The 60,948-nt window shown below is 31.9% G+C and overlaps 1 protein-coding gene across 2 annotated transcripts; it reads right to left on the bottom strand.

Moving 5' to 3' along the window:
* Positions 1-1,100: 1,100 nt before the first annotated feature.
* LOC134693098 (uncharacterized) lies at positions 1,101-37,271 on the bottom strand. 2 transcript variants are annotated; one of them, XM_063553805.1, is made up of 9 exons: positions 37,165-37,271; positions 34,999-35,086; positions 25,669-25,700; positions 21,870-21,979; positions 20,527-20,636; positions 17,508-17,666; positions 13,633-13,732; positions 10,952-12,157; positions 1,101-10,263 (listed from the first exon to the last, which is right to left on the bottom strand). In XM_063553805.1, the coding sequence occupies exons 4-9, from the start codon at positions 21,943-21,945 to the stop codon at positions 3,716-3,718; spliced, it is 8,199 nt and encodes a 2,732-aa protein (XP_063409875.1). In that variant the 5' UTR covers positions 21,946-21,979; positions 25,669-25,700; positions 34,999-35,086; positions 37,165-37,271; the 3' UTR covers positions 1,101-3,715. The 2 variants fall into 2 exon arrangements, with proteins under 2 accessions (XP_063409875.1, XP_063409874.1); XM_063553804.1 differs by lacking the exon at positions 37,165-37,271 and adding an exon at positions 36,285-36,466.
* Positions 37,272-60,948: the final 23,677 nt, after the last annotated feature.

The following is a 60,948-nucleotide window of genomic DNA, read 5'->3' as shown; positions in this document are numbered from 1 at the left end:
TGTTTTTGTGACCACAGAATTGTAATCCCTTTGTCTCACCGGCAAATTGGCCCTACAAGAAATGTCTTCAGAATTTGATTGTTCAACCTATTAGTTGAAGGTAAAGGTGAAATGAGGACATAAGGATACTGCAGCCTGCAATCCACCTTGTGAAATAACATCTTCATATCAAATATTATTAGTCTATGTCAAAAAATAAAAGTTAAGGTGGTACCTAACACTACAGGGAGATAACTCTGTAAAGTCAGCAAAACGTTTTAATTACGTTGTTGTGGGGACGGTATCTTATAATATGACTGATAAAATACACAACAGCTTTGTAGTTTGACGTTTACTAGTAACCAAGAAAAAGATAAGGTGACGTCGCCATGTGATGTCGACCTTAGATACAATGTGACTTCCGATACGTTGCCTGTCCCGCGGTCTTCTTGACAGTTGTGTTGTAGAGGGAATATTAAGCTTCTCAATGATCAAAATTGGTGTTTGTCAAACTGCTATATAACCAGTGTAATTTTTCTGACAAAACGGCTGGTTCAAAATTTTTTAAATTTTTATATTTTTGTTAAAGGGTAAAGTGAATACAGTGTCAAAATTTTATGAAAATTAAACGCACGAAATTAATTTTAGTGAAAGTGTTGGGTACCACCTTAAAACATATAATAAATCAAATTAACGTCAATATTTTATTATATTTTCATGTTATCCTTAACAAGGCACAAATTGTAATTCATTAATGGAAATTTTGCAATTAATTAATGTTTCACATTCATATATATATACTTGAACAACTTAAAAAATCTGATTAATACATTTACCCTTCTTTACATACATATGATAAACATCCAACATAATCCCATGTACATACATACAAAATACAACAAAATCTTGACAACGTAAAATAGAGTATGTGATGCTTGTGAAATAGTCTTTTCATACATTCAAAATACAACAGAATGATAAGTTAAAATCAGAAGGAGGCTGCAATACAAATTATGGGACATTTGTGAAACATTTTGCAGTCAGAAAATGTAATTTGAAATTTAAGAATAGGCAGTGGTAGAAGAGTCATTGAAACTTAAGAAGTTCAAGGTAGATTCATGTATTGTATTATTCAAAACATTTTAACAAATATCAACCTTTTTGGTTTTTAAAATCATTTTTTTCAAATGAGCCATGTAAGGGGAGATAACTCATTTAGTACAAAATTTATACTGAGCTGATAGGGAAAATTGATATTTTTACATGTGGCAACAAAACAAGTTCGGTAACACAATCTTTTCTTTTTATTTTCTTAAAACATATTATGAAACCTATCTTCTCACAATTTATTTTAAATTTCTATAGAACTTTTTTTATGCACTCTTATGTGTTATTACATGAACAAACTAACCAAATTTAAGCAATTTTCAACGACTTATAGCGTGAAAAATAGCACGGTGACCAACACTTTTTATCATATTTTTGAAAAAGGCATTGTAAAATCTTCATTTTGGAAAATTATAAGAAAATTCTGTCTCAAAAAACATTTACTTAATAATTATGATCCACCTTAAATCATTTGGAATGCTTGAGATAATGGGTGGTTGATGGTCCAAAACAAACAGCTTTTATATCAAAGTATCAATAGAAGAAACCTATGAAGCTTATATTCAGAGAAAATTGTAGATATTAAAAAAAATATGGCACATTTAAAATCAACAAACTGGACACAGATGTTGAACATAAGGACAAATAGTTGTGGACTATATTTATGCAGGTACATCATAGGAAATTACTGTTTTCATTGATGGGGTTAATAAAATATTTATCACATTCAATGTACATCTTGTATTTCAACCATATTCAGTTACATTTACAAACAAGTATCCATTAATAATTAACACATTTACAATTTATCTTTAGTTTTTCTCTTTAAGAAAGAGTTGCTATTTAATATTTCCTTTTCAGTAGCAAAGCATTTTGTTATCACAATAAGTGCAGACATACATTTATGTATTGACTGTATAATGGCAAGGTATAAATACATCCAACAGTATTTGACATCAAAATCTGACACTTGTTTCATAAAAAAATTACAAATAAAAGACAACATGTGACCAAGCAGTGACTGAACATGTGACCATGCAGTGACTGAACATGTGACCATGCAGTGACATCATGTGACCATGCAGTGACTGATGTAAGGTATTTTGTAATCAAATAATTCAAAATGAGCGATGAAATGTTTGGCAATACTGTAAATATAGCAAATTATTTGTGTTCTATTATTATTGTGATTTTTGAAGAATAAACATAAATGTGAGATTATATTTATTGCAATTTCATGAAAGTATGCATACAGACAACCTATTAGAATTGAGAATGCCAGTTCTTATTAATATGATATTTACCCAATTGCATTATCATGATTATTCACATGAATGAAAAACCTCGCAATAATTTCTGAATTTACAGGTGTTGTGAACCAAAGCAATCTGCCAAGGATAACCAATGTAGAAGTCACATGATAAGGAGAAGTCACATGATAAGGTCACATGTTAAAACATTATCGAAATATCTTCTACCTTATGCATGTTGTGAATCAGGAAATTACAAAATTAACTGTCATCTCATAATGCTTGTAGAGATTTCCAAAATATACATACACAGAACAGCTCATAATATCATCTTATTCTTTCATTCAATTAGACTTGATCAAAGAAATTTTTTCTCGATTTAATATGAATTTTAAACTTAAATACAAGTACAAAACAAACAAACAGTATTTAAATGCAAAAAAACAAACCCACATTATAATATAAAAACAAAAACAACAAGAAAGTGTCCATAGTACATGGATGCCCCACTCGCACTATAATTTTCCATGTTCAGTGGACCGTGAAATTTGGGTCAAAACTTTAATGTGTAATTAAAATTTGAAAGATCATATCATAAGGACCAAAAGTGGGAGGAACGAACAGACGAACAAACAGAGGCACAGACCAGAAAACATAATGCCCCTTTACTATTGTAGGTGGGGCATAAAAACAACATATTGTTCCTCCATAAAAACAAAAATATTTCATCACAGATGTTATGGTCTCATCAAAAATAGATTTTTAATATTGCGACAGTCCACAACCTAATATTGATCTTCAATTTAAATTTAAAGATGTGTGAAATTTCGGAAAAAATTAAATGACTTTTCCCCTCTCTATATGTTAACTTGAAATGATCCAATGTTAATGTAAATTCAAAATTATTGTGATTAATCTAAAAAATGCATCTATTCAAGTTTGCAATAATGAAAAACTCACATTCTTAAATTTCAGTTGTGATTTTCTTCATAAAATCTTTGAAATCACATTAATTACATTAAGAAATTTTGCTAGTGATCAAGGATTTCCATTCAGAAATTTTGCTAGTAATCAAGGATTTCCATTCAGAAATTTTGCTAGTAATCAAGGATTTCCAATGATAAAAACACACTGTAGTTAGAAATTATCACTTAGCAATATTTGAAGTGAGTTATTTTACATTCTAAGAATGGTTCAAAGCAATGAATGCCATAATTTGTCTGTCACTAAAAGGAGTAAAAAATTCAACATGATAAAATCTTAGCCAACCCTCCTATACAATCATTGACATTAATGTTTTAATTCTGCATTATTAAATTGCTCTTATTTCAGACAAGTTTCATTAAATGTATAAATGTTCTTGTCATAGCTCTATCCTTTCATGACTTGTCCCTTGACTGATTCCCTGTCTGTTTTTTAGTATTCCATTGCACAATTTTTATATCTGGTTTCCTCTTTGTATATGGAATGTGCCCAGCTAGTTCAAGCCTCCTTTTGAGATCACTATCAACAGCTTTGAGAAAAATAGTTTTTGCTTGTGGAGTTTTAGCGTCTTTCTTATCTGCTGTTTTTGTATTTATTTCTTGGTTGTATATAGGGACTTTTTTCTTTGGTATTGTGCTATCCTCCTTTGAAGGTGTTGACTTAAAGGGAGGTAACTCTGATTTGGATTTGTTAGATGTGCCTAGATTACCAGACTTCTTTTGACATATGTTCAAATCACTTTTACATATTGGAACTATATTGATCTTATTTGCTGGCACACTTATTTCCTTCTGTAATGAACCACTGTCGTTGTTTTGAGGACTTTCAGAATGTTGTTTGTCTTTGAGATTTTCGAGATTTTTTTCATTTGATTTATCATTCACAGTTTGCCTAGTTTTGTTTAATTCCAGGTCATCATGACCTTGTGATGATAGATTTGACCTTGCTGCTACCACTTTGTCTGGTGAATCAATTACATTAACACTTTTCTTCTTTAACAGCAATAAATTTCCTTTCTCAGAAGGCATTGTTTTGACAGAGGCCAAAGTCAAAGGGTTATCTGGAATATTTTTCTTGCATGATGTTTTAGATGTATTTAGTTTATTCCCAGCAATGTCAAGATCATCCACTTTTGTTATGCCTTTCTTTGGAGAATTTTTCACACTTCCTTTGCTAACCTTAACAAAATTAGAAGTAATCTTTATTATTGCTTTCTTTTGAAAAGTTTTTGCAGAAGTTGTGTCCTCCGTTTCTTTATCAGAACTAACTTCACAATTTGAAGGCTCTGTTGTTTCACTACTAGTATTTTCTGAAACAATATTATCTTTTGACTGATTGATATCTTGTTTAATGTCCGTATTACCTTCAACATTGAGGTTTTGATTAGATTTAACAATTGCATTATTTTTTGATAATTTCCTCGGTTTTGGCTTATTGCATTGTTTTTCGATTACAGAAAATAATTGCGATCCAATTTCATTCAACTTCTTTTTCATTTCCATTCTTTGCTGTTTCGTTAATCTGTTTTGAAATTCATGATCTATAACATGTGAAACAGGAATGCCAAGGTCAACTGACACATTCTGCAAAGCAGTTTCTATATTTTTTGCCAAATCAGATTTGATCTCCAACCATTTTTTCTGTATACTAGAATTAACGTCATTTTCTACTGATACATCATGCTGTTTCATTTCAACTTCAAGTTTTTGTGAAAGTTCCCTTTTAATTTTTTTCAACCTTTTTTGTGGATAAAATAAAACTTTTGACTTATTCATGGTATTTGATTTTTTTCCTAAACCTTTAATAGATTTACCTCCCTTTGATGGTTCAAATGTTTTTGTTTGTTTAACTGTCTTTGTCTTAGAAGGTGAATTTTTAACCTTGACCTTTGTTTTAGCTTCTGATAAACTTAATTTATTGCTTTTCACACTTTTTACAGACAATTTGCTTTTCTTTGTTGTAGGTTCTTCATCTTCCTGAGAAGTATTGTTACCTCCCTTTGTAGTAGTATTATCTCCCTTTGTAGTGTTGCTTTCCTCAGCTTCAATCTTTTCTTCCTTAGTATCCTCATTGGCAACTTTCTTTTTCATTTTTATTATACTATTTTTTGTGACCTGACTTTTTACTGTTTTAGTCAAGGTTACGTCATCACATTTTGATCCTGTTGCCATGGTAACATTGTCACAGTTTGCAACACTATCTATAACTGATTGGATTGACTCTTCAGAACTTTTTCTTTTTTTACGAACTTTCTTGACATCATCAAATGTAAATATTTTCTTTTTAATATATTTCCTTTTTTGACGAACTTCTACACTCTGATCAATAAGCTTTTTCTTGGAAGATAAAGGACTCTTGGTAGCTTTCAATTTTTGTGGTGATGTTTGTTTTTCGGCCTTCTGTTTGCCACTGTTATATTTCTTTGGAGTTGTTGAAATGTCAGTTTTCTTTGGAGTCAAAGACCCAGGATTATTCTTGTTGCCAAGTTTGTTTTCCATAACTGAATCTGAATTAATTTTACAACCATCCTTTTCAGGAGTTACTGAATCTGACTTAATCTTGCTGCTAGTTTTTTTCGGAGATACAGAACTTGAATGAGTTTTATTGCTAGTTTTTGTAGGACTTCCTAACATAAAGTTATTATTACTGACACCCTTCTTAGGTGAAACAGTTTCAGACTTGGGTATAGATTCATCATTATTCCCTTCATTTGACTCAGAGCTACATTGCAATGATTGTTTTTTTTCATTCTCATCAGCAAGATCAATATTAGATTCTTCTGATAATTTTTCGTTTTTCATTTCTTCTGTTGAGGGCTTTCGTTTCTTGATATATGTCCAGCAATGATTTTTCCTTCTCCATTTTCTTTTCATCCCTCTTGGCCAACCTTTTTTTCCTGAGACATTTTCCTCTGGAATATCTGTGAAACATCGGTCTTCCTCTTGTTGTTTAAGTTTCATCATCATTGCTGATTCTTGCTGTTTGTCGTTCTCTGTTAGAAAACCTTTTGAAACTTTATCCTTTTTTACTAAACAAAATGCTTTGTAATGATTCATAAGTGTTTTTGGATAAGAAAATCCACGATTACAATATAAGCAAGTATGCTTTTGTTTTTGGTGAAATGTGTCATTCACACTAGATTTCATGACCTTCAAATCCTTAAATTTGTCCTTGCCATCACATTTCTTCACATGTCTCTCCAATAATGATATAGAATTAAATTTAACACCACAACCTCTACATTGGTGAGTATCTAATATTTCCGTCAGCTCTCTGCGTCGTATATGATTTAACGGATTATAAGCCATTTCTGCACTTTTTTTCCTTCGATTGACCTTCAATGGATCAAACTCCATCTTTTCTTGTATCTTTAAAGGTTTAACATTTTTTGTACCAATCAAATACTGTTTTCTTGGTTTAGATAAAGTATCATACCATCTAACATCAGTAGAAATGGAAGTCTCTTTCTTCATTTTCACAGGAGAACTGACTTCATTTTTTATTAGCACTTTATGATGTTTACGATATTTTTTCTTAAATTTTGGTTTATTTTCTGACGATTCTGTTCCCTCTACTTTAGGAGCACAATTAATTATATGAATTCTCAATCTATCCACACTTTTAAATGTTCCTCGGCATCGTGTACAGTGGTACGTTCCCTGATCACCAACACTTTCTAACGCCTTTCCTGTGACTCCTAGTACACCTCTATTACAAGGCTTAGAATAAAACAAATATTCAATTCCATGCCCTTGTTCCACCTGTAAATAATGGCAATAAATGGAAGGGTGTTTTTTCCATTGATGTCTGAGAAGTCTGTCTCCATCTTCAAACTGTTTTTTACAAACTGAACAAACGTAAAATATTATCCCATGTTTTCCAAATTGTATCTGTTCATAATCATGGAATGGACTACGTTCTGTGTAATCATCGTCATCATGTGTATCAAATAACTTCATTTCCTCTCCTGTAGCCGTAGAATTTTTCTTAGACAAAGCTAAACCAGTAAAAATATCTTCAGACTCATTATCTGAGTCAGTGAACAGTTCAAGGGACATAACTCCAGAACTTTCACTGATATTACTTCCACTTGCAATCTCAATTATCTTTGTTGCTGCATTGTCATTATTTTCTTTCTGTTTACTAACACTGCTGTCTTCCTCTGTTTCTTCAAATTGAACCTTAGATTTCATATCTAATGTTTCTTGCTTTGCTTCACCTAGTTTAATTTCCTGAACCGGTTTGCTAGTTTTATCATTGGGCACTAGTGTTTCATAGCTTTCCATGATGTCATTAACAACAGTTGGAATACTTTCTTTTGAAAATCTCTCAGAATCTCTTGTCTCTTTCAGGGCATCAGCTATATGGGCTAATGTTTTTAAATTGAAGTCATCTATTGGACCATTAGAAGTGTTTTGTGCTTTTTCCACTTCTTTTGCTAATTTTTGAATTAGCTGACTAGCATCAAGTATATAAGCACCACCAAGAGTCTTATTAAGCTCTGGTTCAGTTTTCTCTGCATTTAAGACTGCAATTTCATTTTCTTTTCCTATTGTGGATTTTACGTCTAAAGATTTTTCGGTTAAACAATTAAGTTGACACATATCATTGTTTATTATTTTCCCTGTAGTTTCAAGACATTCTGTTTTATTTCCATCTTTATCTTCAATAGACTTAAGATGTTGTTTACAATCCAAATTATCTTGAGGTAAATTATCTCCCTTTGAATCATTCACTTTGAGTGAATTATCTCCCTTTCTGTCACAACATAAGCTATCCGATTCACTCTTAATGTCAGGTTTTACCTGGGGAAAAGTTTTCATTGTTCCAAACCCCTGACCGTTTAACATTTGACCTTGTCTCTGTAAATCTATAAAGAATAAATCAGCATGTTTAATGGCATCACCAGGTTTTTTATGGATATATTTTATTGATTCTGGTTTTGTTCGTTCATTTTGTAAATGTGATGCCTGTTTACTTTGTTCTGACTCTCCAAGATGAGCCTTCACACTAGACTTCAGTGATGGATCACAGACTGTTTGACTGCCATCTTGGTAAGATGTATTACATGTATTGGGTTCACATGTTTCATGTGTTACCAAGCATTTTGGTTCTAATGTTTTAGAGACTGCCTCAACACTTTGCTGAGATATATCACAGTCTTGATGGTCATTTGTTTCTTTTACTTCAATGTTTTCAAGATTGCCTAAAATTTTAACCATCAATTTAGGTTCTTCTGATCCCTTCTCACAATTTTGTCCATGACATGAACTGACATTTTCTTGCATACAAACAGCCTCCGAGTTTGACAACTCATCCAGACATTTACTTCTTTCTGTCTCTTCAGAGAAATATTTTGTAGCAGTCTGACACAAATTTGAAGACTTATTTCCTTCTTTATCAACACTTTGTTTTATACCAATCTCAGAATCTGCTGTACCCTCCCCTTCTGATTTATCTTTATTTTGTAAACTTATGTTTTCATGTGTTTTGCCACTGACAGTAACTGTCTCATTTTCTGATAAACCACCAGTAGGGTCATTTGTATTATTTGCCTTCTCAGGAGACATTTTATCTTCTTTTTCATTTGCATTTTTATTTTGTTCTTTTTCATTTGCATTCTTATTTTCTTCTTTTTTATTTGAACTTTTATATTCTTCTTTTTCATTTCCTTTAGTTTCATCTGATTTTGCAGCAGACATTTGACATTCTTCATTTTCAACAGTGCTGTCTATGTTTCTTTCAGTATCATTTATTTTTTCTATACTATTATCACTTTTAACATCTTCAATTGATTCATCTCTTTGTTCTTTTACTTCATTATTTTTCGCGCTGTTATCAATGCTCTGTTTGTTTTCCCCATACTCCTTAGTCAATGGGCTGTCACCATGGTTACTATCATTTTTACTAAATTCAGCCAATGCAATCCATTCTGAAGAGCTCCTCCTTCTTGTACACAAAGCAGGTGCTAAATCATCAAACACGGATTTATCTATTTTACTCTCTAAACCTGCTTTCATCTCGTCTTCATACTTTTGTTCAATAAATTGGAAATTCTCATAGATTAATTTTGAATTATAATTTGGTGGGAAATTAAACTGTTCCCATTTAACATCTACCTTTTCGTCACTACTTCCTTCTTCAGTGTTTACTTCTGGTTCTGCATCATAGTTGTCTATATTGATGTAAGATTTATAATTACTTAAAGAATCTAGTCCTCCGTCTATGTAACTGTTTAAATTGTCAGCAATGTTTGATGCCACATTAGCATAAAACTCTTGTATAGATTCTGGCGTTTCATTTGTAGGCTCCTCTTCTGTTTTCTTTTTCTCAGGTTCTTTTAACCTCAGGCCTGATTTCTCAGATTTAAGCAGTGTTCTTGATTTGTCATCACTCTGAACTCCTGACATGTTTGGTACAACTGTTGAACTTTCATCATTTTTAGAAATTGCAGTCTCTTTGTAATCTCTATGCGCCATTCTTCTGTGTCGACACATGTTAACATATGCAGAAAATCTTTTCTTGCATACCACACAAGAAAATTTGAACCTTGAACTTTGGCCCTGGTCACTATCAGCAGGAACTTTACTTTCAATTTTGGTATTAATCTTTTCGACTGTATTACAATCTTTCTCTGTACTATCCATCAAATCTTCCAATGGCGTCTCCTGTAAATCCCTCAACTGTTTCAATAAATTACGTAATTTCATGGCTGCCTCCGTGCCACCTTGGTCCCGACTTTCTAGCAAGTTAAGCATTCTCTCCTTGTGTTTTATTGGATGTTCAAGACGGATATGTTTACGTAATGTTCCAACATGACTAAATTTCTGTATACAATATTTACAATGGACGGTACTGCCAACATGAATCACCATGTGTTTTTTCAGGTTAGTTTCATTTGGGAAAGTCTTTCCACATATGGAACAATCATACGGTCTGTCAGCTGGAAAATACAAACAAAAATTACATGAAAATTTTTGAATGTTGTTTAAAGTTTATTATTCAACTCCCTTCAATCTCATTAATCTTTAGAACCAAGTTTGATTCTTAATGTTAATCACAATATGATAAGAATAACAATAGTTTTCATGTTAAATTTGTTTTACGTTTGACATTTTGTGGCCTTTTAAAGCTAGCTACATGTATGATGTTTTGGTTTCACTCATTGTTGAAGGCTGTACAGTGCCCTATAGTGTATACTTTTCTATGTTATTTGGTCTGTGGTGAAGGGTTTTCTCATAGGCAGTCATACCACATCTTCTTACTTTCATGATAGTCTTTGAAGGAATAAGAAACTTAGCCAATGATTAAGGTCATAAGACCATTTGACATTACCATCTTCATTTTCTAATTTTACATTATTTGGCAGTTTGTATACCACTACTATCTTGACTATGGTATATATATAAAAGAAAATGTTCGTGAATATTTGTTTTTTTTTATTGTGCACAATATAGGCAGTTAACCTTCAAATTTACCACTATTGAAGTGCAAATTGTATTGTATTCCCTTGAAAAAGGGATTTCATTTTCACCTATTTTGGATCGAAGGTGCATATAATTGACGTTCTTTTTCTAGTGACGGATGAACTTGAAAGTGGTCTATTGACTTTATATATATAATTAACTTACATGTATGGATTTGGTGATGTTTTTCTAAGTTTGACTGATATTTGAACTTCATTGGACATAGTCTGCATTTGTATGGTTTTCCATGGATATCATTCTGATTAAAGTGACCCATGATGGCCGGAGGATTTTTATCTTTCTTCTTCTTTATCTTTTGTCGACTGTCTTCATGGACGAGCTTGTGGCGTAATAAATTCTGATGGAAAGTAAATCTCATCTTACACTGATCACAGCCAAAGAATTTCTGATCAGGTGTGGCAGGATGGTCTTGTGTGTGTTCTGTCAGAGTTTGTAGAACATCAAAGAGTTTGTTACATATACAGCATCGGTAAAGTCCAGGTGTATTTACACCACTCTGGTCACCATAGCTCTCCAACAGAGATGTTCCACTTGCTAATTTAGCCAAGCATTGATTTAACGAGGACTCTTCATTAGCATGTTTAATGTCCAGCCATTGCTGCGCTGGAACTACCAAACAATTCGCCATGTCTGCCTTGCTTAAGTATCTGCAGTTGATATGGTTTCTTAAATAATGACGCTTTAAACTGAATGTATGTCTATATATCCCTGAGCATATATCACATTTATAAAATCTTCTCCCATTTTTAATAACAGCATAACTTTGTAAATGTTCAAATTGGTATTCCTGATTGTTGGCGGGATATGTCCATGAAGCCTCGATTTCAGCCAGTTGTCTCTTTTCTTCAGTTGTTTTAGGTCTTGAAACCAATGCATCTCCTTTAGTGTGTTTAAAACTCTCAGATGAAGTAGAAGATTCTAAATCAGAAGGACTTTCAACAACTCCACTTCTGTTTAATACAATAAACTCAGTTGATTTTTTTCTCCCATTTGTTTTTTGACCAGCAGGATCAGCTGGAGATTTATTTTCACCTGACACTGGCTGATCCATTATGAGTTCTCCTTCAACTAAACTCTTCTTTTTCTTCCTCCTTTTCTTAGGAACACCATCAGACAAATCATCAAGCATTGCCTCGTTTCTTTCAGCAGCCTCTTTGTCTGCTATGATTTCCGCTTTGGATCTTCTTCTTCTTTTTGGAATAAGATCAGACATTAAGATGATATCGTCAAACATCTTTTTCTTTACCCTGTGCCTCTTCCCTAATATAACTCCATCTTCAGCAGGATGAGTTGTAATTTCCTCCGGGGAAGCATTAATCTCTTTCTCAGGTTCAAATTCTGATATTTTTACTGAAATAGAAAAATAAAAGATATAACTTATTCACTAGCTATACATATATTAAGATACATGAATGTTCATATTATATGTATGAATCAAATCAATTCTGCACATATGTTTTTTTTTTAACTTCTTTTTTAGCAGGTTTATTGATCAAATGATTATCTACTGAAATGGGAGATAATTTAAAAGGCCAAAAAATTGCTTAACAATCCAGAAAAAAACCCATTATTTATCAAAATTTAAACACTAATTTCATTTAGGCCACGGTTTTTTAATTTGTTGGTTTACGGATTTTCTCCATGAAAAAGTCGGGTCGGTCGGTCGGAAAAAAAAAAGAAAAAAAATATCTTTCAAGACAGAAAACTGATATGCAAAATAAAAATATATTTCACCTTTCTTATATATGATTGTCATACTATTTTTTCATCGTTCTTAAATTTTAGTTTGATAATTATTATTGCTCAGCTGTAAACATCGCATGACATTGTCTAATAATTTCCCGTAAAAAAAAGGGGGGTACACTGACAAAGACGAAATTAAATCGTCATTTCACAAACAAGAAAAACAGATTCACGTCAGTTATTTGACTTAGATTTTAATCAAAACTTGGTGAAAAATAATAAGCACGAAAACTGATAAAGAAAAAAAAAGTAAAAACGTCGTACGAAAATAAGTTTCAACACGTGTGTCAAAAACGTAATAGACTCGTCCATTGGAAAAACGAGAATATCAGGTTAAATAATCTGTTGTCATGCATTCCCGTTTTTTATCCAAATGGACGATATTTTTTTATTGTCTATGAAACAAGAAAATATCAAATGATTTGTTAAAATTCAGTATTTTAACTTGATATCTTGAACTTCCACCTGTCCACATTTGGACGGTTCTATTTATAGGAGAACATGCATCTTACGGACTGGTGACAAATAAGGGAAACGAACTTATTGTGTAATTGGTTTTAAACACAGGTTTCGTTCCGCAAAATTATTTGCGCAAACAACATTTCAAGGTCATTAATAATTGATTTGTCTATTTTTAGAAACGTGAACTGAAAGTTTCATTTTTCACAACAGAAAGTGTCATCCCTTCTGTTAGTGATTAATGCATTTTATTTCATAAAAAATGATATTTTAATTATTTTTCAGGGATAATGCATTTCTTAGGGTCGGCGAGAATAAAAAAAAGCCTGAAAATTCAATTTTATTTTTATTTTGGAAATCGGCAAAATCGGGTCGGCGGATCCGTAAACCAACAAATTAAAAAATCCTGGCCTAACAAATATTCAGGTAATTTGGAGATGATAGACAATGGTTTTTTATCATCATCAGGTACATAGAGACTAAGACAACTACTGATAAGATTCAAGATATGTTTACAAGTCCATGGATTGAATTAGTATTTCAACTTCTAAAATCTTCCTTTTTTTAGCTCATATGTATCATTCCATACCTAAATGCTCTGTAAAAAATATAATATCTCATACCTGGTTTGTTTGGCGACTTCAGTGGTGACCTCATTTTCTTTTTTCTACGTTTTTTGAAGGGTTGATACCATGTTAATAGCTCCTCCCCTGGTTCTATATCCTGTAAGAGAATATCACTTATATCATTCTAAGATAAATACTTCACCTAATGCTTCAAAAGGGGAATAAAAAATCTGAATAATAATAAAAATAAACATACTGTGAAAGTACTTTTCTTCATTGGAATCAATTTTCATGGTTTTCGCGGATGACTCTATCCACGAATTTAAGTGTCCAACGAAATAAAATTTCTGTTGTCCAAATCAAAGCATGAAAAGATCCCCATGTAAGTTTGACTAATGATATGATCTAGAGATTATATTGAATATTGCCAAATCTGAGAATACTTCAAGGTGGTACCTAATACTACAGGGAGATAACTCTGTAAAGTCAGCTAAACGTTTTAATTACATTTTGTTGTAAAAGCAATATTAAGCTTCTCAATGATCAAAATTGGTGTTTGTCAAACTGCTATATTTAATATAACCAGTGTAATATTTCTGACAAATCAGTTGGTTCAAAATTTTTGAAATTTTTATATTTTTGTTAAAGGGTCAAAGAAAATACGCTTGCCAACATTTTATGAAAATTAAACGAGCCAAATTAATTTGAGTGAAAGTCTTGGGTACCACCTTAAAAGAAGACACTGAGCAAACTTACTATGAACTACAACTGCAGGCAGGATTATACCCATTTAATCATTAAATCCTAAACTACAGTACAACTTTTAATTCTCATCAAAAATTTTTGATCCATGAAAATCAGATTTCCGGTATTGATATGCTATAGCTATGATAAAGTGTTCATATGAAATCATCATAATTCTCTTATGTAGGAAAATGATCTTTCATGCTAGGCCTGCTTTTGATAAGAATTAGTTTACATTTTAAAATATGTTTATAGCATTTGTTTATGTAATTGTTTTCTTTAGACGACATGTGTATGGCCTAATAAACACCTTTGATCATTGTTGATGGTCTTTAATCTGTTGATCACTTTATCTCGAGTTAATTAGTGTGATCACTAGGATTATCACCGGTCAATGTTTGCTTTGCAATTATCTTCAATCTAGACAATTTGTAACCTTCGTTTCAAACCTATATATAATGGCTTCAGTTTTTAATTTTTTTTTACAATTAACTCAAATCCACGTTTTATCGACGAAAACATGTCATCTAGAAATTATATATGTTTTGTTATTTTTGTTATTTTTTTAATTTACTGTCCTTTTATGTATGTATTAGATGTTTGTTTTAATGATAGTGTCTCATTAGTTGTTTACTTAAATATTAGGTTCTTATGACTTTATGTGTATATATATATTGATATTGTAATGGATGGTGACACTCTAATAAAATAAATCTTATCTTATCTTATCTTATGTAATGTTGTTCAAACAATGAAAATTGATACCCAAGATTCAAGTACTTTCACAGTAGTTGTATAAAAAAAAATCTTGTGTGCAGCAGGGCTTCCAAAATTATTTTTAGCCAGCCAGACATTTTATATATTACCAGATTTTTATCCCTTACAACTAAATAGACAAAAGGCAATCATGGTAACCAGTTGGCCATCCCAATGAATGACCAATGTCGGGTAAAAAAGAGCTCAAAATCTTCCATTTTTTTTGGGTGAATTATGTTAAAATGACTGTCTCTTGAAAAGTAGATGACCGTTTCATGCTTATCCCAGATGGACAATGTCATGAAAATGATATGATCCTTTTTGAAGCCATGGTGTGCAGACTGTTGTTAGTCTGTGTGCAGACTGTTGTTAGTCTGTGTGTAGACTGTTGTTAGTCTGTGTCCAACTGTTGTTAGTCTGTGTGCAGACTGTTGTTAGTCTGTGTGCAGACTGTTGTTAGTCTGTGTGCAGACTGTTCTTTGTCTGTTTATACTGTTGTTACTCTGTGTGCAGACTGTTCTTTGTCTGTTTATAGACTGTTGTTAGTCTGTGTGCAGACTGTTCTTTGTCTGTTTATAGACTGTTGTTAGTCTGTGTGCAGACTGTTCTGTCTGTTTATAGACTGTTGTTAGTCTGTGTGCAGACTGTTCTTTGTCTGTTTATACTGGTGTTAGTCTGTGTGCAGACTGTTCTTTGTCTGTTTATAGACTGTTGTTAGTCTGTGTGCAGACTGTTCTTTGTCTGTTTATAGACTGTTGTTAGTCTGTGTGCCGACTGTTCTTTGTCTGTGTGCAGACTGGTGTTAGTCTGTGTGCAGACTGTTCTTTGTCAGTTTATACTGGTGTTAGTCTGTGTGCAGACTGTTGTTAGTCTGTGTGCAGACTGTTGTTAGTCTGTGTGCAGACTGTTCTTTGTCTGTGTGCAGACTGTTCTTTGTCTGTGTATAGACTGTTGTTAGTATGTGTGAGACTGTTGTTAGTCTGTGTGCAGACTGTTGTTAGTCTGTGTGCAGACTGTTGTTAGTCTGTGTTCAGACTGTTGTTAGTCTGTGTGCAGACTGTTGTTAGTCTGTGTGCAGACTGTTGTTAGTCTGTGTGCAACTGTTGTTAGTCTGTGTGCAGACTGTTGTTAGTCTGTGTGCAGACTGTTGTTAGTCTGTGTGCAGACTGTTCTTTGTCTGTTTATAGACTGTTGTTAGTCTGTGTGCAGACTGTTGTTACTCTGTGTGCAGACTGTTCTTTGTCTGTTTATAGACTGTTGTTAGTCTGTGTGCAGACTGTTGTTATTCTGTGTGCAGGCTGTTGTTAGTCTGTGTGCAGACTGTTCTTTGTCTGTTTATAGACTGTTGTTAGTCTGTGTGCAGACTGTTGTTAGTCTGTGTGCAGACTGTTCTTTGTCTGTTTATAGACTGTTGTTAGTCTGTGTGCAGACTGTTCTTTGTCTGTTTATACTGGTGTTAGTCTGTGTGCAGACTGTTCTTTGTCTGTTTATAGACTGTTGTTAGTCTGTGTGCAGACTTTTCTTTGTCTGTTTATAGACTGCTGTTAGTCTGTTTGCAGACTGTTCTTTGTCTGTTTATAGACTGTTGTTAGTCTGTGTGCAGACTGTTCTTTGTCTGTTTATAGACTGCTGTTAGTCTGTGTGCATACTGTTCTTTGTCTGTTTATACTGGTGTTAGTCTGTATGCAGACTGTTCTTTGTCTGTTTATACTGGTGTTAGTCTGTGTGCAGACTGTTCTTTGTCTGTTTATAGACTGTTGTTAGTCTGTGTGCAGACTGTTCTTTGTCTGTTTATAGACTGTTGTTAGTCTGTGTGCAGACTGTTCTTTGTCTGTTTATAGACTGGTGTTAGTCTGTGTGCAGACTGTTCTTTGTCTGTTTATAGACTGTTGTTAGTCTGTGTGCAGACTGTTCTTTGTCTATTTATAGACTGGTGTTAGTCTGTGTGCAGACTGTTCTCTGTCTGTTTATAGACTGTTGTTAGTCTGTGTGCAGACTGTTCTTTGTCTGTTTATACTGGTGTTAGTCTGTTTGCAGACTGTTCTTTGTCTGTTCATACTGGTGTTAGTCTGTGTGCAGACTGTTCTTTGTCTGTTTATACTGTTGTTAGTCTGTGTGCAGACTGTTCTTTGTCTGTTTATACTGGTGTTAGTCTGTGTGCAGACTGTTCTTTGTCTGTTTATACTGGTGTTAGTCTGTGTGCAGACTGTTCTTTGTCTGTTTATAGTGTTGTTAGTCTGTGTGCAGACTGTTCTTTGTCTGTTTATACTGGTGTTAGTCTGTGTGCAGACTGTTCTTTGTCTGTTTATACTGGTGTTAGTCTGTGTGCAGACTGTTCTTTGTCTGTTTATACTGGTGTTAGTCTGTTTGTAGACTGTTTCTCGTCTTTGTGTACTGTTATTTGTCATTTTGTCTTTTTTCTGACCCCTTACCTTAATAGCTTTATAAAACATCTCCATATCTTTTTGTACAGAGACTAAGTTTTGTTCCTCTAGATATCTTGCACAGTTTACATATCTCATCCAGTTACCATGATCAGGGTCTGTAGAATTTATTGTGTATAAATATTCACCATTCTCTAAATTAAATATCTACAAAAGAAAATAAACTTGAAAATTAGAATGTGTACTTTGTTAATATGATTATGATGAAAAGAACAAGAGGCTCCTAGTGGGGCCTTAAATTAATTTGTGGGGACTCAGTAATCTGCCTTATAATACATTGTAACTGTTTATGCCTAACTTTTTAATCATTTCAATTTTGAAATGTACATACAATGGTAAACCTTAATGCCCTTTTTCGTCAAGCAGACTAAAGGCTCTGAAGAGTCTGTGACGCTAACCTTGGTATATGTGCATATTAAACAAAGGACACAGATGGAATCCTGACAACATTGTGTTTAAGTGATTATGGTGATGGTGATGTTTTTGCAGATCTTACTTTACTGAACATTCTTGCTGCTTACAATTATCTCTAGCTATAATGAACTTGGCCCTGTAGTTATAAAGGAAATATTTTGTAAAAACTTTTAAAAAAATACAAAATTTATGAAAATTGTTAAAAATTGCCTGTAAAGGGCAATAACTTCTTCAGGGGTCAATTAACCATTTATGTCATGTTGACTTATTTGTAGACCTTACTTTGCTGTACATTATAGGTTGCATGTCTGTAAATATTGACAATTAATGCAATTTATAAAACTTCATATTTGAGTTAATTTCTTAAAAATCTGTGAGATAAAGCAAATTTGGTTAAATTTTGAATATTCTCTTTTTTCACCCTATATATGTTGCATTTCTGTAAATATTGACAATGCAATTTCCCAAAGGAACTCCTTTTACGGCTAAAACTGTACCACTTTTACTATGAAGTTTGGAATAAAATCTTATCCTAGAATTAAAAGTTCATATGCACTACAACTTTTTTCAAAGGTCAAAATATAGGGCTGTGCAGCATATTATTAACGTTTATATGCCCTGAACTTCTCACAGTTTAAACTAACACTAATTTTCTTAACTTCTCCTACCTCGAATAAAAGGTTACCACAGATTTCAATATAAACAAATTGCACACGTATATTTACTGGTAACATTCCCAAGTTATGTCATTATGAGATCATAACTTGGAACCAGTATATAAACAAAATCAATTTTCTATGAATATTCTAAATCTCCCTAAAAGAGGTGTGGTTTGATAAACCGCTGTATTTACAAAGTGCAACCTATACAAATATTTGTTCAAATGAAAACTCTCTAAAATCAGGTTTTCTCACATTAATACTCATTTATCAGAATTATAGCCTTAAAGAAATCACTGTGTATACTCTAAGTTTTTCTTTACTGTACATTTTATACCCCCTCCCCTGTTTCATTTTTTTTTTTAATTTGCAAGAGAGCTTACCCTATTTGCATATTTTCTGATTTAAAATGCCTAGAACCTGTTTAAAACTGTTTTGATAAAATATTGTGAAAGCATATCAGAATACTATAAATTTAATGTTTAGCAGTTAATCATTTTAACATTCAAGATTATATAAAATATCCAATCCTGCCTCAGTGTCTCCAGTCCACATCTTACTATACATGCCTATTTGTCGATCAAAATTCACATTTTTCTGCCTCAAATGGTAAATTTAGAATTCTTCTCACAACAGTATACGTATCATTTGTTACCATATATTTGACACATTTAAGCTAATATATATATATGTACTAGATGAGTTCAAACAAAGCCATATTTGCAATAGTTGTGTGTATGCAGATACCGGTTTGAGATATAAAATCACTTAAAATGTTATAGAAATGACTGCTAACATCTGATTTATGCATAACTTCCAACCATAGTTATTGTTTTCTCTATCAAGAACTTTAAAATCATAAAATCATAGCATTTACAAGTTAAATTATTTTTTTTATGATCCAGGGGGTAGGCAATTTTCTATGTTTTTTTGCCCCTGGGGCCTCAAGTTTCCAAGATTAGTCTGCTATTCCTAGCAGTTTGTAATATTTAGTACATATTCGGGATAGAACACACTATTGTAAGTTTTGTTGAGATACTTTTGTATTTCTAGCTTGTATTTTTTATGCCAAGGTGACAAAAAAGGCAGACTTAAGTGTTAATTTATGGCTTATTTTGGGGTTATCGACAGGACACAAACACCCCATAAATAATATTCAGGAAGGATCGATGAGTTTCAATGACTGCGAAGAGTAAATATATTAAGCTCTTCTCAACAATATAACTTATATATGCAAATATTATGAATTAATTTTGTATTCAGGACTTTCAGTAAACTATGCATACTGTACACTGTGAATTTATGCTGAGTCATCATATTTAAGGCCTAGGATTCTATCAATCTTTATGAAAAATTTATGAAACTTCATATTTGAGTTAATTTCTTAAAAATCTGTGAGATAATGCAAATTTGGTTAAATTCTGAATATTCTCTTCTTTCACCCTATATAGCTGTTTACAGTTTAATCTCTATCTATAATAAAATTGAGGATAATTACAAAAACCTGCACAATTTTCTTAAAATTGCCAATTTAGGAGTAGCAACCCAACAATGGGTTGTCAGATTTATCTGAAAATTACAGGGCAGAAGGATTTTTACCTAATAAACAATTTTACCCATGTCACATTTGCTCTAAATGCTTTGGTTTCAGAGATATGAGCCAAAATCGATATTTTACGACTATTTTCTATTTTTAGACATGGTGGCCATCTAGGTTGGTTTGCCAGGTCACCAGACATATCTATTAAACTAGATACCCAAATGATGATTGTGGCCAAGTTTTGTTAAATTTTACCCACTTTTGGGCTAGGTGAGCAAAAAATTTGTCTGACAGTAAGGGAGATGAAACATTTCAATGTCTTTACCCTGGTATTTGTTTTTAATGTTCCATGTTTAATCTTGTGCATTTCAATCAAACAATAAAAAAAACAAACCTCCCAAGCATATCTGTAGCTAACTGTACTCTCATCACTATCTCGGATTATCTCACCAACATATGGTCCTAAAAATGTCTCCCTTGGTATTCTCTTGGTAGACCAGGTTCCTACAAATACATACAGTAACTCATAAAAACACATACAGTAACTCATATAAACACATACAGTGACTCATATAAACACATACAGTAACTCATATAAACACATACAGTAACTCATATAAACACATACAGTAACTCATATAAACACATACAGTAACTCATATAAACACATACAGAAACTCATATAAATACATACAGGCACTCATACAAACACATACAGTAACTCATATAAATACATACAGTAACTCATATAAATACATACAGTAACTCATATAAATACATACAGTAACTCATATAAATACATACAATAACTCATATAAACACATACAGTAACTCATATAAACACATACAGTAATTCACAGAAACTCATATAAACACATACAGTAACTCATATAAACACATAAAGTAAGTCATATAAACACATACATTAACTCATATAAACACATACAGTAACTCACAGTAACTCATATAAACACATACAGTAACTCATATAAACACATAAAGTAACTCATATAAACACATACAGTAACTCATATAAACAGATTCATGGTTGAGAGTTATTGGTTTCAAATAAAGAGGTCATATAATCTCAAAATAACTTAAGGTAGGTTCATGGTATACCACCATCTTGGAATGTACAATGGCAGTACACAATCCGTCTTACTCTAGTTCTTTGCCTAAAGCATAAAAAATCTTCATTTTGGCAACTCTATCTGAGGAAATATATATCTATGTTCCACCTTAAATTGTTGACACAGAGGAATATGTTTCATCTAATATGATCGATACCACAAGTATTGCAAATTGAAATTAAAATATGGAAATATTTGAACAGGTAAACTACAGGAAATCTTTCACAATTTTTTATGTCATGACTGATGAGACACTACAAAATAATCTAAATGGAGTAAGATGAGTCAATGCTAACACAGCTGATACTAAATATCATTGAAATACCTTTTATGGTGTACCTTAATTAATTAAGCTGACCTTATTATATATTTTAACAAAATTATTGCTACCCTCAAAATCATGCGCGAGTGTTGCATCAATGGTCAATTGTATACATTTTTTACTACTGCTTTTTATAAAGCAATGTTATTAACCACACACAATACTGGGTTTCATTTTTTACTCCATTTAGTAAATTTTATACCAAAAGGTTGGTTTCCATGACCACTTACTCATCTACATAATTTCAATCCCTAAACTCTATCCCACCAGGGGGAGCTTTCTTACCCATCTGTGTTGGAACCATCTCCGATTCTCTGAACTCGATCCCATCAGGGGGCACCATGTGACTTGGTACTTCCATTCTGAAGATTTTGATATATCAATAAAGAATAAATCTGCAAAACAATAAGAATTCAATTAGAAATGTGTTTTTTTCTAAACTTTGTATGATAAAGTAGCCATAGCCACTCCTTTCTAACAAGTAGCACAATTGTAGCAAGTATTTACCCAGAATGCCTTTTGTTATTCATCACTCAGTAGCAAAACTTTAGTAACTTGCACACCAATGACAATTTTCTGTTTTCAAAACTGACTAAAAAGACCTACAATCACCGTATTGTTATGCACACTATATACTGTTATTTTATAAATTAAACATCAGACCATACAGCTAGCTACTGAAATTTCGAATACACCAAGCCAGAAACTGGACATATATGAAAAACAGGTAACATGTGCCCTCAATTTTAGAATTCATTCATACATTTTTGTATTATTCAAAACTATTAGTCAAATATGTGTTTTGAAGGTGTTAAACATGTTAAATGTGATTATAAGATGAAGAACAGCAATACAAGTGTGGTTCTTTTGATTTGTGTATGTTTTCTGCACTGCGTGTACTAATTTTTTGTCATGGTTGGATACCTCATATCCTTTTGTTATGCTATTAAATGGGTTGTACTTAGTTACCATGGTTACAATCACCTGAAGATCCCGGAACATGTTTAGTATAAAAAAATGTTAAATTATTTTTGATATTTTTACAAAAATTTATAACATATACCGGGTAATTGTAAAATATAAATCTATATCTAAAATCAGAACCAGGCGGGGAGGTGAAAACACCTAAATTAGAACTTTTGAACACAGGTTTGGTCAGTGATAAAAATCAATTTTCTTTCTGCAACTGATATTTTCCTCCTCATCTGTTAATACTTTGGGAGATTGGATAATAAAAATTGCTCCTATAGATGTTAATTGCAATAACAGACGTCTGTTTATAGATTTTTTTTTAGAGAAAAAAATGGTTAAAATTGTCATTCACTTAGACAATTTTGTTAGAGGAGCCATCTAACAGTTTTTATAACTATTGTGTTTTCAAAGGGATGGAGCTTTTTTAAAGCATAACTTTAGCATGAATATAAATTTGTTGTTTTCTAAAGTTTATGGATTTTTTCAACTACAACCATGAAACACTGTCTGATTTTATGGAATTTATCATATAATTACACCTTATATATAAATGTAAGAATCCTGGGCTTTGACAGGCAGTTTATTTTTCACCAATTCACTGTTATCGAATGAATATCAGGGTTTTTTTTACGACGCCAGGTATTTGCATAAAGGATATGCCTTTCTTGCTGTCCAGGTCGTGGTATTTGCCTAAAAATACTCTATCTGACTGGATGCTTGTAACGTCACGATCATTGATGTGTGTTTGAACATTAACATTCAGTGTAATTAAACAGATATAGCATATGTTCTTGAGGAGTATTTGCAAAAATACCAGTCTTGAGAATGAATTTCCCCCACCTTATGGCTCGTAAAATTTTACACTCTCTCGACTGGTATTTTTCGTAAATACCCCTCTTTAACATGATATATCTGTTCATAATGAATACTTGGGACTCTTTTTCCTCAATACCAAATTAAGAAAATGAGGAAAAATTGAATATTCCTAGGTACTAATTGATTTCAATTGGTTTTGACAATTTCTGCATATAATCCAAAGTGTGTATACCATTTTGTATTTTCCCCAAGGTTTCTTTATTATCTTCTGGTTTTTGTGGTAAAAACCAGTTATGGCTGGTAATTTTTTCTAATTTTCTACATTAATTATTATGAAAGTTATCTGACAAACAATCCATTAGTAAGAATTCCCTAAAAATCACTTTCAATAATTTGCAAATTAACTTAATTTCACCTCCGAAATCCTAAAAAAAAACCTTGAAAAAATAAATCTACAGTATATATTTTACAAATAAGTGATATGTTATTATACATTATGTACAATGAATTGATTAGACTGTTTCCCTGTCTACTGTTAGCCTGCTTCACAGGATTTCCATTAGAATTGATTTTTATTTACTACAATGTATTAGTATTATGATGATCAATGAGTTTTACTTGATAAATTTATGTAAATATCAAGAAATCATTGCAGGGTTAAGTCTCATCTTTAAATGTTACATCCAAAATTTAGACAGGTATATTGTATTTAAATTGAAAAGAGTAAAGAATAAGAATGGATTAATATTGCAATCTTGAAAAAGGATTTTTTTTTCATTTTCAAGAAATTTATGGATTTAAATAATTTCTGCCTTTTAACATATATATGCTGAAAGATCAATCTTCTTTTTAATATAAACAAGTAAGATAAGATAATTATATCCATGATAAAAGAGGCATTTTAGACTTTTATTTCAAAATTATGAAACTCAAAGTTGTGCATATTCTCTGATATTATAAAAAGACATATTCACTCGAAAGTGACATTAAAACATGTAATAGTCAATTCCTACATGCCTTTACCTAAAAAACAAAACTTTATAAATTTTGTAACTCCAAAGCACTTTTTGCCATTACCCATTTCTGATTAGAAAAGCTCAAAGCCAAAAAATTGAAAGCCAGAGATGTATAAGTACAATGTATTAAGTAGAAACTTTAAGAGAGATATGACAAAAAGGCACTAAAAAGTCAAATAGCCAAAGTCATTGAAAATCACCTTGGCCTGATGGAGATGGAAAATCTTAAATTAATTCATTTTAATAGAACATTTCCAACTTTACCAATATTTTAATTCTTGGCAAAGGGAGACAACAGGTTTCAGTGTGCAAATAAGTTGCAATGTTGAGATTATAATAACACCCCACACAAAAAAATGTAATTTTCAACCAAAAAAGTTCAAACCTAATAAGGTTCTACAGACTCCCTATTGCTGCTTTTATTTATTCATTGTTTTAAGACCATTTTGGAATTTAGAATTGACGATTGGTCTTTTGTTGTATAATGTACGATCATTTCCTTTGCATATATACACATGTAGTTAGAAATCTTGTTCATTACTCAAGACCATATACAGAGTAAACATCTGCATGGTCTATACAAGTAATGTGTATTCTTTCCTTGATGGGTTGCTGTCTCACAGCTATTTACAAATCATTACCCATTATTACCTTTACTTATATTCACTGTGTATACCATTATGAAGTATATTTATTTAAACATTCCATATGTCTTACTGTATAATTTGTGTCAGAGTCATGATAACATCTTACAGATAAAAGAAGCATTGATAGCTACTGAATGTCTCCAGTCATCAAACATATGTTTTGAATTTAAATTTTTTATGTCCTTTTTTAATAAATGGCTAATTTCTAAATAAAACTTTGTTTCTAATTACCAAGAGTAAAATCCTTTTGCATGATTCAAAAGACAGATGGTTTTTCAGAAATTTAATTTAATTTAGAATATAGTTAGTTGACTTTAAAATCCTAGTCTCTATTTTAAGAAGTACACATAGTTTGTTCATAAGTTTGTGTAATCACACGAATCTGAACTGATAAATTATATAAATATACTTTTATTACAAACATGAGTATAAGTATTGTGATCATATGTAGCAAGGATTAGTTTTTATAGTCCAATTCAAATTATAGTCTTTTATTGTCTGTATTGAATTAAATGGTCCACGGCACTTGACTTTTGACCTGTACAGACACTTTCTGTTCATTGACATGTAATGGTCCATGTCACATGACTAAATAACATCCATATATCTATCACTAATGATTTAAATTCTTACCTGTTATTATATACAGGTAAATCTGGTCCTACCTGAAACATAAATAGACATAAGATCATCAAATAAATACTGTTTGTTTATTTTTGTTGTGGAGGTTGTTAATAATTTACAAAGAAATCTTCATATCTTGGACTAGTTTGTACATTGCAAAAGTAGAGATATATTTTTGGGACTATTATCAATTTAACTTTCATTTAATTTCCCCCAAGGCTTAGACAGCTAGATCCTGAGGTTAAACAAACTCAAAATGCTTCTAATTTTTGCTAATTCATTTTTTTATCATCTTTATACTCTGTCATGTTCTGGTTTGAGCAATATTCTGAACAAATCATATTCAACAATTATTTTTTTTAGGCAACAATTGTATATAATTTTTTCATGTAATTTCTCCAAAAATAAAATTCCTAACTTTTTATTTTTGTGACTCAGTGCAATCTTATTCCAGTTATGACAAAGTTATAAGTTATAAATTTATCTCATTTGACATCATCATCAGTGGAGACATGTAAAATGCTTTCAGATCAATTTATTCACTTCTACATGCAGGCTTCAATTGAATCTTAATCAATTTTTCATAAAATTTAGCAATCAGTCTGTAAACTCAAGATGTTTTAGTGAAAGCTGTTGCATGATTTTGAAATAAGAAGTATAATTTCTAGACAAAAATAATACAAAATAAAAAGATGTTGTTGTTGGTATAATTGCCAATGAGACTACCATCTACCGGAAACCTAGATATGAGACCCAGACATGATAAAATGGAAAACAAATGGAATGAGAAACAAACCCTTTGATTTATGTAAAACAATAAATTATGATAAGTGGCAATCAAGGTTAGGATGACAAATATGCTATTAGGGTTAAAGTAATGGTCAAATATCAGGATCTCAGCTTACATATATAAACAAGTCTAAATATGTGCACAAACCTATGATTGTGTTGGATAAAAACTGCAATTTATATACGTGTGCATGTAACAAATTTTGTGGTAGAAGGGTCTTTAAGAATACAGCACAAACAACATTTTCCAAAAAGCAAAAGAGTGAAAAAATAGATTACAACAATGCATTTGACTAACAGGTGAAGCGTGACTGCACCAGGCCCCCTCTTAGGCAGTCAGTGGGCCCTCATTTATGAAAATTTCTGGATTTACCACTGAAAACATACAAATGACAAAGGTGGTCATTCTTACATAACATTTTGAAAATGACAAAACAATTTTATTTTTTTATTTTTACAGAAATTAGAAAGTGAAATAAATAGTCTCTGGTCTATTATGTTGACTGGTTGCCAATAATACCATATCTCAGCATATGTACATTGTGTATAAAGTCAAAGATCATATATTATATAAGTTTTGTTCTTCCATGTGTAAATTCTAACTATAGAAACTTATCTGTTTTACAATAATGTTTATTTTGATAAACTACATTCATTATAAGTAGACGAATATATAGTATACATAAGTATACATAGTATACATAAATCATAAAGTGGGCTATACATAATCATATATTTTGCAATGTCACACTTTTGTTGATATGAAGATTTATTTTTATGGAACCATAAAATTATTTGTTTGCGTGAGATTTATATCAACAACATGTGAATCCATTAATCTGAAATCCAATGCAATTCATATTCACTTCCAAGTACTTTTACTGTAAGACCAGCACATTTATAATAGACTGCATCTTTAGTAAAAACAAGAATGTGTCCCCAGCACACTGATGCCCCATCTGCATGATCATTTTCTATGTTCAGTGGACGGTGAAAATATGGGAAAATCTCTAATTTGTCATTAAAATTAGAAGGAATTTAGCATGGGGAACATGTGTACAAAGTTTCAAGAAGTTGTGACTTTAACTTCATCAAAAACTACCTTGACCAAAAACTTTAACCTGAAGTGGGATGAACGAACGAACAAACGGACGAACAAAGGCACAGATCAGAAAACATAATGCCCCTCTACTATTGTAGGTGGGGCATAAAAATATCCTTTTGGTACAAGAAGGTATCAAATCAATGCGATATCTCTTTCAAAAGGTCCATTGGTGGACTGATGCAGATTTAAATTTCCACCTTATTGAACATCACCCTTATTTTGAGTGGACTAGTCACAATTCCCAATCGTTAATCCCTGTTCAATCACTTTTCACAACCTGCTACCTTAATAGGTATTTTAATAAGTAAAACAAAATATTTCCACTTGATGTTGAGAAAACATTATATTTCATTCAATCAATCACTTTAAGAGATATTTTTAAAGTATTCACATACTGAATATAGATATTGGAAGATGTGGTGTGAGTGCCCATGAGACGCAACTGTCCATCCAAATAACAATTTAAAAAAGTAAACCATTATAGGTCAATGTACGGCCTTCAACACAGAGCCTTGGCTCACACAAAACAACAAGCTATAAAGAGCCCCAAAATTACTAGTGTGAAACCATTCAAACAGGAAAATGGTCATGAAATATTTGACACTGGACGATCATCAAACATTTTTATTAATCATATTCAATCGCCTACATGATCTGGACAACATTTGGCTGATAATCTCCTTATATGATTATTAACAGTTACCAAGAATGTTATTCAAATGAGGAAATATGAATCAAAATATCATGCAATAAGGTTTTACTGTGATTTAAATGGTGTGGTACAGAATTATATCCTATTACAAGGCACTTTATAATAAAAATCCTCCACATCCTTGTTATGGTTTTGTACATGTATTAAAGAATTATATAAATGTTAAAACAAGCTTTAAGATAAACAATATTCTAATTTCACTTAATTGTTAGGCCTAAATTAATATATTGTTTATCTCCCCAATCCCTACCCTGCCAAGCAAGGTGGGTAGGTATGTTGGGAAATCATTTTATTTTTTTCAAGAAGCCTGAATAGTATCACAGTATTGGACGATGCTGCAAGTCGAAAAATCTGAAATGGATAAAATAATTTTTCGACTTAGTTTTGACAATAAAATTTTATGAGTAGCACTGTTTTTGCAGGGTCGGTCGGAATTGGGGAAACAAACAATATTTTATTCAAGGCCTTAAAATCAGGAAATGAAGTGGGCTGCTCTTTTACTTTAGGGGTACAGAGGCTGGCAGTATATTTGTAGCTTTGTCCAAATATTGTCTCCGTAGGTTTTGGTGCATACATATACATATACACTTAAAGTTGTATTAGTTTCATTGTGTTTTCCAATCTTAAGAGATCTTGAGGGTTGACAGCCACTATTGATTTCCTCCAGATAGACAGATAGGCCATGCACGATTTTAAAAAGTATTCAAAAGCAATTTTTTTTATCTTATCTGGTTCAAGCCAAGAACCTGGATCACCAGTGGTTGTCATTTGCCATATAGTGATACTAGTCTTTTATTTCTATGGTTCTTTTTATTGTTCATATCTTTTTAGATTGGGGATAATTTTGAGCTTTATATCATATACAAATGTAATATGACACCTGTCAATTGATGAAGATTTTTCTCTGTAAATGTTACTGTGTTCATTACTATACAGCGGGTTATTTTTGCTGGGTTTAAATTTTTGCTTATTTTTGTGGATTGAACAAAATTGCCAAAATAAATTCCGCCAATTTAAGAGTTTTGAATCTGCCAAAATAATAACGACCAAAATTTTTCGTACACCTTATTCAATGAGATATCCGCTATACGGTATGTTCTGTCTCAATCATATCCTTTTATTTATATTGATTCCATGAAAATAAATTATTAGCAACAACAAACATGACAGATGTCCGATTAATGATGATATAATGTTTAGGAAAAGAAATACCTTTACATTAATGATAAACATGATAAAGTTATTTCTTAAGTCAGGCGGGCTGACAGAATTAGTTTTAAAAACAATATTCTAATTCTACCAAAATTTGAATTTTTCATAATTTGACCTTTATCAACAAATTAAAATCAATAACCATGATAACCTCTAAGAAGGTTAATACATTCATTATGTCTTCCTATTGATAAAAATACAACTGTCATGACTATCATGGCCCTATGTCAGTTAAAGTAACATCTTCTCTTCATAATCAAATACAATAATGTGTGTTTCATACATTAACAGAGTGTTATAACTTAGATTTAACTTATTGATTAGGAGAGGTTGATCAACTTAAATATTCAGAGAAAATCAATATCTCCTTACCATTGTATGTAGCCATCTACTTTCAATCAAATTACTGTCTTTATTTCTCTGTCAAATAATTTTGCAATAATTTCCATGCTATTTTTATCTTCTACACTTTCTATTTTTGCTGCAGTAAACTTAAGACATGTTGCATGCATCTCTCTAACTTACTAAGTCTTATATTCTGTCAACAATAAATTGCAGAATCTAAAATAATCCTTAAATATGTCTGTTTGAAACACTGATATAAAAGAGAATTGTTAGATTTGCACTAAAGTCTCAATCTTTTGAATTACAGTCACCCAAAGTAAGTTCACCTTGGCAAATTAAACAATTCTGGGTTTTTCTAGCCCATTTATGCCCCTGTCATAATTGGATGGGGCATTAAGTGTTACCCTTGTCTGTCTGTATGTCCCAAAATTGGTTTCTGTTCTCTTCCAAACCTGAGCTCCCGTTTTCTCCCATTTCAAATTCAGATGAACCACAGGACAGAGACAATTCATCAGAATCACTCTCATTACTGTCGTGGCTATCCTCTTGTTTCGAAGTTGATGCAGATGCCATTGTTGTTTATATTCTTTGTTCATAATGTGAAGTCACACATTCCATTCTTGGAAAACCGGAAGTTATTCAGACTGGCACTCGGGACTTGTCGCAGACAGGTGTGATGGAAATGTTTAATAGGATATAACATGCTTATTTCTTAATATTTTTTATCAGGTTTTTTTCTATCGGTTTTAAATAATTAGTTCTTTAAAAAAAATTAAAAAAATATGTTCATATGGCACTTTAAGTTTGCCTCAACTAAATGTTATGAAACTTAAGCACAATGCTTATTACCACAAAATACAGATCAAACAAAATTTGGGTAGTGCAACTTATACCAAAAGTGAATAATGCCCCTTTATAACGTTTACTGCAAGCATGGGCATATGTGACCCATGGACATGTTATCCATAAAGGCATGAATTATTTCATTTTGATGCACTGTCAAGGTTTAAGGATTCATCTCATAAATTTTTTCTCCTGATAATTGTAATTAAGTATTCCAAAACTTTATTGTATACTATCTAGCTAGTATATATCTGCATTGGTTAGAGGTATAGGGGGAGGGTTGAGATCTCACAAACATGTTTAACCCGCCGCATGTTTGCGCCTGTCCCAAGTCAGGAGCCTCTGGCCTTTGTTAGTCTTGTATTATTTTAATTTTAGTTTCTTGTGTACAATTTGGAAATTAGTCATGTTAGTATGGTGTTCATTATCACTGAACTAGTATATATTTGTTTAGGGGCCAGCTGAAGGACGCCTCTGGGTGCAGGAATTTCTCGCTACATTGAAGACCTGTTGGTGACCTTCTGCTGTTGTTTTTTTATTTGGTTGGGTTGTTGTCTCTTTGACACATTCCCCATTTCCATTCTCAATTTTATATGTTAATAATAATAAATGTGGCATATGTATACACCAAGAAAAAGATTTATACACAATGTAGAATCAATTTAGGAGGATAGAAATGGAGTAAAATAATGGGTATTCACATAAATTGTTTTGATTAAAATACAAAATAGGAAGAAATAAACAGCTGTGCCAATAGCGCATGATGCACCCTTATTGTGCATATTGATTATTGTAAGAATAAAATTGAAATATAAACATTTTTTCTTTTCTAATTTTTGCACAAGTTAAATCAATTGTATAAATTGTACACACTTGAATGGGCATACAATATACATGTAGCTAGACAGTGGACATCAAGCAGCTAACAATTAATCAATCTCCAAAAAAAATATCAGTCTAGACTCCAAAAATAGAATGTCAGCTTAGTTCTTGAATCATAAAATACACCTTACATAAATGGACCAAAAACAATAAAAAAAAGTTAAACTGGTTTAGTAAATATTCAAACATTGTCAATTATGATATTTTATGCTGATATATATAATAATTAAAAAATATCTCAATTTCTTCTTAATTCCATACATGCCATAAAGATTTTGTGACAATACAAAAGACATCTATCGTAAATATTTTATTTTATAAACTAGAGGCTCTAAAGAGCCTGTGTCGCTCACCTTGGTCTATGTGAATATTAAACAAAGGACGCAGATGGATTCATGACAAAATTGTGTTTTTGTGATGGTGAAGTGTTTGTGCATCTTATTTTACTGAACTTGCTGCTTACAATTATTTTTATCTATATTGAACTTGGCCCAGTAGTTTCAGTGGAAAATGTTAGTTAAAATTTACAAATTTCATAAAAATTGTTAAAAATTGACTATAAAAGGCAATAACTTCTAAAGGGGTCAACTGACCACTTTGGTCATGTTGAATTATTTGTAGATCTTACTTTACTAACCGTATTGCTGTTTACAGTTTATCTCTATCTATAATAATATTCAAGATAATAACCAAAAACAGCAAAATTTCCCTAAAATTACCAATTCAAGGGCAGCAACCCAACAATGGGCTGTCTGATTCATCTGAAATTTTCAGGGCAGATAGATCTTGATCTGATTAACAATTTTACCCCATGTCATTTCTGCTTTAAATGCTTTGGTTTTTTAGTTATAAGCCAAAAACTGCATTTTCCCCCTATGTTCTATTTTTAGCCATGGCGGCCATCTTGGTTGGTTTGACGGGTCACGCCACACATTTTTTAAACTAGATACCCCAATGATGATTGTGTCCAAATTTGGTTCAATTTGGCCAAGTAGTTTTTGAGGAGAAGATTTTTGTAAAAGTTAACGACGACGACGACGGACACCGGACACCGGACGCCAAGTGATGAGAAAAGCTCACTTGGCCCTTCGGGCCAGGTGAGCTAAAAAACTAGATTTTTATAATGATCATGATGAATAAATTTGTGGGCTATATTTAATGTCAATAGAAACTATATAACATTTATTCATCCTTGTGTAATTATTTTTATTTTTTTCAAATCATTAATTTTCATTTATTTATCTTTGCTTTTTCGTGATCAAAGAACTAAACATTGAAACATTGCAGATCAATCTGCTTTTATTTTTTCATCACATAAAATGTACCTAATTAAACTACTTCATTTTCTATAAAAATCCATTTTTGATCATTGACTATCTGTCTTAAGTTTTGATAAATTATCTAAGTTTCAAGTTCAACTACTACCATTATAAAATGTGAAACCTTTCTGTGCTAAATGATGTCAACAACCAACAAGACATTTGGGTTTTCATAATTTGTAAAATATTTTTGGTCTTTCTTTTTTTAAGTCTTTTTACACTATTACTAATATTAAAAAAGATAAACATGTGGTTTATAAATGATAATATATTCTAAGAATTCTTATAAATAAATTGTAAATAATAGTACATACCGGTAATTGTATTGAAATAACTTTTATTTTTGTATAAATCAATACATGTACTTAAAACTCAACTGTGTTCAATGGGAGATAACTCTATGTATATTTCATTGAGAAAATAAGTAATTGACATAACTTGGTATTTCCAATATTATTTATCTCTTCTGAACAAGGAATTTTTAAATATATATATCTGGAATAATTTTAAATTTTGAAAAATTGATTAGAAATGTATGATGAAAATTAAACCAACTAAATAGGGATAGCCATGTGTGCATGGCTAATGTTAATTTTACTTTCTCTATCATTTCCACAGGCACTTGTCTCAAAATTTTTTTGCCCTTTATAAAGGAATTTTGTTTCTGAGGCAAGTGCCTGTGATCATTTTAGTATCAACTAACTTAGACTTAGCCATGCACACATAGCTAACCATATTTAGTTGGGTTAGTAACTTTCATCATAAATTTCTTATCAATTTTCCAAAATTATTCTGGATCCAAATAATTCCTTGTTTCTGGTCAAATTCACCAAATTATTCACCATCTTTAAACATAGAATGGTCAGTAGCTTTGATGGTCAACCTTCGTCTAAATGGTATCAATGTCTACAGTGGAATTTTCTTTTTTATTGGCAAACTTTTACAGCAATTATGGTAGTTTAGCTTTGTTTAATTTGGGCACCATACTCCATCTTTCACTTTTAAAAATGTGATAAAAGATTCCTATTTGTTTATACAGAAATAAATTATATATTAAGTTTTAATATTCTAGAAATTTAACCTGAATGATATATTTATTCATCAATTAAAGTATAACACTTATTTTTTTTTATTTGGTGTTATTATAAAAAAGCAAGTTGACCAGGGTTGTCAGATAAGGTGAATAAATAAGAAAATTTTTGAGATACAACTTGACACAGAACTGCAGATTCATTCAATAAAAGTCTGTTGTAACTTCCTATACATGATGTCTGAAGTTTCAGTTAAAACTATACAATAGAGAACCCAACGATGTATATATCCTACAAATGTATATCCTTTTTTTCTCTATAATACATGTACTTGATTTGCAGCATGAGGGCAGCATTAAGGTACCTTAATTGCAGCACACTCAAGAAAAATAAATTCAAACCAAGGTGTTAAAATTTTGAAAATGTTCTACACTCATGACACTTACAATTCCAAACAACAAGTGTCATTTCGAATCATTTGGTTCCAAGAAAAATCTTTGACAAAAGTAATTACCTGTCCGGCCAATCCAAACAGTTGGTTGTTGACACCTGAAAACAGTCTACAAAGACAAATTTTGCTCACATGAATTTCCCATGAATCTAACCTCGTACGAGCTAATACCTTAAAAACTCATGTAAAATATTTACTGTGAATTTCACCTATATTACAAGTGATCATGAAACTTCACAAAAAAAACAATGGTATTTTTCCTGATTTTAATTGAATTTGAAAGTTTAGATGTTATTTGAATAACTTTACCATGTTTACTTTTCCAATGAATTTCACACAAAAAAAATCATCAGATTTTCACCTAAAATTCATGAAAAACTGATATGAACTAATTTTCAGTATAAGCTGGTTTTAGGTGAAATTCCCATGAGTTTAATTTCATATGAAATTGATGCGAGTGAAATTTGCCTGTGTAAACTTTATGAGCAAATGAGTGGAACCAACTTCCATAGATCAACCTTCTCAAAATATGTTGATGAAAGCAATAAATTACAACACTAAGCAAAACTTATATATATACCCTATAGCCAGCAAAAGTACTTGTGGACTGTTTATGTTAGTCATATTACATGTATATTAAAACTACGTACCTGTATGACAAATATCTGGTAGCTGGCACTCAGGAATTCTCAGGAATTCTCAAGCATGTCTATCTGTTTCTCAGTCTAAAGATGACTACTGCAAAAAAAATACTTGTATATATATAAATTTCTTCTTAAATTTGACTTCTGGTTCTTCCATTTTTTTACTTGTGCTATGTGTTGGTTTTTTTTAGCCATGGTTAGAATTGGTTAATGATAAATACTGAATGTTCAACTTCATTCGGTATGCTTATGTTCAGTTGTTGGGTCTTTAGCACTCAAGTTTCAAAATGGCCACTAAAGAGGGGGGATAGGACCTTTATCGGAACTCCAGGATGGGTTGTTTATAAGCTCAGGATTTCTGGATTGACCCTTTCGGGATCTGGGAATCCTTTTTTTTCGGATTTCGGGACGTCTGTATTTACTTTATTTAAATTTGGGACCTCAGGATTTCGTTTTTTTAAGATCAGGATTTCTGGATCAGGACCCCTCCTATCCCTCCTCACTAAATATTTAAGGAGTTTGTAAATGTCCTGTTGACTTATATATATACAATTATTTTGCCAAAAAACTTAGCAATTTTCATTCAACTTCATCCATTTTTGTTAGCCTTTGACAATTTGATGTCTTAAATGATCTTCTTAATATGTGAGAGGAGCATGCATTCCCTTTCTCAAGGCCTTAAAAAGGATGCACACCCCACCCTCAAAATAAAAAAAAATATGGACAATACATTCTAAAATGCACATTCAAAAGACATCTGGTGCTGAAAAATTGGTACCATTAACATTATTCTTCACTTTGATTTGTGGATTAAAAGAGGATCTTCGAGTTCAACCCTCGCTTTCTTCCCATTTTTATTTTTCAATTAAGAATTGGATAAGAATAATTGGCACAACCCCCCTTTTTCAAGGCGTGACCCCCCTTTTTTAATATTTCTATATGTACCTTTTTCTTCCAATTTTTTCTCAGTGAAAAATAAAAAAGTTATCATCCCTTAAAATAACAGTACATTTCAACTGTATTACTATATATAGAGAGGATAATAATAAACCGATATTCTCCTGCACTTAACCATGTTAACATGCTATATTATGTCTTTAATTTATGATCATTTATTTTAGTTGTAACCACTGTGCTTTATATTCTTTCCTACTTTGTCCTTCTCTTTGTTTTCATTTTTCTATTCATCTCAGTTAGAGTAATATAGTACCACGTGTTTAAATGACTATTCATCACCTAAGGGACAAAAATTCCATTTCTGTTACTATATTACGTTTTCATTTGAACAATACCTGCCGTTTCAGAATTCAGAGAATATAATCATCTTGTCCTGAAATAGAATCGGTGGTGTACATTTCAGAGTCCACAAAACCTTTACTAAATTATATATCCTTATTTGCCTTTATCTGTGCGAAGTGAACGGAACTTAAATAAAATCGCTTGATAAACGATACACTGTGTTCCACACCTATAAATACCCTCTAAGTACGCCTCTTTGTAAACACAAACAAACAAGTAAAATACATGTACCCAGAGATAATTTTTACTTCAGTATAAAGATTGATATTGTTACTAGTTAATTACATTAATATAATCTATCATTTGCCTGCATATACTAAGCTCTGATGAAATAGATGCAACACGACGTATTTGTCAAATACATACGCCGCCATATTGGAGAAAAATGTAAATTTTCCTTGTCAACACAAGTTCCAATATTTGCTTCCCAAATCGTTCAGGGTACAAACTTACGTGATCTGTTACTGTACTAAACATAAGAAATCAATATTCTAATGAATGAAATACATTCTAAGGGTTAATTATTATAATTTCTATAAATATTTTCATTTTAACCTTACACATATAATACCCTTGAAATACGTTTGTCGATTAACGTTTAATAAGTATATTTTTTGTTATTACTGAGAATATCTGTTTATGTTGTTTTATTTAATCTTTAAATAATTTACAAGAACGATCAGATATGTAGTTGAGCGACTCATATAATCATTATTTGACAAATATTATCGACAAGTTCGAGTTTTCAAGAAAGATGGAAAGTCTGCATATGAGCCAACTTCAGAGACAAACAAAACATGTAAAATATTCACCAAATTCCCCTATATTGTTGCAGTTTGATACATGATTATCTTGTCTATCAAATGACTGTACCTGATATGAGAATAACTAAGAATTAGCTGATTAAATCACTTTTATATCCAATGTATTCATTCTGCCATTGTATGATCAGATACGTACCTTTTCTCGGCTGCCTGGATTACTTGTTATTTGGACTCGTCCGATCTAGGGTTGATTTTTAATTTTCTTCCTTCTTTTATATAAGATATTTTAAATATAGTTTAACAAAATCATCATAATCGTTATTATAAGTTGTTATTGATTGTAGAATATCAAAGATACACATCAAGTTACACATTTAAACAGAAGTATGTGTATACACAACTATAATACAATGTCCATCACCCCCGGCAGAGGTAAATCGACTAATCATGATTATTCATATTGAACTATATCTTTCATTGTCCTTAGATAGAGAAACCTAATGTGTACAAGTAATTACTGAAAACAAGAAAAAATATATTATGAAACGAGTATATGAGTATTGGCCATATTAGACTCGGACCTTTAAGATGCTCTAGTGTCCCCTTTCTTTGACCACGTGGGAATGTAATCGGGTATATGGGTTGGTATTTCAGAGTAAATTCATTATTCACTACATGTGACACAATACTATAGTTCACCTTGACATCTCATAGAATCTTTGTAAATGATAAACTAAACTATACAACCCTCTCTCATCTTTATAAACATACATTTCAGACATAGTGTACACGGAAAGATGCACCATAATATATACTGTTAACATTCATTAAAAAGGTTAATTTTCTTTCTCTCTCTCTTTTTTAAATCAACAAAATTATGGGTTTATTATTTTTCCACCAGATCGCCCATATAATATAACGTCTTGACATTAAATAAGATACAACTGTGAATATAAAACAAAGTCATATCGAATCGATACCATACATGTATGTTCTTTGTGTATTTATAAACACGTACACTTTGTATTCAAGATAAATCTTTGTTGTACTTTTTCTTTCATATATTTATCTCATTTAAAAAAAGATATAGATAGTACTCTTGTTTAAACTACTCTCATTTCAGTCGTAGGTTGGGATTAAAACATTGGAACCAATTACTATATATTATATGACAACGAGTTATATTTGGACAGGCCAGCACACCGTGATTTGCTCAATTAGCACACCAAAAAAAAATAAAAAAAGGGGGGTTTGAGTTTGTTCAGGTGTTGTGATTTTTCTATATCATCTTTGTATATACATAGCTAGGTTTCTTACCGCAAAGAGCCATCAGTATATATCTACGTATCTCTAGTGTTAAATTTTTCTTTTTTTAATTCAGATGTCTTATGTTATTTTTGTTCACTGTTTTTGTCGTTCCTTGGTTGCTGTCCGGCTCATATTATCGTAGCATTCTACCATTCATATTTATTCTTGACATTGCACAAGATTATTTCTTCTTGTATTAATATATTGCTTTTATTCTGTGAAGCAAAGTTGTGCTTTCTCTCTTTAATTGCGACTTTTCCTTTCAACGGTGTGGTTTATTTTTAAAATTTGTTGTTTATAGAAATAAGTAGAGGTGGTAGATGATTGCCAAAAGGACAACTTTCAACCAGAGACCAAATGACATAGAAGTTAACAACTATAGGTCCTTGTATGGCCTTCAACAATGAGAATAAAAATATTCCGCATAGTGAAAGTCAAATAGTAAAAATACCGAACTCCAAGGAAAATTCAAAATTCAAAACGGAAAGTCCTTTCACAAATGTCAAAGTCAAAAGCTCATACACATCACACGAATGAAAAACAACTGTTACATTCCCGACATGATACAGGCATATCCGCGTGTAGAAAGTGGTGGATTTAATCTGGTTTTATAGCTAGCGAAACCTCGCACTTTTATGACAGGATAACTCTTTCTTGTACTGTGAGCATCTGGTTTTAAAGCTATCTAAACTTCTCTCTCTTGTATAACAGTTGCATAAGTACACTTTGTCATGATTCACTTGATAAATCTTTGTTGTATTTTGCCTGTCATGTTTTAATCTTCATTTTTTTTAAATATACTATTAGATATAAGAGGCATACCTGTAAAATATAATGAAATACACCACACTAAGAGATAAAAGACCTCGAAATGACAAATGTAAAACAATTCAAACGAGAAGATAATAACGACTTAATTTATGTACAAAACAAAAAAAAGAAAAACGAATATGATATACAGGAACAAACGACTACCACTGAATTACAGGGTTCTAACTTAGGACTTAAGACAGGCACATATAGAATGTGGCGGTGTTAAACATCCATGTATGCCGGCACCAAACCCTCCAATGACCCGATACAATAGTGTAACTGTTACTGTATGACATAAGAACAAACTATAAAAAAAAAATCGGTTATATGGGACTTTATCAAATCGATACAAATCTCATATGAACCGTAACAAAAACACAAAAGACACTCTAAGTACAGGTCTGATAGTACTCATAATTATCGAAAATTTGTTTGTATTTTGTATAAGAAAAAAAGAGATTTTTTTTAAAGAAACGCTTTTAGAAAACTACTTATTTATAAACAGTAAATTAATGAAGAACGTATACAAAGTTTGAAACCAAAGTAGTACATACATATAAACTAAGTAGATATTTGAGTTTCTCTGACACTATAAAATATAAGTAAATGCATTATATATACTCCGGGTACCGAGTCTACACTCAATGCATTTTCGATCGTTTTAGTCCTTCGTGTCGACTCTGATGAATCCAATCCTTTTTAAAATAAGGAAATGTGGTATGATTGTCAATGAAACAACTATACACAGAAGTCACATATGACAGACACTTGCCAACGAAAACCTTTGAAATACAGGCTCCTGAATAGGGAAAGCACATATGTAATGTGACAACACAGATGGATTCATGACAACATTGTGTTTTGGTGTTGGTGATGTGTGTGAAGATCTTACTTTACTGAACAATCTTGCTGCTTAAAAATATCTCTATCTATAATGAACTTGGCCAAGAAGTGACTGGAAAACATTTTGTAAAAATTTACAAACATTTACAAAATTTATGAAAATTGTTAAAAATTGACTATAAAGGAAAATAACTCCTTAAGGGGTCAATTGACCACTTTGGTCATGTTGACTTATTTGTAGATCTTATACTTTGCTGTACATTATTGGTGTTTACAGTTAATTTCTATCTATAATAATATTCAAGATAATAACCAAAAGCTGCAAAATTTTCTTAAAATTACAAATTCAGGGGCAGCATCTCAACAACAAGTTGAACGATTGGTCGGAAAATTTCAGGGCAGATAAATCTTGACTAAATGAACAATTTTATCCACAGCGGATTTACCCTAAATGCTGTTGTTTTAGAGATATGAGCCAAAAACTGTATTTTACCCTATGTACTATTTTTAGACATGTGGGCCCGATCTTGTTTCGCGGGCAGGTTCATCGACACATTTTTAAAACTATATAGATACCCTAATGATGACTGTGGACAAGTTTGGTAAAATTTGTTTAAGTAGGTTCAGAGGAGAAGATTTTTGTTAAATGTCAAAAATTTACCAAAAATGATAAAATTTGACTTTAAAGAGCAAAACTTCTTAAGGGATCAACTGACCGTTTAGGTCATTTGACTAATTTGTAGACCTTACTTTGTTGTACATTATTGCTCTTTACAGTTTATCTCTATCTATAATAATATTTATGATAATAACAAAAAACGACAAAATTTCCTTAAAATTACAAATTCTGGGGCAGCAACTTATCAACGGGTTGTCCGATTCATCTGAAAATTTCAGAGCAGAAAGATCTTGACCTGATTAACAATTTTAACCCCATGTCAAACTTGCTGTAAATGCTTTGGTTTTAGAATTATAAGCCACATTTTTACCCTATGTTCTATTTTTAGCCACGGCGGCCATCTTTGTTGATTGACCGTATCGCCGGACACATTTTTAAACTAGATATCCTAATAATGATTGTGGCCAAGGTTGGTATTTGGTCAAGCAGTTTCAGAGGAGAAGGATTTTGTAAAAGTTTACATACGACGGATGACAGACGCTGGACGACAGATTACGGACGACGGACGACAAGTGACGAGAAAAGCTCACTTGGCCCTTTGGGCCAGGTGGGCTAAAAATCTGTTGAAAAGGGCTTTAGAATAAGCATTTAACAAAAAAAACAGCCCGGTCATAGCAAGGATTTTTTTTCATTCCCCAGTAGAAAGGTTGTACAACGTAGAGATCTGACAGTACTCGAAGTTATACTTACAGTTTGAACAAAGCAAATAACAACTAATCAAATCGTACGCGTGTATCTGATACTAAATTTATCATTCTGAACACATCATACAAATTTGTTCTTTTTTGTGCTGTTACACCACTGTCCTAAGTTCAAAAGGGGGCGGGGTCGTGCACTTGCAGATCATATTAACACTACCACATTTTTCATGTTCATTGTGGAGTCAGGAGTCTGTATACATACTTCAGTTGCTTTCGATTCTCGAGGTCTATTCTTTTGTTTTTCGTTTACTGTTTGGTTCATAAATCATGCCGTTAGTTTTTCATGTTCATTTTTGTTATATCTTTCTGGGATTTTAAAGCTTAGTATGCGGTATTGGTTTTGTGCATTGTTGGTGACTTACAGTGACCAGCTGACATCTCCGTCATTTGGTCTGTGGCAGATACTTGACTCTGCAATATGGTAATCCTAGCATTTATTCTAATTTTTATATTTCAGTTATTTTTTTTTAGTATTTATTAAATGTACTTACAGTGAATCTTGCCACAGCAACTTTTAAGGTTATAAAAACTTCATGATCTCCAGCTTTTCAAAATGAAAAACTGATGTCAGCTTTTTGAAAGTAAAATAATCATGTGGCTTTTTTGTTTATTCGATATAACCTTACGAAAAGTAGTGTCATGACTCAATACACAGCCAAAATCATTTAAATATATTGATATGTATGATCGTCAATATTTGGGAAAATCTATTTAAATGATCTTGGCTGTGTATTTATTGATTGATTGATTGATGGTTGCTTAACGTCCAGTGGCAAATGTTTCATGCATGTTCAGGACTATTTTGGCTGTGTATCATTGTTGATTATCAAACTTTCTGTGCACAGTGTTCATACCTATCGTTTGTTGTATTGGTGAAATTTTGTCAAATCTAAGGTTTTGTTTTTAAATCTAAAATTTTGAGAAAAATCTCTTTCGTGCTAAAACTTAATAATAACAAAATATGCAAAATAATTTTGTTCCAAGTTGATTCCCAATCACATGATAAATATGATGATGTTTGTGGTCATTTGGTAAAGTACCAAAAATGTATCTATTTTTATAAATTTTTGTGATAGTTTCAAATTTCATTCTGATAAAAAATAACAACAGAGGAATGTATTTTTTTCCTAAAATGTCAAGTGACAAAAAAAATAAAGATTTGATATCGGTAAGCTATTAAAATTCTTCTTCCCAATGTGAAAAACAAAATTTATTCAAAATTTAAAAAAAAAAATGGTGTAAAAATTTGATTTTGATAAAGGTGACAAAAAATTGAGAAACTTCTTGTTTGCAAATACCATTTCAACAAAACATAAGTTAAAGGTATAATATGCTTTCTTTATTCATGATATCAAATTCACCGTTCATTTTATGAGCCCTTTATAGCTTGCCGTTCGGTGTGAGCCAAGGCTCCGTGTTGAATACCGTACTTTGACCTGGTTTGAGAGTTGTCTCATTGACACTCATATAATACCACACCTTCTTATATCTATTATAATCTACTAGTATTATAAAGTGATCGAATTGTCAAAACCAAAACAAGTTGTTAAAGAATACTTTTTTTCCTGTAAATGTAAGGCATCAATATTTTTTGACAAAGGGAGTAATTTTACAAATTGTACATTTAAGGATGTACTTAGGTGAGGTTTTTGAATAAGTTTCAAATGTTCTTGGTGTTTTTCAATACGATACAAGGTAAAATATTTTGCCCCATAACACCTATTTATTTACCCTTCTGGGACACCCAAAAATACCCCGGTTCTTGCTGTATAGTTAGTGTTGCTCATTCTTTAGTTTTCTGTGTTATGTATATATACTGTTAAAAGTGAGAATGGAAATGGGGAATGTATCAAAGAGGCAACAACCCGATCATAGAAAAAACAACAGTGGAAGGTCACCAACAGGTCTTCAATGTAACGAGAAATTCCCGCACCTGAAGGTGTCCTTCAGCTGGCCCCTAAACAAATATATACTAGTTCAGTGATAATGAACGCCATACTAATTTCCAAATTGTACACAAAAAACTAAAATTAAAATAATACAAGACTAACAAAGACCAGAGGCTCCTGACTTGGGACGGGCGCAAAAATGCGGCGGGGTTAAACATGTCTATGAGATCTCAACCCTCCCCCTATACCTCTAGCCAATGTAGAAAAGTAAACGCATAAGAAAACGCACATTTAAAATTCAATTCAAGTGATGTCAGAAGATGTAACCAAAGAAAATAAACAAAATGACAATTATACATAAATAACAACAGACTACTCGCAGTTAACTGACATGCCAGCTCCAGACTTCAATTAAACTGACTTAAAGATTGTACTTTGTTTTTTTAGTCTTTTTTTTTTTAATTTTTTTTTTGCCAAGATCTATAAATTTTATTTCGGCATAAGAATTTGCATGTCTCTTAAGTATTTTTCACCTTTCTATATAACAAGGGACATACAATAAACAAAAGTAAAGTCCAGGTAAAGGTAAAAATTGTCGAAATGTGTTGTAACCATAGTTTCTTAATATTTCATTTTTTTCAGCGGATAATTACAAAAAAAAAACACATTATAAATCATGTAAGTATCGAAACAATGACTACTAAGTTGATGATACATTCGGGAACTTATAGTCCACCAGAATTCCTATTAAAAAAAGGTTAAAACATTTCTATTTTTTTTTAGTTGAAATCGCTTTTCTCGATATACTTAAAGTACCTTTGAACATCAGGGACGCTCCAAGACAAAGACCGAAAGAGGAACTGCATGTATGACAGTGTATAAAAGATGTTTACTTGTAAATGGGGAACATTGTTAACACCATGGCATCATTACGAACAACATCTTTGTTATCAACCAATGATATAATTCCTGGTGATAAGGTAAAAGGATAAGAACCATTCAACAACGTCTCGTCGCCTGTCTTTATTAATATTACCGACAACCATAGTAGCCTCGTTTATTAACTGATGTCATTGAAAAAAATATTGAGCACCCATCTAACTGAACAAAACTGCATTGCGATCAACTCTAAAGGTGAGCATTTGACATGCGCTTCCATATGCATGAGGTGTACTAAGTAAATAAATCAACCGTCGCAGGGGGTACCGTAAGATGAACGAATTACAAAAAAAAAAGCAAGTAAAAGAAAGCTTGACAAAACACAAAATGTAACTTCCATAGATGCGAAAGATTAAGACAGATTTATAACCAGTGGAAATGGAGTTCAGTGTAAATTAAATGAAGAAGATCATTTAAAAGTTGCGTTTAGTTGACGAAAACCATACTTTTGTGGATGTTCTCTAATTGAATAGGAATGAAAATCTACGAGGGTCGTAATAAGGGTACCTTTATGACGAATAACGGCTAAAGAAAATTGCCGAATGTCGTTAACGATAATTTTGGTGCATGACGATAAAATGGACATTTTCTTTTAGACGATAAAAAAATCTACTGTATTTGACGAATCACGTTATTTTTTGGGCAAAATTACGATAACTATTTGAGACCTCTGAAGATAACGATAACTATTTGAGATCTTGGACATACCTCCTTTGACGAATCCCGATAAGGATATTTTGACGAATCACGGTATTTGACGCCAACGGTAGCCGAAAATGACCGTTTAACGCCTGTTATATTATAGTTCGTTGCTGTGTGTGCCACATTTTTGTGATGTGTTTCGGTTGTGTCATATTTCTCCTCTTATATTTGAGGTATGTCCAAGACACGATGTTGTGTCGATATCGATCACGACTTTTCGTATGTATGTTGTTTTGTCCATATGGCCCAAGTCCTCTGTCTTGAATGGATCGATATCGAAAAGCATCCCATAACTTGAACAACAACCTAAGAACAACAGCCTAAAACCTCTGTCTTGGTTGTCGATATTGCAATATCGACAAAAATTCCATAACTGGAACAAAGGCCTTAATCCTCTGTCTTGGTTGTCGATATCGACGATATATAAATCGTATCGACAAACATCCAATAACCATGTTTTATTCGATTCGATATTCTGTTGTTATTGTCGATATCGACGTATTTTCAAGCTATCTTCATTTGTTGATATCGATTCGATATCGTACCTAAATTGTTGATATCGACAGTGTGTTTTGTCACGGTGTATTCGAATGTCGATATCAATTCGATATTGTGTTGCTATTGTCGATATCGACGATATCGACAGTATATATATATTTTCATGCTATCTTCATTCGACATCGATTCGATATCGTACCATAATTGTAGATATCGACAGTGTGTTTTGTCACGGTGTATTCGTTTGTCTATATTGATTCGATATCGTCTGGACATTGTAATAACAACACGATATCGAAATTTTTTAAATTAAAAAGAAAATTTACTGATAAACTTCAACTGGAGGAAAAAAATATAAACGCACATAGTCCCCCTTTTGAATGATACAATCAATAATCAAAATTACCCTCATGCGTTGTCAAATGAAGATCTTCATAGTGTTAAATATCTTATACGATGTAGTTTTATAACTGTATAATCAATATAGAATTTTACATAAAAAATCATCATAGACAAAATGTAAATTGTGTCTTATTGTCAATTCATTTAAACAAAAATTTACTTTGCTCTTTTAGCGTTTTTATCATTTTATCTCTATTATAATATTGCTCAATGAAAAAGATTAAAACTTCCATATGTCATGTTTTGTTGCATGCTTGAATTTTAAAATAAAACGGGATGTTTATCGATATCGATTCGATATCGTTGATATTGACAACTAAGACAGAGATTTAAGGCCGTTATTCCACTTATGGATGTTTGGCGATATCGATTCGATATCGACAACCAAGTCAGAGGTTTCAGGTCGTTGTTCAAGTTATGAGATGTTTGTTGATATCGATTCGATATCGAAAACAAGGACAGAGGTTTCAGGGTGTTGTTCAAGTTATAGGATGTTTGTCGATATCATCGAAATCGTCGATATCGAAATCAACGACAGAGGTTTAGGGATATGGAATGCTTGTCGATATCGATTCGATATCAACATTCCAGTGAGAGGATTCAGCTCATTTGGATATAACAACATTCATACGAAAAGTCGATATCGACACACATTGTGTCTTCAACAAGCATGTCAAATACCAAACAAGAGGACGATATCGACGATATCGACAATGTCGACACGATATCGAATCGATTTTTTTTGTCTTCAAAAACGACCTGTTTGGTCATTCGTATATATTGGTTGTAATTCCCGTCAGTTTCATGAATGTAAACTAAGTACTCTGTCTTTTAGGGTAAAATGTATAGCTTAACATTATAAGTTACATGTATGTTGTTTGTTTGATAGTGATGTGTATCATCATTTCTTTAAATTTGAACATGTTCGGATGGCATTGTGTCAAAAATGTATGGAAGGCAATGATATTTTTTTTTGTCTTCAAAAACGACCTGTTTGGTCACACGTATATATTGGTTGTCTATAAATATATTATAGTTCCTGTTAGTTGTATGAATGTAAACTATAAGTACGGTATCTTGTAGGGTAAAATGTATAGCTTAACATTATAAGTTATGTTGTTTGTTTGATAGTGATGTGTATCATCATTTCTTTGAATTTGAACTTTTTCGGATGGAAGTGTCAAAAATGTATGGAAGGCAACTCTGTCTATTAAACAGCGTAAAAAAATCGTAGTTTTAAAAGTGCGACTTTTCCCATGTGTCCGTAATGACTTTATAGTGAAATAATATTGTCTTCGTATGTAAATCGTATTACTACGAATGTCTTGTAAAAGAATTGGGTATAACGGAGCACTCAGGTAATCCCACATACAAAGACATATCATTTGACAAGGATGAGATTTTAGCAAATCATAAGTCCTTTATGGCTTCAATAAACATTACATTGAAGACCAAATCGGAGGACTTACCTTGTTTGTATTGGATACCAAAACTTCATAAAATTCTGTACACACAACGGTATATTGCTGGCTCATCTTCATGTTCCACTAAAGAATTGTCCATTAGATTGACTAAGATTCTGTCCGCAGTGAAAGAGGGTCTTCAGAAATACTGTGAAACTGTTTACTCGCGTAGTGGTATTAACCATATGTGGATTCTTAAAAATTCTAAAGAACTTCTAGACAATTTTAAATCTCGGTCTTTTTCTGAAATTAGTTCTATCAAAACTTTTGATTTTTCAACCCTGTATACCACCATTCCCCATGTAAAATTGAAAAATCGCCTAAAAGAAATTATCCACAATGCCTTTCAACATAAAAAATGGTAGCATCGCTATAAATTAATTCTTTGGGATTTCATAAGGCATATTTCGTTAATAGTGACAAACAAAAAGGTAAAATATGCTACACAGAAGAACAAGTGGTCAGTATGCTGGAGTTTCTTATCGACAACATATTTGTTGAGTTTGGAGGTAGACTTTTCCAACAAATTGTCGGCATTCCTATGGGAACAAACTGTGCGCCTCTTCTTGCCGACCTCTTCTTATTTTCATATGAATCGGAGTTCCTCCATACACTTGTCAAAAACAAGAGGATCAAAGAAGCCAGATTATTTAATTTCACTTTCAGATATATTGATGATGTTCTTTCCATAAACAATCCGAACTTTTCTGATTGGGTTCCATTGATATATCCCCCAGAACTAGAGATTAAAGAAACAACAGACACCGCTTCCTCCGCCTCATTTTTAGACTTATATCTCGAATTTGACTTACACAGTCATCTCAGTAACATAATCTATGACAAACGAGACGATTTTAATTTTGAAATTATAAATTTCCCCCACCTTAGTAGCAACATACCAACTTCACCTGCATATGGGATATATATTTCCCAACTTATTCGATATCAAAGAGCTTGCAGCTCCTACTCAGACTTTGTAAAACGTCATCAGTGTCTGAGTAGAAAGTTGATGAACCAGAGGTATGTCAAAGAACGTCTCGTCCTTTTTCTAAAAAAGTTCATCGGAAGGTACCAAGACCTTGTTGATAAATATTCCGTATCAACTTCTCAAATAATACACGATGGTCTTGATGTATAGATTCTGCGTACTGATGTTGTTTATCATCTTAACAACATGTTATACTGTTCTTTCATTTGTCTTTGTTCTATGATTAATATTACTTTTACTGTTGAATGGTTTTATGTGATATCCGTTTGACGTGGCTCGATACCTATACATCTCGTCAATGTGTGTGTATTGGCTTTCATTTTTTGGTGGTGTGTTTTATAAATGCGACTCTTTGAAATTCTTTTGTTCTTATTACGTTACTCTGTACTTTAAAAGATCCCGTCAGTATTATTTTGGTCTATTATATGTCATTATGATATATTTCTATTATGAATTACTATATACGTTGAACCACAAACGTCAAAATCATTCAATCGCGTAGTGGAATTAACTATTTTTTGATTCCCATAAATTCTACCTATAACTTTTGGACTAGTTTAAATCTCGGTCTATTTCTGTAATTTGTTCTTACATACTTTTGATTTTTAACTCTGTATGCTTACATTGCTTATGTAAATTTTAAAACTGTTTGTATGCACATTGAACGACAAATTTATGTGACGTATGAAAATTTTATGACGTCAGACACTCAAGTCAATCCATGTGTTCGTAGATAGATGTTTTTGTGCTCTGTTAAATTGTCCCTTTTAAAATTGTTATGCAATGATGACTTTTGTACCCATATTTTGACTATTTTATTAATTTATTTAACGCATCATGTAAATATAACGGAATTTGATGAGACTGTTACTAAAGAGAGAGGGTTGGCGCTATAGAACCAGGTTTAATCCACCATTTTCTACATTTGAAAATGCCTGTACCAAGTCATGAATATGACAGTTCTTGTCTATTCGTTTTTGATGCGTTTTGTTATTTGATTTTGCCATGTGATTATGGACTTTCCGTATTGATTTTCCTCTGAGTATTTTTGTGATTTTACTTTTTCCATGTCATTAAGCAGTCCATAATAAGTAAGCACACGAGTTTGTTTTAAGATGTACTACAGATTTCAACTTTTGTCTTATTTAGTAATTTAGTAACTGTAAATCTTGAATGTGTGTTTGCCAAAAAAAAAAAAAAAAAAAAAATATGTCTTCACTGGGAAGTCCCGAGCTGAAACCTACTTTTTCCATGTCATTAAGCAGTCCATAATAAGTAAGCACACGAGTTTGTTTTAAGATGTACTACAGATTTCAACTTTTGTCTTATTTAGTAATTTAGTAACTGTAAATCTTGAATGTGTGGCAGGGACGTAACTCTATTGACATTTTGCGCATAGAATCTGTACAGACACAGTCAGTGTAGCACAGTTGTGCTTCCCAACGACATGTATTCTTAGCTACCGAATGATGCATTTTAAAATAATGACTGCGCGATACATTGTCCGAATTTTTGCAATACTTGGTCATAAACCACACCCTTTCGTAGTAAGAAAAAGATTTATATATATAAAGGTGTCGTCCAAAAGTTCAACAACGAACTGACCAGTTTAATTAAAGACTTCAAAATAAAACGTAAAGGTCACCACACTAAAATTGTGTTGGACACAACGACCTATAAACTTAGGCCCTATAGTTCTTGCTAAACCTTTCCTATCATTCTTTTAAGTTTACACTTCTTAGTCATAATTTTGTTTATATCAAGTACAAACTAACATTAGTAATATGTTTTAGCAATAAATCAGTCAATACAACAAGGCATTGATCAACAATTTGTATTAGATGTAGCTGCTTCTTGTCCAGCGACAAATATATCAGTCACATATCAAAAGATAGTAACAGGCATGTGTTGCAAAACATTGCTTTAGTTCATTTAAAACTCCAATCAATAGATCCTACAAAGCATTCAAGAAGATTTAAATCATCGATGAATCTGCTCCATGTCCAGCGACAAATATATCAGTCATAATACAAGACGATAGTAACATGTATGTGTCGCAAAACATTGCTTTAGTCAATTTAAAATCCTTTCAACGGATTTTTTGTATACAAAACTAAAATACGGTATAGGAAACGTCTTTAATAAACCCTGATTTATTTTATTGCTTTTTTGGTGTTTAATGCTACTTTCATCACTACTGGGTTTTTTCCAATGCGAACAGTTCTTTTCATCAGCAAAAAAAAAAAACAACAACAAAAAACCCAAACCCCAAACAAATGGTAGTATCAGCAAAGTGAATATGTCTTTCATATGTATCTGCAGTCCTTAAGATGCTGTCTCATTGAGGGAAACTTGCACCTCCCTTTTCCGTTCAGCGTGCACATGTCGTTTGCATATTTTTGTCGCTAGGTTGCTGTCTCATTGACTCTTACCCCACACTCTGTTTGTTGCACACTATATATTTTCATACAAGCAGTTAAAGATGTTATTTCATGTATAATAAAGTGATAAAATGCAAAAAAAGAAGACCAAAGGATTTAAAAGAAGAAAAACAGAAAAGAAAAGATAATGTTTTTTTTGGTATTCAAAAACAACATGTTTGGTCACACGTATATTGGTTGTCTATAAATATAGTTCCTGTTAGTTTTATGAATGTAAGCTATAAGTACTTTGTTGTCTTGTAGGGTTTAACATTATAAGTTATGTTTGTTTGATTGTGATGTGTATCATCATTTCTTTAAATTTGAATTTTTCGGATGGCATTGTAGGATGAAGGGTAAAAAATGTATGGAAAGCAACTGTGTCTACTTAAACAGTGTAAAATTGTATTTTTTAAAGTGCGACTTTGCCTATGTGTCAAATGACTTTATATTTCATGTCATTAATATCGATATCAGCATTCAAGACAGACGATTGAGGTCATGTGGACATAACAAAATACATACGGAAAGTCGTGTATCGATATCGAATCAACATCGTATAGATCTTGAACATACCTCTATATTTGATGTGTTTCCCTCAGTTTTAGTTTTCAAACAGGATTTATTTTTTCGACTGGATTTTTTTTTATCAAATTTTGTCAAAAGACAATATTTCAGACTAATTTATATTTTAAGTGATTTTTTGTTTCAATAGGTATAACAAAAAACGCGATGCAATAAAATTCGATCTTTCTTTATATGAAAACAAACTAAGATAATTGCCATTACATCGGGACTAATTGAACAAAAGATGACTGACAGCAAAACAAAGTATCGATCAAACACCTTTGTTTAGGCGACATATAAAGCAAGAAATAAATACAAATTAAGATTTTAAGACAAATTATATCTATGTTGGACTTCAGACTGTTTTAATTAGAGCGTTACTTATGAGTCTTATCCCAAGAGAGGCGAAAGACACTAAAATGTAAATTCAAACTCAAAAGTCGAAAACAAACTGACAACGCCATGGCTAGATAAAAAAACCAACAGTCGAAAACAGTTAAAAAAACATCAACATGGAGAATTGAATAATGAGCAACACGAATCTCACAACAAACTGGGGTGATCGCATGTGCTCTTGAATGGTCAGCAGGTTCTTTTCGACATATAAAAACCAATTGTTTTGCTGACGTTAGTAGGAACCTAGTTATCAGTATAATTCAGTAGGTCTCATTAGGGGAAAAGGGGACTGGATTGTATAGTTACGATAATTGAACATATTCTCTATCATCTATGATATTCAATAACGATCAACCAAATATTTATGTCGTTTGTAAAAAATCATGAAATGGTGATTTTAACTTTACCACTTGGAACTCTTGGTTGAACAGCTTAACTGTGAGATGCAACTCTCTTTCAAGGAAATCATGACCAGGAATTTTCATAAAACGTTATAAAAGAAAGGCAACCATTATAGTGTACCAATATTCAAGTCCCGTCATGCACATTTACAGTCAGTCAAAATATCGAAATAGGGAATAGGACACAATCGATCACATTACAGACACGGTGAATTTTCCAGCTTTTAAGTTTCCAACAGGTGTCCTATTAATTGAGACATATATTTCGTATCGGTCAACCATTTCGTGATGATGACTGTAAATTAATATTTATGAAGTGTTGATTTCAGTAATTTTTCCTCATAACTCTGAAGGATCATTGTTTGTGTCATGAGATTATTCCATGAATTGCTATTATACACGAAGGTTCCTGAACAGAAGGATACTGAACAGAAATGGAAAGTTGACAATTCGAAAGATGAAATCATCACGTAGATTCAAGTTTGATATGCCCATCTTTGTAAATATATAAAAAAGCCTACTAAATGAAACAGACTTTCAAGATTCGGATGAAATGAGGGTTATTAGATAACAGGACGTCATCAATATATCTGAAAGTAATATTTAAGAACTTTCAAAGAAAAAAAAATCATTTTTTCTTTTGGAAGATTGTTCATGAATACTCCTTCTCATCATTATGTAACAAACAAGTACAATTTTGAATATTTTAATATTCATCTGGAAAGTGTGTCATTATAATTTACTATACATGTACTACTAGATTATTTACCACTTTTTTTTTGCGTTTTTGTTAGTTTTAATTGTATCTATATTTTTTTTTCAATTTTGTTATTTGTATCTATGGTGTGTTATATACTAATATGGTTGTTGGATTTCTCACAAACTTTTAAATTTGGTCAATATAATATAACAGAGCTGCTGGGAGGGTGATTATTTTTGGGGAGCTATGATATCGCATGAGGCAACCGAAAAGCATAAGTTGAAAGAATGTTCATCTATTTCCGCGTTTCACTTTTTTTTTTATAACATTCCTCTATAGAATAGTCTTTATACTTTAAGATTCTGCACACTTATATTGTTGTTCCAGGGGCAATGTACCCTTCTTCAAGTTAATTGAGAATGCGGACTATACCCTTTCATATTGCTAACATATATTTCTTCTCAACATACAAGTATCACTACGTATTACACATGATAAAGTTACGTGAAAGTCTCTTCAATGTCGACTAGTATTAAGATTTCAGTTACGTGCATCTTTGCTAATATTTTCTGGCCTGATTAAGAGTGCATGAATACATATCCTTGCATAAAACATATTTAAAAATAAAATTGAGAATGGAAATGGGGAATGTGTCAAAGAGACAACAACCCGACCAAATAAAAAAACAACAACAGAAGGTCACCAACAGGTCTTCAATGTAGCGAGAAATTCCCGCACCAGGGGTGTTTATTTCAATAAGACATACAAACAGTGCTTTATAATACTCATTCCCTAATTAATAGATGGGACCGTGATTCGACTACAATATTCAGTATGATGGGTATTATCCACTTTATTCACAGCATGACGATCAAGGATGAAGATACTTTCTGTTCTTCTCTATAACCCCTTGATAATTCTCGAGCTGTTTTATTATTTATGCTGCTTTTGGTTGCTCTGGTCAATGTTTTTACTTATTTGAAAATGTGTTGATTATTTTTTATTGCATGCTATGTATGTGAGATTTTAACTTTGTATTACAGGCTGTTTTCATATGTCAAAATGCACTGTTTTTATGTTATTTATATGTTTTTATATTCGGCCAAAAGCTCCTTAAAGCTTGTGTTGCTTATTTGTACTTATGCCAAATCAAAATAAAGTTTTCTTATCTGATCTTATCTTATCTTATCTCACCCCTTTATGACGTTCTTCAATCATAGTGATTTTCATAAAGTTTTATTTGTTTGTTTGTTTGTTTCTAGGTAAGCTGAAAAATATTGCATTTACCCTAAATCAACTATATTAGGTCAATAGTCAAAACTGTTATAAAATTAAAGAATAATTTTCAATATTTTACGAATATAAGTCGTGGATGGGTCTGTTTTATTTAAATAATATCCGTTTTTATTTTTTTGCTTAGTACATTGTCTCTCTATTCACTATCCCCATCTTTGCTTTCATCGATCTGACTTCTTCATTTTGATATCAAGGATTGATTCCAACATATTTAATTAGATACGCATACACATTTATTTCATTTAACACTTGTTATATACAGTTCCTTGTCAATCTGTGTTAGCCAATGGAATCGGTCTTGAAGCTTTAGAATTCTCTTTATCCGACCCACAGATATATAATTAAAGACTGATATTTAAATCTGGATGGAACAAAATTATTTTCTCTTGGATTATTGTAGTTTAGCTGAAGTATGAGCTATTTCCCAATTTGCAAAGGACTTTTATTAGGATTTATATCATATTCGTACGGTATGAGTTTTTCTTATCTTAAATTATTCTTAATCATGGAGACGAATGTGAAAAATTTGCACAATTATACAAACTAAACAAAACGACTACTTTTATCAGCTGTTTCTTTAATATATCCAGCCAAAGATCTATCTACAATTTCACTTCCCCAGGAGTAGATTAAATTAGGTGTATTTGGAAAAAACCTTCGAAATTTTGGGTCCTCACATATGCTATTCAATTGCGTATTTTATTTTGCCATATTTAGAGTCGCGCGTTACTTGTAGGATTGATATTTCAACAGACATTCCGAATATAAGTCGTGGATGGGTCTGTTTCATTTAAATAATATCTGTTTTTATTTTCTTGCTTAGTACATTGTCCCTCTATTCACTATCCCCATCTTTACTTTCATCGATCTAACTTCTTCATTTTGATCAAGGATTGATTCCAACATATTTAATAAGTTACGCATACACATTTATTTCATTTAACACTTGTTATATACAATTCCTTGTCAATCTGTGTTAGCCAATGGAATCGGTCTTGAAGCTTTAGAATTCTCTTTACCCGACCCACAGAAATATAATTAAAGACTGATATTTAACTCTGGATGGAACAAAATTATTTTCTCTTGGATTATTGTAGTTAAGCTGAAGTATGAGCTATTTCCTAATTTGCAAAGGACTTTTATTAGGATTTATATCATATTCGTACGGTATGAGTTTTTCTTATCTTAAATTATTCTTAATCATGGAGACGAATGTGAAAAATTTGCACAATTAAAACATTGTTGTGACGTCATTCTATTGTTTTACCTGTTCTTTATTTCAGTGATTGGACTATCATTTACCTGTAAGAAACCATTATGTCACCTTTAGCTGTCCAATATTTTTAAGAATAACCCTCCTCTTTCTAAAAAAATATTGGTCAGCTAAAGGTAGCATAACTGATTCTTACAGGTAAATGATAGTTAAATCACTCAAATAAAAAACCTATTAATTACCCCAATTGTTTTCAGCTTGTAAACATTAAATACAATCAAAGAACAAATGACAATTAAAAAAACAACATTTTATTAAAGTCACTTTCCAATACAATAACTTTGTCACTCATCAAAACGATTTCTTGAGGAAAAAATCACTTTCAAATTGATTTTTAACACATCCAATACTTATATCACAGCCATTTTCTCATGTTTTGGGAGACTAATTCAATAACTTGATTATGCTCGTTGAATGTCTTGTTCTTTGGATTTTACGAATTTATTTCTTTTTTCAAAAGAGTTATCCTCATCCGTCTCTAGGCGATCAAAAGTGACCTCTGGTGTTGCTCTTATTCTTCCTAATATCATTTTCAACTACAATTAAAAATGAATAAAGCAATGAAGTAATTCTTTTTAAATTTGATAGATCATGCTACAATACAAGGACCATGAACAAACTTAACCTTATCATGTGTAGAAAGTGCGAATCTTGAACTTCATTCATGAACTAGGGGGCTATAATAGTTTAAATAATATTAGAGTTTCTAAATTGATTTAGAAGTATTGTTTTCTTAAGTCTGATATTATTGCTTAAATATGAATATAATGCTACACTTCGCTTATGAACCACGATGAATATGGAAAGTAGAATAAAGGAAGACATTACCGCATTTTCTGTCAAACAAACCAATCGTGTTTCCGATTCGCAATTTTTTGCAGTGATCGTTTTATGAGAGATTTTTCTTCAAAAGAAAATCGAGACAAGAATATATTTCGGTAACATTTATAAAACACAAAGGACTCAATAAACAAATAAACGAAAAAAAGAGCGACACGACCTTGCAGAAAGAAAAAAACCCAGAAAGGGGCGGATGTATTCAGGTGGTACCGTTTGAGTACAGTCTCTTGAAAATTCCAATAAAAGAATATAACTGATTGCATGTTGCTATTTCTTCATTTGTTCATATTAATTAATATATATTTTTAATAAAATCGACTGCGGTGCACTCGATATGGTTCGACAAGAACCTGTTTTCATATCCTATTCTTTTTCTTTTCTCATTCACTTAGTAAAAATAAAACCCAAGAAGAAACAAGAAACTAATAGAGGAGGACTACATTTTGAAATATAATATATATAAAACTAACCATTATTAGCTGCTTTGTCTATATCCTTTCTGTAATCCACACTGAATACTGTATCTGAATAGATTCCAATTACATTTGATTTTAATCCTAAGTCTGAAACAACACAATCATTAATACATGCAACGACATCTTTTTCTTCGTTTTTGCACTTAAAAAATACTTTCATCACTTTATTCATTTTGAAACACAAACCGTATGTAATGATATTCACGGAAACTATGAGCAGAAAATGTGAGTAGTCCTTGCGCACGTAAAAATCATGATACACTGTGTATTATTCTTCATGTAGCAATACATTTTGTTTACCTTTAGCTGTACTTTCTTTTGTCTATTTGTTTTAAGTTTAGTTATTGTTGAAAGGGGCCAACATGTAGGATATATGATAATGTAAAGAAAGTTTATTCACAAAATTTTTTTCATACTTGATGAAAATAAATCTTTGCTTGCTTTTTCTTTTATTTAAACTTTTATCGACGTGTTAAACAATGTTTTAAGTAAGCCTCAGACCTGTCCAATATTTTACAGAATGGACTGTTATCGGCTTATATCCCTTACTTATACACACAAAACAAAACGACCACTTTTATCAGCTGTTTCTTTAATATATCCAGCAAAAGATCTATCAAAAATTTCACTTCCCCAGGAGTAGATTAATTTAGGTGTATTTGGAAAAACCCTTCGAAATTTTGGGTCTCACATATGCTATTCAATTGCGTATTTTATTTTGCCTTATTTAGATTCGCGCGTTTCTTGTAGGATTGATATTTCAACAGACATTCGGCATCCCATTGGGTAATAATTGTGTACCCTTTCCGGCCAAATTTTTCTTGTACTCGTATGAGGCAGATTTCATTCATGATATTCTATCACTTATTTAACCACATATTAGTCAGTGCTTCCGTCATATATATCTCAGTGAACTTGAAATGACGGATACTACTGATACAATATGGACTGCTTTCTAGATATAGGAAGATATGGTGTGAGTGCCAATGAGACATCTCTCTATGCAAATAACATTTTATAAAAGTAAACCATTATAGGTCAATGTACGGCCTCAACAAATTTACCTGATATTTTGCTCAATACTGACAAAGATGGATGACTTTACACTGAAATCTATGACTAACGGTTTTATTTCAACCTGAATTATTACTGAATATGACTTTGTTTACCGAATGTGAATTTGGATTGCTTTACGACATGTCTGGCTATTTTGCACTTCCAATATTCATGTATTTATTTTTAATGTTTCTGTTATGGGTTCGGTTTGATAATGTGTTCAAAAAACACATCATAGATACCAGGACTAAAATATGTTTATACGCCAGACGCGCGTTTCGTATTCAAAAGACTCATCAGTGACGCTCAAATCCAAAAAAGTTAAAAAGGCCAAAAAAAGTTGAAGAGCTTTGAGGACCAAAATTCCTAAAAGTGTTTGTGTAGTACAAACAATTATGAATAAGACTTTCAATACCATCATTATCATGACAATTGTTTGGACTGGTATTATAAAAATGATTGTATAAAGTTGGAGATTGTATGTTTGTTACGTAATTAGCGTGGCACTGTTTATGATGTCCTGTAGTGTCTGTTGTTAGCCTTTTTTATAATCTGAATCCTCTTTTTGATGGCACACACTTCTAAGCAGATAAGCATATCTGATCGAACGGATCGATCTAAGCTACCCAATCAAATTTCAGTGAAGGTTATACACAAAAATATATTTTAAAACCAACCATAATATTTTTGCAAAACGTCAAATGACAAAATGTGCTTTAAATCTTTAGTAAACACGATTTCTTGCCGCAAAAATATCAGTAACAGATTAAGCTAGGAATACCACAAGGTTTAAGTTACTGTTTCTTTGGATAATGCCTGAAATAAGTCATAAATTGTATAAGTCTTTGAAGTCGAAAATTGGTTATGTCAGATTTTTTAACTTGCTCTTTTTCAATTTACATTGTAGTTCTATGTTTTTGTTATTGCATTATATTCAATTAAAAATTCGAAACAATCTTCGTATTCAATTCTATTAATATAATATAATAATGAAAATATTAATTTGCATGCACATTTGGAAAAAACTTCCAAAAAAAAAACCCCAATATGTATATATTACATGATAATGAAATTACCGTCAATCGATCTGATTACTGAAGAATGTTACAGTCTTGTATTAGGTTCTTTTCTTTGTATAGGTTCTTTTCTTTGTATAGTACTCATATGTGATCTAATTGCAATCTACACTACGATTTTCAACAATACACTTTTATCTTACACGATGTTAAACACTCAATCTTCCGGATTCTTAGACATTTTGATTGAGTCTATCGGTGAAATGTTTCCATAATCGAATCCATTTGATAAAGACACCATGACGTTGATTGATATATTAAAAATATGAAATAAAGAATATGTTTTCGTGGTCAGATGTGTTGACAGTTTAAGAGGTTCAACGCGTACGTTATTGTTTTTATCAACTGATTCTCTGTATAAACATAAAGGGTGATAAAGTATGTTTGCAAAAAGTAAAATTAAAAAAAATACCGAACTGCAAAGGGAATTCCTGTAAAAAATGGGAAAGCCTAAAGCTCAAACACATTTACGAATGAAAAACAACTACTAGTATCATATTCCTGACTTGGTACATGTATTTCCTGATATAGAAAACGGTGAATTATACCTGGTTTTATATCTAGCTAACCCTCTCACTAGTATGAAAGTCGCACTGAATTCCATAACGTGCGAGCATTACAAACATACATTACACGTTACCAATGGGACACGGAAGTCTACATTGTGATATAATCTAATCATATTGATAAATGATTTATAAACTGTGATATATTCTTTTATCTGAACTTGACCAAATCCCGGAATTTTGGTTCTGATTTCGGTTAGAGCGTTACAAATGAGTCGTGTGTACAAAGTGTTAAGCCTTGTAACTTTGAAGATGATTTTGTTTTACTGAATAATAACAGGACACTATTTCACAAGATACAGTGCGGATCTAAACATTGATTGTTTTCTATTCTAACTCTAATGTAAGTTAACACCAACAAGGAAACAACAAACAATTATAAATTTACACATTGCAATTAGGGTGATATATATATTTAAATGCCATCTTTTATTGTAGAAAGAATGGTAGTCTTAGTTTATTGAAAGAGCGATGTTTTATGCCATCATAATGATTTTGGTTTTGATATATTCAGTTTTTACTGATACAACTATAGAAGAGTGGCAGAATGTAAGTGATTATGAGGACAAAGAATTTACATCGTACATTTTATGGACAGTTCAAGGGAAAAGTGCCTCCGTGTGTGGAAATATGTGCGCAAGAGACAACAGATGTCTCTCTTTTACCTGGAATAAATTGGAATTGAGATGTCAGATGTTCTCTAGAATTTTCTACACTAGTGCGCCCTCTACATCAATCGGTAACGTGTATTTCAAACGGAAAGGTAAATATCGATATCATAGGTTAAAGACTTAAAATAAAATTAACGGTACCAATTTTCTTGCACCAGATGCGCATTTCGACAATACATGTCTCTTCAGTGATGCTCGTGGCCAAAATATTTGAAATCCAAAGCTTTTATAAAAGATGAAGAGCTATAATCTAAAAGGTAATCTTCGATTACTTTTATATGTTTTTTTGTTGTTTTTGCTAACTATCAGTGACAACAGTGTGCTGGTGATAAATACAGTGAAACTGAAGAAAAAAGATGTTGACGATTTATATTAAGGTCATGGTGCGGCCTTAAAATAATATAATTCCTTACACCGTATATCAGTAAGCTTTCTGATGAGGTAAGACCTTTTCAACAGTTTTTCATAGTTTAATCTTATGTTTAATCATAACACCACTGTCACTCTCAGGTTAAGAGGAGTTACCCCGCCAGATTATGACTGTGACTGTTAAGACTCTGTTATCGTTCGTTGCTGTTTATCATACTCTATTCATACATTCATCAGGCCGTTAGTTTTTTTCTTTGTATTATTTTATATTTGTCATTTTGGCGTCTTTTAAAGCTAACTATGATGAATGTTTTTGGTGTTTTTGAAGACAATAGGATATATAACATCAAGGTTTGATTATCATTCATCTGGCGGAGAGTTGTCTTCATAAGTTTATAGGTGACAATTATCTTAAAATGAACCATATGACATCAATCAACTACAACAATTTCCTATTTGTGTTTGTGTTTCTTTGTTACCTTAGCTGTATTTGGCAAAAAGTTGTTTTGTCCTCAATGCTTTTCAACTTTGAACTTTTGTTGGTTCGAGCGTCACTGATGA

Source organism: Mytilus trossulus, chromosome 12 (assembly GCF_036588685.1).
Source record: "Mytilus trossulus isolate FHL-02 chromosome 12, PNRI_Mtr1.1.1.hap1, whole genome shotgun sequence".
Classification (NCBI taxonomy): Eukaryota; Metazoa; Mollusca; class Bivalvia; order Mytilida; family Mytilidae; genus Mytilus; species Mytilus trossulus.
This window is presented reverse-complemented; position numbering and strand designations above follow the sequence as displayed.

Bases quoted from the DNA above. Each gene is read 5' to 3' on its own strand.
- LOC134693098 (XM_063553805.1), bottom strand. From the start codon at position 21,945: ATGGAAGTACCAAGTCACATGGTGCCCCCTGATGGGATCGAGTTCAGA. The intron at 12,158-13,632 runs GTATGAGATATT...TTTCTATTTCAG, and splicing joins GAAGTCGCCAAACAAACCAG to TAAAAATATCAGAATTTGAA. The intron at 10,264-10,951 runs GTAAGTTAATTA...TGTATTTTCCAG, and splicing joins ACATCACCAAATCCATACAT to CTGACAGACCGTATGATTGT.